Consider the following 72089-nt stretch of genomic DNA (forward strand, 5'->3'; position numbering starts at 1 on the left):
TTAACAATTAAAAAAAAGGTTTATTTTGAAGAGGAAGTGCTACCTTCTTACATCTGTCGTCTCCAGACTTCCTTTACTGCTGACTATCCCCCCAGCTTTATACTGGTGCTCATTAGATGGTGGCTGGTTCCCAATTATCAGCCTGAATGGAGTCCTGCTTTGAGAACTCAATGGGAAATAACCTGTCTCATGTTAGGCAGGCTTATAAAGTGAATAAATTGATAAGTTAGCTCCCTTTGCACTTTTACTGAGTCACACAAAATAAAACCATATGCTCCTTTGCACATAGGTTGAGCACCAATAACCATAAAAAAACAGTGACAGGGTTTATCCCCTTACACAAATGTAATTTTGCTGCTGTTGTTGTCACAGACACCTACCAAAGTAAAACTCTCAGTTCAACAATGGGAAATAAAAGGCAAAGTACTGCAGATGCTGGAAATCTGGTATAAACATTGAATTCGCAGAGAACACGCAGTAGGTCAGGCAGCATCCATGGAGAGAGGAAAATAAGTGAACGATTCAGGTCAATGACCTTTCATCAGAACTCAATGGGAAATAACCTGTCTCAGATCAGGGAGGCTTATAAAGTGAATAACTTCAGAGACTAACTCACTATTTACTGTAAGCAAACTTGAATAATCTGTGTTTGCCTTTTCAGCCATAACAATATAATAATCCCCAACCACCCCCACCCCATACACACAGATATTATTAGATTTCAGTGTAACAAACACAACATTGTTATAAAATCTTGCAATATGTAAAACATTTAACTCCAGTGAATAGATATATGAGCATCTATGCCCCCATTAACAACTCTGCCAAAAGCAAATTCAGTTTCAGGACATGGTTTCCCTGTGAAAAGTTTCTATTGTGTTCAATTCTTACCACTATTCTACTTGCAAACACCTTTATGTTCAGCTACAGAAGGATCCATTGATCCCAAGAAAATTTTACACACATTCATTCTTATCTGAAACAGAACGCTCCCAATGTTAATATTCATCACCGGTGAGAATATGCTTCAGAATCAGTTTACCTGAAAAGCCCATGTGGTTATTATTATTACTGTGGATGTTCTTTATACTGTAGAAGGGTAATTTCGCAGGTCAGACTTTTACTAACAAGAATTGTTTGTGCAAGTTGAGCAGTGTTTAAAGACTCTATGACTTTGGGACGTCCTCCTGACGTGAAAGGCGCTCTATAAATATAATTTTGTTGTTGTTGTTGTTGACTCATATTGTGTACATTGTTTAATTTAATTAAATGCCATTTGCCACATCTTAGAGCCATAATGATTATCTTCTTCGGGGGAAAAGGAGTGAAGAGGGAATTCTTTGGGTCTCATGGACTCCAAAGTGACATATCTGGCAAAGGAATAACAGAATCTTGTTGAACACAGAACACTCTCCCTTAATCCCCCGCTTTGGCCCCTCCTTCCCCATCTTCAGGTCAAACCTGAAGATCTTCATCTTCGACCCTGTTTATGATCACCTCCTCCCTCCCTCTGGCTCGGAGTCATGCTCCACCACTGTCAAGCGCTTTGGGACGCTACCCTGCGTGAGTGGCCCTATATAAATGTAAGAACAATAAGAACATAAGAATTAGGAGCAGGAGTAGGCCATTCGGCCCCTCAAGCCTGCCCCACCATTCGGTAAGATCATGGCTGATCTTCTGACCTAACTCTAATTACCTGCCCTATCCCCATATCTCCTAATCCCTCTATTTTTTAAAAATCTATCAGTCTCAGCCTTGAAGATGTTCAAGGACTGAGCATCTACAACCTTCTGGGGTAGTGAATCACTACCCTCTGAGCGAAGAAATGTTTCCTCAACTCTGTTCTAAAAGGCTGACCCTTAATTTTAAGACTGTGACCCCTGGTTATAGATTCTCCCACCGGAGAAACAGACCCTCAGTGTCTACTTTATCAGCCCTTTCAGAATCTTATATGTTTCAATAAGATCTCCCCTAATTCTTCTGTACTCTAGAGAATACGGCCCTAGTTTATTCAGCCTATCCTCATAGGTCAGTCCCCTCATCCCAGGAACTAACCGAGTGAATCTACGCTGCACCCCCTCGAGGGCAAGTATGTCCTTTTTTAAATAAGGAGACCAAAACTGCACACAATACTCTCGGTGCGGTCTCACCAAGGCCCTATACAGTTGCAGCAAGACTTCCCTACTCTTGTACTCTAAACCTTTTGCAATGAACGCTAACATGCCGTTCGCCTTCTTAGTTGCTGCTGCACCTGCAAACTAACTTTTTGAGACTGGTGTACAAGGACACCCAAATCCCTCTGAACACTATCACTATCTAATCTCTCCCCCTCTAGAAAATAATCTGTTTTTCTATTTTTTCTACCTAGGTGAATAACTTCACACTTCCCCACATTAAATTCCATCTGCCACCTACTCGCCCACTCCCCTCGCCTATCTATATCCCGTTGCAATCTTTTTGCATCATCCTCAGAGCTTACTCTCCCACCTAGTTTAGTGTCATCCGCGAATTTAGATACGTTACATTCAATGTCCTCGTCTAGATCATTGATGTAAATTGTAAATAGCTGAGGCCCAAGCACTGATCCTTGTGGCACTCCACTAGTCACATCCTGCCAATTCGAGAATGACCCGTTTATCCCTACTCTCTGTTTTCTACCCGTTAGCCACTCTTCAATCCATGCTAATATGTTCCCATTAATCCCGTGGGCCTTAACCTTGTGCAATAGCCTTTTGTGTGGCACTTTGTCAAATGCCTTTTTAAAATCTAAATATACTACATCTACTGGTTCCCCCCTATCTAACCTGCTAGATACATCTTCAAAAAACTCTAAAAGATTAGTTAAGCATGACTTCCCTTTTGTAAAGCCATGTTGACTCTGCCTAATCTTGTTATGGTCTTCCAGGAATCCCATAACAACATCTTTAATTAAGGACTCAAGAATTTTCCCTACCACTGATGTCAGACTAACTGGTCTATAGTTCCCCATCTTTTCTCTCCCACCCTTCTTAAATAGTGGTGTTACGTTTGCAATCTTCCAATCAATGGGAACCGTTCCAGAATCCAGAGAATTTTGGAAGATCAAAGACAAGCCATCCACTATCTCAGTAGCCACCTCTTTTAAAACCCTAGGATGTAGGCCATCAGGTCCAGGAGATTTATCAGTTTTAAGACCTGATAATTTACCTAAAACCATTTCTTTACTAATATTAATTCCTCCAAGTTGCTCGCCAACATTTTCTTCTTGGTTCCCCTCTATTCTTGGTAGGTTTTCAGTGTCTTCTAAGGTGAAAACAGTAGCAAAGTACTTGTTTAATGACTCTGCCATGTCTTTTCTTCCCTACTATAATTCCCCCCGTCTCTGCCTGTAGCGGACCCACATTTACCTTTGACAGCCTCTTCCTCTTTATATATTTATAAAAACTCTTAGTCTGTCTTTATGTTCTTCGCTAGTTCGCTAGTTTATTTCGCTAAGTTGTTGTTGTTGGTGACGGATCTGGCTCATCACCAAGAAATAGAGAATCAGACCAGACACTGGGCTCCTGTTAAGCCTGCAAACCAAAGCCCTAATGGGTTAAATAGTCCTTAGCTGGATAAGATAGTATTTACAATAACAAGCTGCATTATTTTATCATGCTAAGCTGCAGTAGTGACCCCCAACATATTCTGGAGTCGCCAAGCCCTGGATCTCGCCAACCTTCACCTAATACGTTCAGGGTTTAGATAAACAGGGTGCATCGCTCTGGGGAGAGAGCATGTATTCCATTTCAGACATTTCAGGGAAGTTCCCATATGTAGGCCTTTCATTTGTTTGGTTTGGATACTCTTAAACATGGTGATGGGTTTGCTATTCGCATCTGTAATGAATTTGCGCAAAGCAATATCTCACAAACCGCCACCAAAGTGAATGATGAATTTTATCTGGAGGATTCTTGGGAGGGTAACCAGGTCAAACTCCTTTCCCTTTTTGAGTAGCATCTTGGGATCTTTACCGTGTCAGACATCCAGCTGGCCTAACAAAAATTGAAATTTAATAAGCAGGAAATGAGTCCTTTGACCCCTGGTAGAAACAACCTGGTGGTAATCCAGATATGTTGATTAGAAACCTTGGTGCTATTGGTCTGAAATTATCCAGGAAAACATGTTGTACTGACACTGAACTGCAGATTAGATCCCTGAGGCTCAGAAAACATGACGTTCAAATTAATTGAGGCCTCCACAGCTTTAACCATGCCCGCCTTTGAGTGTCCAATTATGTAGCAATTGTGGTTTGTGAACAATGTGAAAAAGAAACTGAATGGGTTGCTCAATCTGAAACTTAAAAAATGTGTGTATAATGAAGGCAGCTATTCCACATTATTTGTATATTCATCCTCACCCATAAATCCCTTTATCCTTCTGCTCGCCCCCTCCGTTCAGTTAATTCAGGCCTACAGTGTGCTCTCTGCCCTATTCTGGTCACAATCCATGGACAAGCTGACAGCTTACTCAGCTTCTAACCTCTGAAACTCCCTCCCTCGACCCATCTTTATCTATCTTAAATTCCACCTAAGATCCTACCTCTTGAGCAGCGGCTATTTAACCCTACACTCTCCCATGCATATTGTCCAACCCAGTCATCGAGGAGCAGTCCGAGTCATCATCCTTTGTGAAGGGTGCTGTATAAGCGCAAGTTGTTTTTGAACTGCTGTCTGGTACCAGATGGAGAGACTGTGGTTATGCCCAACGTGATAATGAGAATAGAAGCAAACAATGCAATAGAGATGAATGCCTTACATATTATCACTCAAGATTCACTGTGAAGTAGATTGGCTGTTTATCTTGTGGGCAATTTGCGCACAGCATTGTCCCACAAACAGCCACGGAGTGTTGGTCAGGACACCAGGAACATGGACAATTTCTAGCTTGGGGGAGGGTGGGGGTGAGGTGGCTGGTGAAACCAGGAAGGAGCGAGTGGAGATGTTTATTCTCAAGATGATCTGATGCACTTGTTATGCTTTAGAAAAGGATTGCATTTGTTTTATTCAAGTCAGAGGCGTAATCTCCAAATGTAAGCCAAAAGCACTTTATTCTAAATGCCCAGCAATCTACTGTGATCCACGTTGGCATAGCATTCAATGGTAGATTGGATATTCTGCTGTCAGCTGTAGATATATATATGCACATATATAACATTCATCATTTACCATTCGCATCTCTATTTACAGGTTAGCACAAACCAAAAGAAAAACCTCACTCTGTCAATCGTAAGGTTTCCATTTGGTAGAGTACAAACACAATGTCAAGCATTTAAAACACAACATGTTTTATCTCAATAAATATAAGTAGGCATGAGTGATTTCACAATGCATTGTAAATGGAAATTGCCATGTTATCCGTACAATGGGTATTGGTCATTCAATAATAAATAATTTTAAAAAATTAAGACACAGAACTGCATTGTGACGAATGAATGTATTCCTCGAGAGAATTACAACGCAGTCCTTTTTGGGGGGGAAATTCTCCCGTTTTGATGTATGATTGTCGCTTGGCTGAACTGAGGTATCATCTTCTGATGGTTTCAGATGCATTTTCAGTCATTCTGCTCAGTTTTCGCTCTTCACTTCTGCACATCAATAATACCTAAAAACAACATTTAAAACAATTTAAGGCATTGAATAAAGACTAGCAAAAAGGAGGTAGAGGTTACTTGATCATAATGATACTGACGAATATTTGCTTCAACAATTTGCATTTATATAGCACCTTCACGTAGGCTGAGAGCGCTTAACAATGGAATAGTTTGGGGAAAGTCTTCAGATATGATCTGAAAATGGGCAGAGGGTGCAAGGCAGAGGGGATTGAGGTAGAGAATTCTAGAGGTTTGGGCAGAGTGGCTGTAAACTTAGCTTCCAAACATTATTTCTGTGTAATTATTTCCAAGTCTCGCGAAAGCACATGGAAGCTAGAGACAGTTGCCAAGCAAAGATTTTGCAGGGATTACACCAGATCTCTAATAATAATAATCCTTGCATTTGATGTAGCGCTATATCACCATCATTGAGACATCTCAGAATATACTGTAAAGCGAATTGACTGGATATTTTATGACAAAACACGACAGCCAATTGCGCACAGCAGCGTCCAACAAACGGTGATGGATTGAGTGATCAAATTATTAACATTTTTTGGAGGGAATATTACCCCTAGAAAACCGATCCACCAATCGACTTACAACCGGATTCCTACTAACTGCTAGATAAACAGAGGAGTGTGGCGTAAGGAAACTTGCCTAAGGTTTGGCCCCACCCGGGAATCGAACCCGGGTCTTCTTCGTAGCGAGACGAGTGCTCTAACCAATATGCTACAGTTTATGTTTCTTAAAGCAATTTCCCAATTTCATTATCACACAGTATTTCAGTTAAGAATAAGTTTGCTTCAATGATGCTCCTGGTTATTTTTTTTAAATACATGATATATAATAGATATCCTGAGCTCATAAAATCATAAGATTTGTTTGAATGAAGAAGGCTCTTTGACCCATTCAATCTCATCCTTCTAGAATGGCCTCCCTGCAACCTAGCAGCAAACTGTTGTTCTTAATGGATCAGACATAGTGGCCTCAACTATTCCTGGCAATCTGTTCCAGTTGTTAATTACCCTCTGGGTAAAGGCATATTTCCTTGTATCTGTATAGAAATTGCCCTTTGCACCTCTAAACTTACGTCCTCTTGTTCTGCTGTTTTGGTGCATCCAAAAGCACTATACTGAGTTTGCTTTCTCCATCCCATATCTTGTAGACCTCTGTAAGGTCCACTCTGAGATGTCTCCTTTCAAGAATGAAGAGCCCTAGCTTGTATAATCATTGTTCTGAGCTCAATCCTCTGACATGAATACCATCATTGTTCTCCTCTGCACTACCTCTAGGATCTAAACTCAAACTCCTTTGGGAATAGAACCTCACAGCCCATCTGTGTTATTTATTGCTGCCTCATACTGTGTTGACACTGTAAGCAATGAATCAACGAATACCCCTAGAACTCCATCGGCTTTCCCCTTGGCAAGTTCTATCGAAACTCTCCTGCAATGTCTATCTGGGTATCTATCACCCATAGAAAATATTGATGCATGTTGGGTGTGGGTGCAGTTTGGATTTTAGTGCCACACAATGTGGTTGTATTTCCCAACAGATGTCTGACTGCTACCACTATATTTTGTGTGGGGGAGTGAGAAAGATCAAAGAGAGCCTAGGCTGAGTTTGTTTACTGCACACAATCACTCCCACACTGCGGCAGGGAATAAAGATTGCTGCTTATGAAACTATACCAATGGTTGCAGCTGTCCTGTTACGTTTGCTTTGCTGGAAAACACCGAAGATTAATAACTTTCTCACTGAGTAGTGCCTGAGGGAAACTATTTCTGTCAAACGCAAGGATTATTAGGCTGGTTGATTTTCCTACCCAGCTTTGGTTTACAATCCCTCTGTGTTATTTCTGAGATTGTCATAATAATTATAATAATGATGAAAATTATAATAATCCTTACAACGCCTTTTACATCAGGAGAGCATCTCAAAGCACTTCACAGGAAATATTGCAAAGTATATAGCGAGTTTGTATTTTGTAGGAAAACGCAGCAGCTAGATCGCAGAAGTACTTTGAGACATTTTTTCCCTTTGAGAAAGACACTAAATCAAATACAAACAATATTAGTTATTAATACACTTTATTCTCAGTTCAGAAAATCAGATCACACTGGCATTTTTCTGTTTGAGATGCTTTCTCTCTCCTCAAAGATTGGAAGATTGCTGAATTGGTAAACAAAAAGTCTTTCTTTGTTGGCCTCTTAAAGCAGGATTGCTGAACTGTGCCATATTACAGCTCTCTAAAAGTTGACTGCGTTGTTGATTTGTGTATTGAGAATGACAGATACCAGAGTGATTTACAGATTGTTTCTATAAAATGCAAACCATGCTAATTTTAACTGAAAAACTGCATTAGTCTTTACCTTATGAATCTGGAATCTATTTTATATAATGCACAAGCTTTTTTTTCATAGATCCTTTCTAATCCAGTTGAGTTTCTGATCATTCCTGACAGCTTCATAATTATTGATAAGAACAATAATCCTTACATTTGACATAGCAGCTTATCAGGTTGGCAAAATGTCCCAAAGCGCTTCACAGGATTCATTCTCAAGTGTAGTAAGTGTATTTGTAGGCGACCAATTTGCACACAGCAATGACTCATTAAGCAAACAACTTTCTAATGAGATACGACTCCAATAAGTGTCGCATTTGATATATAGCGCCTTATCAGGCGTTAAAGGTGCAGTTGGTTTTGAGGTGCTAGCCATTGACATTTGCAATGATTTGTTGAGATCCTGACAAAAGTAATCAGTTTGAGAGGCTGCCACCTTATTGCAGTGCCTTATTATTTCCTCATTAATGAACTCAGACCATGAGAAAAATGATGCCGGTGTTTGAAAGTCAATCTACAGTTCTCACTTACATGCCATGAATGTTATTTTTTTCAATCCATTATTCATGCAGAACACTGCTAAACACAATTCGTTCATGTTGTGAAATAAAATCAATAGCTAGAGGCACAGGATCATTTCCATACTGAGCTACATTCAAATGGAAGCATTCTGACACAATGGGGCCTGTAAAGTACATAATGAAACATAGTGAGATTTTATTACTTTTTAATGGGAAATTCCATTAAGTAACGAATAATTGCCATTTTCCTTGATCAGCATGCATTAGACTGCATCCCTCCCCTGTGGCTAGATAGATTCTGTACTGGATAGATTCAGCCTTAACTTTAGATGTCAACCTGGCTCAGTTGGTAGCACTCTTGCCCCTGACTCAGATGAATGAGGTTCAAAGCTATATGTCAAGACTTGAGCTCACTGTTTAGGCTCACACTCAAGTGCAATACTGCGGGAGCACTGTATTGCGAGTAGTGGCATCCTTCAGATGAGATGTGACAAAAAACGAAGCTCCCGACTGCCTGTTCTGGTGGACGTCAAAGATATCCTGTTTCCTGGCGAGGACTCCGAGATAAAATTGGTCAGTCGTTTTCATGCTTGTTGTGAAACATTGCTGGGCGCAAATTGGCTGCCCTGCTTGCCTGCAAAATACACAGGCACTACACTATACGGTAAAATTCCGTGAAACGCTTTGAGTTGTTTTAATTACGTAATAATAATAATAATCCTTGCATTTGATATAGCGCCTCATCATACCTTCGAGGCATCTCAAAGCGCTTTCACAAGATATACTCTAAAATGGATTGACCGTATACATGTATGAGCAAAATGCAGCAGCCAAGAAGGCAAGGAATATTATAATTATAGTATTCATGACCATTGGGGTTCAATTAGCCTAAACATCGGATGAAAAAATATAAGCGTCAAAACCGACACTGAAAACATTCAGCGTATTAATTTCTATTAATATGAGAAGTGGCCAATGACTAACATGTATTATGATACAATACTGTCAACACCTTCTTATTACAGGGAGAGGCTTGAAATGATATTGGAGGATATTATATTTTAGCATGATGCCTCTGGGTGTACCTCCCACCCACAAACCCCATGAAAAAAAACAAGCACTTTGATCTGACCTCACATTGAGCTGTCTAACCTATTAACACGCGAAAGCAACAACTAGCCGCAGATCATTTACCTCGTCCCCAACTACTATTGGCTTCTACCTCTATCCCACTATTGACTTGGGCTTTCACCTTGTTACAGGATGATCGGTTAAAAGTCTCCAGAGTCAATATATTACCACGATGGCTGATACTTCATGGCTGTTTCTGAGACGTTGCTATGTGTCAAATTGGCAGCCATGTTCACCTACATACCACCCCTGTCACCACACTCTACAGCATTGGTGGCCAACCCATGGCCCATGGGCCAGAAGTGGCACTTGGGGTGGTCAAGGAGTTCCCTTCCCCCTCCTCCCCTGCCTGAAACATTCGCACTCATCTAGGTGGGTCTGGTTTGAAATCAAGGTTTAGTTTCTATTTTTCTCTTGATGGAATTTTTCTTGATTTGTGGCATGAATCACGACATTTTCAATCAAGAAAATTTATTCTGTTGGCCGACTAAAACTATTGGCCACCACTGCTCTACAGTATATATCCTACGATGCTGACTGAGTCATCTTCCCAATGTGAAAGGTGTTATATTATCACTATCAAATGTTAGGATTATATTATTACTTGATTACCTTCCTCCCAACTTGAGCTGCGACTCAAGACTTGGTAAAACTCGTTGGCATCTTTGTGAAAGGCGCGGTATAAGTGCAAACTGTTGTCGTCTGTTTTCAGATTCACAGATAATAATGATAACAATCCTTGCATTTGATATAGCACCTTATCAAGTCTTCAAGACGTCTCCAAGCACTTCGCAGAATATACTGTGAAGTCAATTGACTGTATATTTTAGTGTATATTTTGTGGGCCAAACGTGACACAGTAGCGTCCCACAAACAGTCGTGGAATGAGTGACCAAATTATTATTTCTTTATTTAGTTGAAGAGATTATTACCCCCTAATCAGGTAACATACACATATTATAGGCACGCACACAGAAGGGGGTGTTTGATTTTCCCAATACCATCTGCTGAGACCAGTGCTAATTCCTACACATCACCAGCAGCACTGCATTAAAGTTTTCCATAAATCACAAAAAACATTCCCCCACTGAAAAAGTATGAGCCATCGTAGTAATATATTGACTCTGGAGACTTTTAACCAATCATCCTGCAACAAGGTGAAAGCCCAAGTCATTTACACGCGAGGTAGAAGGAAATTGAAGGGTTAGGAAGGGTGGAGGACTGGTGTGGAAAATAAACACAAGCACGGACTAGTTGGTCCAAATTGGCCTTTTTCTGTGCTGTGTAATTTAATGAAGCTCCAAGTGTTTTCCGAAGCTAAATAGTCAATCTGGCATATCTATAATGAGCTCTTTTTGCCTCCGGCGCACTGTTACAATAATTCATGGCAGTAGAAGTTTAACTGAAGAAGTAATTGTCGAGTCCTCTTGTCTCCAGACACCCTAATTAACTGCACGAACCTTCCAGCACAAATACTATTACTGAACAGGACGATAAAAGCAATCAGGTGTAATGGTAACTCAACTGTCAGTTAAACCTCAGTGTAACATAATACCACATTGGGTTTGGATGACACTCTCACTGTTGAAGTAAAAGTTTTTGGAAAGTGTAAATAACTCTAATTTTGTGTCCTAACAGTTGTAGATGACTTTGTATTACTCCACATGCCTCTGTTTACCTAGCAGTAAGTAGGAACCAGTTGTTAGTCGATTGGCAGATTGCTTTTCCAGGGGTAATAATCCCTTTGAAAGAAAATGCTAAATAATAGGGATAATTTGGTCACTCAATCCACAACTGTTTGTGGGACACTGGATTATGCAATTGGCTGCCGTGTTTCGCCCACAAAATATACAGTTAATTCACTTTACAGTGTATTCTGTGAAGTGTTTTGAGACGTCTCAACAATGTGATAAGGTGCTATATCAAATGCAAGGTTTATTATTATTATTGTAACCCTTCTCTATAAGACTCTTCTCTTATGGGCCCATCGGCCTCTCCTTTGTTAAATGGGAATATAATCATTGCACCGAGAGTGGCTGATTCAGTCACTTCACTGAGGACCAGAGACGTCTGTGAGAAAAACAAACTCATTCCAAGTCAAATAAAAATAATAATAATAATAATCCTTGAATTTGTCATAGCAATTTTCACATCATCAAAACATTTCAAAGCACTTCTCAGATAAAATGTAGTAACTGTGTATTTGTAGATGAAGACTGCAGCTAATACTCGCACAGCAATATCCCACAGACAGCCACAAAGTTACTGACCAACTTCATTTGGGGGATTGTTGGCCAGGACACCGGGAGAAATTCCCTTCTCGTTTGGAACCGGGGCAGGGGATTTTTAACATCCACCTGAACAGTCAGCCAACACCTTGTCTTAACACTTCATCCAAATCATGGCACAAACCAGCAATACAGAGCTCGCCCCCCAACCCCCCCAGCACAGCACTGTATTGTCAGTATAGATTGTGTGTCAAAATCACCACAGGGGCTTGACCCTCTCAACTTTCTGTCTCAGAACTGGGGCAGGCTGACACCTTAATGTACTTTAATTGCCTTGAAAGGAAATGTTTGGACAACGTTAGCTCAGACCCTGAGTGCGGGTTGACTCGAATTGGTGAGGGAAATTAAACACGTCAGACCTGTGCACTAGGATGGGGTGTTCTTCTCAACTTGGGCTTCAAGCACATGGTTACTATCAATAATAATGGGACAAACTTTGATTTTTTTGATTTTAAAGAATAACGACGATCCTTCAGTTCGAGAGAAAGCCCCTTTCACTTCGGGAGGACGTCCCAAAGCACTTCACAGGATATCCTGTGAAGTGTAGTTTGTAGGCAAAGATGCCAGCCAATTTGTGCACATTAATGTCCTACAAACGGCCATCAAGTGAATTTGTCTGGGGTATCGTTGGCCAGGACATCAGGAGAAATGCCATGCTTTTTTGGGGGTGGCAGGGGTGATTGGGTGGGGGGGGAGGGGGTGGGAAGAGTGCGCAGATCACAGGAACGTTTACTCTATCCATCAAGAACACTTGATGCTTAAGATGGTACCCACGACACGGGACAAATAGCCATTTCCAGACACTAACACGTCCTCACTGTGAGGTGTATAAAATTCAGCCACCCACCCCTTCCGCCCCCACAGAATAGAAATAAAGAACATTTTTTTGTAAAAAAAAGAATTAACCCAGAAAAAGGTGATAATCTGGGGCTTCCCCCCCACAAAACACACAGTCACTACAGTAAATCCTGTGAAGAGCTTTGACACATTAAGAATCAGGACTGGCGGTGTGCACAGTGAAAACTTGGGTGGAAAGGCAGAGCAGTGAGATTGAACGAACAACAACAATAAATTTCCGGAGCATCTCTCAGAGCCCAGTGCAGACCAGATTGCACCGAATGGCCTCCCTCTGAGCCACGAGTGTCTTTCAGCCACTTAGACTAACTGCCTGAGTTTGCCCCAAAACACCCAGTCAGTCACCCCACTTCACAGTCAATCCTGCGAAACGCTTTGCGAACGTGAAAGGCGCTGTACCAAACCCATTATTATTATTCAAAACACAAAATAACGCAGATGCTGGAAATCTGAAACAAAAATAGAGAGAAAGAGAGAGAGAGAGAGCTGGGAACACTCAGCAGGTCAGGCAGCATCCATGGAGAAAGGAAAGCGAGTCAACTTTTCGGGTCCACGACCCTTCATCAGAAACGTTGACTCACTTTCCTTTCTCCATAGATGCTGCCTGACCTGCTGAGTGTTCCCAGCTCTCTCTCTCTCTCTGTTTTTGTTTTGCATGATTATTATTTTTATTACCCAGCATTAAGCAGGAACCCAGTTGTCAGTCGATCAGTGGATAGCTTTCCGGGGGTAATAATCTCTTCGAAAGTGAATAACTGATAATAATTTGGTCACTCAATCCACGAGTGTTTGTGTGGGTGGACGCTGCTGTGCGCAATTGGCTGCCACGTTTCGCCCACAAAACGTACAGTCAATTCTCTTTACAGTACATTCTGTGAAGCGCTTTGAGACGTCTCAACAAAGTGATAAGGCGCTGTACCAAATGCAAGCATTATTATTATTATTATTAATATTAATGTCTTTAATCCGCTTAAAACTGTCTGGCTGGTTCGCCCACAAATACTCAATCCCGCTTCACGGTAAATCCCGCCACGCGCTTTCACGTTGCACCGAACACGAGGATTAGGATTATTAATTATTATTGTCATCATTACTGTTAATCGCTCACCTCGCTTGTCCGCAGGGCTGGAAGGGATGGGATTGAGGATTCAGGACATGGCACTGATGGCTTTGGGCGTGCAGATGTGCGCCAGCTGCCTGGATTTCACCGACTGGATGGCCTGCCTGTTTTTGAAGTGAACCATGCCCAGGGTGATCTCCGCATTCCAGGTGGTGTCTCCCAGACACCTGAAGTCAATCTCCCTGTTGTCCATCATCACCACCGTGAAGTAGACATACCTGCCCTTCCTCTCCACACAGTCCACTGTCTTCATGCTCTGGAAGGGCAGCACTTTGCACTTGGATCCCCGACTGGTCTTGGGGTCAGAGACACACAGACCTTCCTCTGTCAACACGCAATTCTTCTTCTTCCAAAGCTGCAGCAAACCATCGCTTCTCTTCTCCAACAGCCCTTCCTTAAGGACGTTCTGCTCATTCATTGTTGCTCTCTCTCTCTCTCTCTCTATTTCTATCTCTCTCTCTCTCTATTTCTATCTCTCTCTCTCTCTATTTCTATCTCTCTCTCTCTCTCTCTGCTCCTCTCTTGAGTTGCACTGTGGTTGAGATGCAGTGGGTTGTGTGGGTGGGTGTTGAGGGAATTTATTCTATTAGGGGAAAATAAGAAGGCTTGGGAATCTGATGGCACTGCTGGTTTTATTTTAACTCATTTTCCTTTGCTCTTTCTTTCTTTTTCTCTCTCTCTCTCTCTCTTTCTTTCTTTCTTTCTTTCTAGCTTTCTCTCTCTCTTTCCCTTTCTTTTTGTCTTTCTTTTATCTCTTTCTCTCTCTCTCTCTCTCCCCCTCTCTCCTCCTCCTCCTCCTCTCTCCCACTGATCTGCCTCTGCTCTGCTGTTGGGATCCTGTTGTAACATGTCCAGATGGGGCTTTATTTCGATTGCAGCTTTTTCTTGCCCAACCCTCCTCTGACGTTGCTGAGATCAAAGATTGAGCTCTTTCTCAGCAGTCAGTCATTGTTAACAAAACCACACTGTGGACTTGTCTGATGGAAGTGGTGGGGGTGAGGGTAGGGGGTGATTGGGGAGGGGGGGGGCGGTGTATGTGTGTGTGTGCGTGTGTGGAATGTGTGAGGTCAACAACAACAACAACTTGGATTTATATAACGCCCTCCGCGCCCGATGACGTCTCAGAGCGCAGGTCATCTGCTCTTTCCAGTCATCATAAGTTTCTTAAAACGAATCTGTTTCTCATTAGCGCTGTTCTTTCGGGGAAAAAATAAAAGGGCTGCAGTCCGCCCACCCCCCTCTTACTTCAGACACTTCTAATGATCGAAATGGGATTTTTATAGCTATCGTAATCACGAACTGAGACATTCAAATTGCACCCCCCGCCCACCCCCCCTCCCCCAAACATAAAAAAACTTTGAAACAGAAGTCTCCTTTTAAACTTCCTAAGCACTGAATTTCCTTCACTGGAATTTTTTTTAATACTAATAATAATAATCCTTTTGTTTCATACATAATTAAATGTCTTGCCGACGTGAAAGGCCCCTTACAAATGTAATTTTGTTTTGTAGGCTTAATAACATTTAAGTCCTGGCTTTCAATCCAGCGCCTTTTGCGTCAGGAAGATGTCTCAAAGCGCTTCATAGTGAGTTAACGTTAGGGGAGAGAGAGAGAGAGAGAGAGAGAGAGGAGGGAAGGGGGAGAGAGAGGGGGGGAAAGCTCAGCAGGTCAAGTACCATCTATGGAGAGAGGAAAGTGAGTTAACGCAAGCGCTCACCTCACAAGCGAGAGGAGGTGGGTTTGATTCCTGGGCGGGGCAAAACCGTAGGCAAGTAATAATCCCCCCACCCTCCCCATCCCCCCAAAAATATGATCACTCAATCCACAACTGCTTGTGGGACACTGCTGTGTGCAATTGGCTACCGCGTCTTGCCCACAAAATATACAGTGATAGAATTATACAGCACAGAAGGAGGCCATTCAGCCCATCGTGTCCGTGCCGGCTCTTTGAAAAGAGCTATCCAAATCAATCCCACTCCCCCGCTCTCTCCCCATAGCCCTGCAAACTTGTCCTCCCCAAATAATTATCTGCTTCTCTCTTAAACGTTGTTATCGAATCAGCTTCCACCACAATTTCAAACAATAATTATAATAATCCATTTTACAGTATATCCTGTGAAGCCCTTTGAGACGTCTCAACGAGGTGATAAGGTGCTATATCAAATCAAGGTTTATTATAATTATGATAGGATTTTTTGTGGAATGCTGAATTTTGCAGGCGAACATGGCAGCCAATTTGCGCACAGCAGTGTCCTACATACAGCTGTGAAGTGAGTGACCAATTTTTCCTGGTTGGCCAGAAACTCCCTTTTCTTTTTGAACAGTGCCATGGGATCCTTAATGTCCACCTGAACAGGCAAACGGGTGCTGTCTCATCTCATCATCGTTAAAATCTCATCAGAAGGCCGTCACCTCCGACAATGCAGTATCTACTGTGATTTCAAATTCCAAAGTAATATGCAATGTGACCCAATCCAACTACAAGCAAACTTAGGTGTGTTGCTAGTGTTTGGGTATGATTTATTTGGAATATAAAAGCTTAAAGCATAAAATTAGAAGGGGCTCTGACTTTGTGTTTTCAGCACATCTGCTAAACAGAGAGTCTGTACAACAAGCTCATGACTGCAAATGTCATTTGCCAGCTGCGGAAATTTAAAATAGAACTGCAAAATTTTTGCCTGTAAGAACCAATTATAGGGGTTACGAGCAGTTTCCTTGGAAACCAAATGGCAGATTTCATTTCATGTGCATCTCGCAACCTTTCTCCCTCCCCCCCCCACCCTCTACCGCACCCCCCTCCACAACAAATCAGAAATAAAACAAGTAAATGGGAAAGAGGCTACAATAAGGTTTTATTGAAAATGTAAAAATGTGCTGAAATTGACCTCCCCTTTCACTGATGCATGTGTGTAAAACATCCTAAAGGCACCATTTGACAGCAAGATGCTTCTGATCCATACCCCGATCGCGCTACAAAGCAAACTTGGGTTATAAATGGGTTCCACTGTATCAACTGAGTTTTTCCCGGTGCCGTGGCCAACAACCCCCAAATAAAATAAGTGATGCACTTCTTGGTCCGATTCCCGGCAGGGCGAAATATTGGGCAAGTTTCCTTACTCCACACGCCTCTGTTCACCTCGCAGTAAGTAAGAGCTCGGTTGTTAGTCGATTGGCAGATCATTTTTCCATGAGTAATAATTCCTTCAAAAAAAATAATAAATTGGTCACTTCAATCCCCGACTGTTTGTGGGACGCTGCTGTGCGCAATTGGCTGCCGCGTTTCGCCCACAAAATGTACAGTCAATTCACTTTACAGTATATTCTGTGAAGCGCTTTGAGACATCTCAAAAAAGTGATGAGGTGCTATATTATTATTATTATTATTATTACGGAACGTGAATTGTGCAACATTGCTGCGCACAAATTAGCTGTTGGGTTCCCCCACGAATCGCACAGTCACTGCACTTTACAAAATATTCTGTGATACGCTTTGAGACATTAAAGGTGCTATACTAAATGTAAAGATTATTATAGTACTGCAGTATTTTACTAGACACAACTACATATTATGAACCATTCCTTGCATCCTTTAATAGACTGAATTCTTACAAACCAGCATGAAAGCCAATATCCAGAAAAACATTTCTGAAGAAAAAAGACAAGATTGGTTCAAGTAAAGAAGACCCTTTGGCCCATTTGATCTCATCCATCTGCCCTGCCATCCTCCTGTCACAACATCAAGCTGCTTTATGAATAAGTTCATGATTCTGGCCTCAGACATTTTTCCTGGCCACCTGTTCAATTCATTAACTACCCTCTGGGTAAATAAATATTTCCAGGCGTCTGTCATAAAATTGGACTTTGCAACTGTAAATCCATGTCTTATTGTTCGACTGTCTTGGTGCATCTGAAAATATTGTTCTGGGTTTACTGTTTCAATCCCATTTAAAATGTTGTGCACCTCCATGAGGTTCTCTCTGAGTCGTCTCCTAACAAGATTGAAGAGCCCATAGCTGGCCTAATTGCTGCTCGTAGCTCATTCTGCGGCGTACTGTAGCGTAGCGGTTAGCGAGCTCGCCTCGCAAGTGTGAGGATCCGCATTCGATTCCCGGGCGGGGTGAAACCTTAGGCAGTTTCTTTTCTCCACACGCCACCATGTACTGTTTACCCGGCAGTAAGTAGGAACCCGGTTGTTAGTTGAGTGGCGGTCATTCAATCCCGACTGTTTGTGGGACAACTGGCCGCCCACAAAATACAGAGTCACTATACTTTACAGTATATTCTGTGAAGCGCTTTGAGACGTCTCGAAGACGTGATAAGGAGCTATACCAAACACAAGGATTATTATTATTCCACTGACACTGGGGATCACCCTGGTTATTCTCCTCTGTGCTGTGCTTAGGACATGTGCAGCCCTGTTATGTCACAGTGACTGTTTGCGGTACTCTAGTTGTGGCCTGACCAGAGCACTATATAGCTCAAATCCAATAGTTTTGTATTGTTGCATGTTGCGTGTGAAGATCAACTGAGACCTGAGGCTGCCTCAACCATCTCCAGCTTGCTAACTGCACACGTGTTCAATCTGGGCTCTGCTTGGTTATTGGCAAGGGGTCTATCATGGGAAAATCTTACTACATCCTGTACCTGAGCCAAGAACTGATGGAAAGCAAGCCATAGCATCCTTACAAAGTATGATGAATGCCAATTTCAGACAGAGGGGAATATAGATCATTAACTGCTAGTATTAACAACAGATATCTCAATAACACTCTTGTGTTTGATTATATCACTTTATCACATTGTCAAAATGTCTTAAAACATTTCAAGGGATATTCTTTAGAGTACGGTGACTGTGTAATTGTAGTGACCAATTTTATTTGGATGATTGATGGGCAGGACACCGGGAAGAACTGCCTTTGCTTTTCGATCAGTCAGTCCCATGGGACAGAAAATGGTTTAGCATTTCATCCAAAGTACTCCCTCCACTCAGCGAGCTCTGGTCTGCTTCACGTCCCCCACCTTGCCCGTCCCACCAAAGGTAGGCGGGCCTTCAGCCTCTCTGCCCCCAACCTCCGAAACTCCATCCCACGGTCCCTCCGCCTCACTCCCTCCCCTGCCTCCTTGAAGACCCGTCTCAAGACCCTCCTCTTCGACCGTGCCATTGGTCACCCTCCTACCCCTACCCCCACCGCCCTCCACCCCTCTTGAACCCAACCACCAGCTCGAGTGCGGATCCCTGACTGTCCAGCACCTTGGGACATCCTCCTGACATGAAAGGCGCTAAACAAATGTAATTTGCTGTCGTCGTCGTTGTTAGACAATGAAGCATTCCCCCAGCACTGCACTGGAGTCTCAGTTTATACTGTGAGCTCAGAGTACCAACATCAGATTTGAACCAGCAACCTTCTGACCCAGAGGCGAGAGCGTGATCCACTGAGCCAGGAAGACACATGCTCATTAAGCATCTCAGGATTAAGTACAGGGGGAAAAAACACTGCTTGATTCACTGAAACAATCACAGGCGTGTCTGCACAACAAGAGTTACTAAAACAAGCCAAACAGTGTCTTGACACAACATTGGGGAGTGTGTTTGTTTAGGCTCAGTTCCCAGATTAGGCAGCAAGAATGTGTCTCATAAACTCCATTCAGTGTTTAGAGTATTGGATACTGTTTTTTGCCGTTAGTCTTAAACTGCACGTAAATGTATACAGATTAGAGGTTGATTCAGATTTTAATACATTGATGTCATCACTTCCCCAAATGGGCCATTGGGCATTGCTCTTGTTTAAAACTCCTTCAAAGTTGCTTGTAAGATTAAACCAATTACAAGTTTAATTTACTTTAAGTGGGGAGGACCCAGCCATTGAGACATCATGACTTTATCCGTCTACGACAATCTGGATCTAAATAAAATTGTCCTTCGGGGAAATGATCCATACCCTGCGGTGGCAAGAACGCAAGTGGACATTTTAACCCTAAAAGTGCTGCCCTTCTGAATATTTCTGATTCTTTCTGTCGGTCTTACAAATAGTACAATGACTTTACCGAAGTTGCCCCTGTTTTTATCAAGCAAGCGAGTATTCATCAACCTTTTGTGGACTTAGAAGTTTCTTTCAATTGTTTGGAACAGTTTGTTCAATTGATGTGCTGGAATGTTTGATTAAATTGTCAAATTTTAACAATTTAAGTGGCGTCCTGTACTTAGTGGCTAGAGTACTCGCCTTGCAAGCGATAGAACCTGGGTTAGATTCCCAGGCAGGGTGAAACGTTGGGGAAGTTTCCTTACTCCACACATCTCTGTTTACTTGGCAATAAGTAGGAACCTGGTTGTTAGCCGATTGGTAGATCTCCTTTCCACGGGTAATAATCCCTTCCAATATAATGACAATTTGGTCACTGAATCGACGACTGTTTGTGAGACGCTGCTGTGCGCAATTGGCTGCCGTGTTTCGCCCACAAATTACACAGTCAATTCACTTTACAGTATATTCTGTGAAGCGCTTTGAGACGTCTCGAAGAAGTGATAAGGCGCTATATCAATGCAAGGAATACTATTATTATTATAACACAAATAAATACCTCCGGCAATGTAGGTGTTTTCCCCCAGGACCGCAGTGGAGTGACAGCCTGGATTGTGAGCTCAAAGTCCTGATGTGGGGCTTGATCCCACAATGTTCTGACTCAGAGGTGAGAGTGATCTTGCAGTATTTTACTAGACACAACTGCATATTATGAACCATATTTACTGCACACACTGAACAGAAAAAGAGTCATACGAGTATGTAAACTCCTCCCCTGGTGTTCAGATATATGTGAAACACAGCCCCAGGGAGCAGTCATTAAGATATTTTTTGGTCAGCCTGGTGTCTGACACATGTGGAAACCCTTCACTACGCTTAAAGGTATCCAAACCAAACTGAGAATTCCATGCATCCCACCTACACATCCAGAGATGGATTGTTGGAATGGAATGTGCACTCTCTCCCTGGAGAGACCCATCCTGCTTACCTAATCCTGTATTAATAGTATTTTATAGTAATCTTGCGTTTCAAATAGCACCTGTAATATCAAGAACATCTCAAAACGCTGCACGAAGTTCCTGCAAAGTGTACTGGTGAGGAAACACAGCAGCCAATTTGCACGGAGCAAATGAATGTCCCATGAAGTGGGAATGACCGATTTTACTGGAGGATTGTCGGCTGGAACATCAGGAAAAACTCCCTTCCTTTTTCAAACAGTGTGCTGGGCCTTTTAACATCCACCTGACCGGGCAGACTAGACCTTGGGTTAACGTCCCATTCAAAATGCAGCACCTCTGACAATTTAGCACTCCCCCCAGCACTGCACTGGATTGACAGCCTGGACAATGAACTCAAAGACCCAACATGGGGCTCGCATGCACCCACCATGTTTTCACCTGGAGCTGTACGTTCGACCCACTGACACCTGAAAACATTGGAATGAATGCTTTTGATTGTAACTCCTTACCTAATAATAATAATCCTTGCATTTGGTATAGTGCCTTATCACGTCGTCGAGACGTCTCAAAGCCCTTCACAGCATATACTGTAAAGTAGATTGAGTATGTATTTTCTGGGCGAAAGTGAGTCATTTTCTTGTCTCAAAAATTGAAGGTGATGAAAAAAACATCATCAACTACGTTGCATTGTACTTAAATTAATGGTATCGGATAGAATCTGGGATTTCCTAAGCTTGAACACTCCGTGCAAATAAGAGGTCTTGAGGTATTATCAGCAGTAATTATCCTCTCTCTGTATTGTATCATGTCGCCGGTTTCCCCAATAAACTGCTTTTAACGAGACATTTACCATTGCTGTGGAGTAAACCTAGTAAATAATTCACTGGAGTTGATTTCCTGAGTGTTTAAAGGCTGATGTCGTGCTTAGTGTTGTTTATTTATCTTTTGACTGATGTCATTGAAGTGTATTTAATTTTAGATATGTGTCATTCACTTACTCACTAAACAGCTCACTTCAATTATTTCTCATTATTTCGCAAGAGTACAAAAAGTCAACTTTCCAACCACTTTGCCTCCTTCCGCCACCCACCACAAGACTGGTGTATTTCCTTGCCTAATTCGAACCCTCCCTCTGATACAGATCTCCCTGAGGAACTGACGAACTCTCTCACATACCACATCCTGAGACCTCTCAATACTTCCCACACGCAATAATTCTACCCTTTCTGAAGATTCATAGAATCATAGATTCCTACAGCACAAAAGGAGGCTATTTGGCCCATCGTGCCTGTGCCGGCTTTTTTTGAAAGAGCTACCCAACCTCGTTCCACTCCCCTGCTCTCAGCCCCACAACTTCTTCTGTCATTTTTTGGGGGTCAATCGGATGTCCAACACGCACAGAGAACCCATCGCCATGCTTAAGAATCTCTAAACTAATTTTGCTCGCTCCCTCCCCTCTTTCAAGGTACGTCTCGTAATGTACCTCTTTAACAGCGCTACCAGTTATGTTTCCTCTCCCCACCCACCTCAGCTCTGGTGCTCAGCCAGAATTGCCAAGCGCTTTGGGACGTCCTCCCGATGTGAAAGGCTCTAGATAAGTGTAAATTATATTGTAAACCAGACTGTGAGTTCCACATGTGCATTAAAGTTTCCCCTTTGTCCGGTATGAAGCATTCACTCTCTCCCTGGAGGGACACACCCTAATCGTATAATTCCATTGCATTCAGTCATTGATAGTCACACTACATACCCTGCAGCTATCTAGACCTTAGGGAGTAGTGTATAGATTTATGGTTTTCATATGTGACTGATTGTTACACTCGTGTACTGCTCTGTTTCTTTCAAACTATAATAATAATATTCCTTGCACTTGTTATAGCGTCTTATCTGGTGGAGTTCTGCAGCTCAGTGGTTAGAGCACTTGCCTCACAAGACAGTGACCTGGGTTTGATACGCGGGCAGCGCGAAATGTTGGGTAAGTTTCCTTACTCCACGCCCCTCTGTTTACCTAGCAGTAAGTAGGAACGCGGAAGTTAGTCGATTGGCGGATCCCTTTTCCGGGGTAATAAATCCTTCGAAAAAAAAAAAAAAATTGGTCACTCAATCCACGACTGTTTGTGGAACACTGCTGTGCACAATTGACTACCGCATTTCACCCACAAAATATACAGATAATTCACTTTACAGTAGATTCTGCAAAGCGCTTTGAGACGTCTCGAAGACGTGATAAGTCGCTTATGTCAAATGCAAGGATTATTATTATCACGTCATCGAGACGTCTCATAGCACTTCACAAGATATACTGTAAGTGGATTAACTGTGTATTTTGTGGGAGAAGCAAGTCAAAGCCAATAAAAAGACAAGTAAAGATTGAGGTCAATGAGTGGTCAAATTGCACAATAACAACAACAGCCCATTGAGTTTGGGCTCAACTCCATATCAGACTTATTGGATTGAAGTCTTCAGACTCAAAGCAGGAAACGAGTTTGGAGTTTTGACCCTAATAAGTGAATGCCCCAAACCAGCAGAGACAGTCGATGAGGATCAGCGAGGCTGCCGTGATGGCTGGTATTAGAAAGAGAAAAATATCACAAGATCATGAGAGGCTTGGGTGAAGAAGGTCCTTTGGTGCATTTCATCTCATGCCCATCACAGCATCAAACTCTTTTCTTAACTGAGTCCATTGTTTTGGCCTTCATGATAGTCCGTTCCAGTTATTGATTAACCCAGGGTGTAAAGGAACATTCCTTGGTGTCTGTCTGTTATAAACTTACCCTACACATTCCTGACCCCTCGACCTGTGATCCTGTTCACTATGTGTGTCTGATGTTATTGTTCTGGGATACTTCCTCTATTTTATTCAATTAAGCAAATGCAACTTGCATTTATATAAATGCCCTCCATTTAGGATAATATCTCAAAGTGCTGCACTGGCCCCCGTGTCGGAAGCCAAGCCAAGTAAGCGAGGGAGGGGGGGAAGTGATGGTAGGGGCGGTCATATGGGGAGGAAAGTCTGCTGAGTTTCAGGTCAAAGCAAATTCACCTGCAAAAGACACAGTCACTACACTTCACAGTAAATCCTGTGAAACAACAAAATTACATTTGTATAGCGCCTTTCATGTTGGGAGGATGTCCCAAGATTCTGGACAGACAGAGTTACGGACCCGAGCTGAGGGTCGGGTTGGGGGAGGGCAGGGGGGGGAAGCAGGGAGATCGAAAGCACAGTCGAAGAGGAAGAACTTGACGTGGGTTTTGAAGGTGGCAAGGGAGGGGGAGAGATGGAGGGACTGTGGGATGAAGTTCCAGAGGGTGGGTGCAGAGTGGTGGAAGGCCCACCCACCGATAGTGGGGCGAGCAAGGTGGAGGACGTGAAGCAAGCCGGAGCCCGCTGAGCGGAGGGAGCGAACAGAATGATAGGGGGTTAGGAGGTCGGAGAGGTAGGGGGGAGCAAGACCATGGAGGGCTTTGAAGGTGAGGACCAGGATCTTGAACTGTATCCTTTGTGTGATGGAAAGCCAGTGGAGTCGGGCGAGGATGGGGGAGATAGGGTCGCGGAGCCTGGTGCGGGAGAGGACATGGGCTGCAGAGTTCTGGATGATCTGCAGCCTGTGGAGGGAGGAGCTCGGGCGGCCGACAAGCAGTGAGTTTGCATAGTCGAGCCTCGATGTAATGAAGGCGTGTATGAAGGTATCGGCGGCCTGTGGTGTGAGACAGTGTCGGATAGTTGAGGGTCGAACAAGACCTCAAGGTTCTGGACTGGCTTAGCAAGGTGGAGTGTGCAACCATGGATGGTGATGCTGTCAGCGCCTGAGGTGAGGAGGCGCTAACAGGAGCCAATCAGGAGAGCTTCGGTCTTGTTGATGTTCAACTGAAGAAAGTTCGCTCTCATCCAGGACTTGATGTTTGACAAACATTCTGTCAGGACAGCAGTGATCCTGGAGTCAAGGGTGGAGGCAGAGAGGTACAGTTGTGTGTCATCCGCGTACATGTGGAAGTTGACCCCACGTCTGTGGATGATGTCACCGAGGGGAGCATATAGATGTTGAAGAGGAGGGGACCGAGGACAGAGCCCTGAGGGACACCACATGAGAATCACTTGCCTCGAGTCGTACAGAAATAACATTTAATACATAATTAAAAGCTAATTTAGTGAAACAGCAGGCAATTCGTTCCACAAAATAATATGATTTAAGAGTTCTCACGTTATCAATTTAAAACCTTTGAAAGGTTGCCTTTTCACAAACACCAACCTTTCCACCTTGCAAAGGATGAGAGTCTGTGGCGTCCTGTAGCTCAGTGGTTAGAGCGCTCGCCTCGCAAGCGAGTGACTTGGGTTCGATTCCTGGCAGGGTGAAACCTTGGGCAAGTTTCCTTACCCCACACGCCTGATAATGATCCATCAAGAAAAAAAACAATAATAAATTGGTTATTTTAATCCACGACTGTTTGTGGGACACTGCTGTGCGTAATTGACTGCCGCGTTTCACCCACAAATATACAGTCAATTCACTTTACAGTATATTCTGTGAAATGCTTTGGGACGTCTAGTAGACGTGAATAGTGCTACATCAAATGCAAGGATTATTTTTATTTATTATTATGAGGAGCTTTGAAAATTCAAAGCTGTAGTAGCATCAATTCTCATTTGATTTATTTGAAGGTGACTGGAATCTTATCAGGAATTTGGACCCAGTAAACCACAAGTTTATCCAATCTCACTTTTATTTGCTTTGTGTGTGACTGTTGTATGAAATAATAATAATAATAATAATCCTTGATTTCGATATAGCGCCTTATCATGTCTTCGAGACGTCTCAAAGTGCTTCACGGATTAGACTGTAAAGTGAATCGACTGTAAATTTTTTGTGTGCCAAACGCGGCAGCCAATTGTACACAGCAAGTGTCCCACAAATAGTCAGGGATTGAGTAACCAAATTATTTTTATTTTTATTTTGAACGAATTTCTCTTTTGTTTTGAAGAAACAAAGCAGTCTCTGAGTTAATAAAGTAGTTTTGCTGGGTATCCTTCAGGACACAACGCAGATTTCACACTCCTGACAGCTGCTGGACTGTGTTAGACGCACGCTGACCCTTTTTAGGGGGTTTATGGTTGCAGCAGAGAGGTTTGACCCATTTATAATAAGGCCAGTTCTGTGCCGCTCCCAGTTAAATTCGCATCTCGTGTTGTTCAGGAAGGCAAGTAGGTAGCCTGGTGGCAGACTTCTGTAACAACATAAGGATTGTCAGCAGCAAGAAATTTGACATGAAGTCATCAGGTTCCTTTCAGTTCCCAACCTAAGATGTCACGCTATCTCATATTCCTCAATCCCTCTTTATTCTAGGAACTCATCTCAAACACGTCACGATTCAGCCCTTTACAGGAAAGGTGGTCCAAGCTGGATAGGCCGAGGGGAAGCTTGCCAGGCAGTTCTCTCGATGGAAAGCTACGTGGTTTTAGTTGGTTGAACTCCAGCAGTTACCCCGACCGCACTCTGGGGTCCCCAAGCTTTTCCAGCATTAGATAAATCAGAGTGTGTCCCTCCAGGGAGAGAGTGCACCTTGTATGCCAGACACAGGGAAATTTCCATGTGTCAGGTGGCTAAGCATGTTGTCGAGACGTTCTCAAAGCAATTCACAGAATATACTGTAAAGTGTGTTGACTGTGTATTTTCTGGGCAAAACACAGTAGCCAGTTTGCACACAGCAGAATCCCACAAACAGCCATGGAGTGAGTGACCATTTTTTTTATTTGAGGCAATTGTCACCCAGAACTCCAGAAGAAACTCCCATTTCTTTTCGAATAGTGCCACGGGATCTTTAACATCCGTCTGAACAGGCAGATCGGACCTTGGCTTAATGTCTCAACCAACAGTCAGGTAACGTATTCCTTCTAGCTGTTGTTCATACCGGATACCTTAGATATTACATGCATATGCATACAGAGAGATATTCCAACATATTATACTGTTTAAACATAATATTAAATAAAGCGTTTGTTAAAAGCAACTGCCGAAACTTGTAAAGTATCATTAAGGATCAGCCTCAAACATAATGCACATGTCTGACTGCATATTAGAATCATTTTCTGAAGCTTTTGAGTTAGTAGAAATCAGAAATATTCCTTTATGATTACCCACACCTAAACTTCTGTGGTGCCTATATTACATTATATGATGCTCCATTACAGTGTTTTATTTCACTTCATAACCTCTAGAGGGCACGAGTGAAAACTTGGGAAACGTAAAGCAGTTAACAAGCACTAAGAATATTCCCTGCCTTCGCTATAACGTCTCAAAGTGCTTCACAGAGTTTTCTATAAAGTGCAGTGACTGTACTCTGTAGACAAACGAAGCAGGCAATTTGTGCATGGCAATGTCTCCATAAACAGCCATGAAATGAATGATCAATTTTATCTGGAGAACTAATACCAGGAGAGGCTCCTTTCTCTTTTCAAGCAGTGCCATGGGATCTTTTATGTTTACTTGATCAGGGAGACGAGACCTCAGTTTAACGTCTCATCCAAAGCGAGCCACCTCTGACAAACACCACGTTTGCTCAGGGATCAATTCACCTCCTCACACAGAAGAAAGGTTGCATCCATTAAAAAATCGTACAAATTTTCTAAATAAAAAAGCAGTAGTGGATCCATAAAAGATTTATTTTAATGATGAACTGTCAATTATTTTGTAGAACTAATAACCTGGTTAAATAAGCCCCAGGGCACAAACTTAATGCATATGCTTGCAAAACTGACTTTTTCAGTGAGGAGATGCAATGATATTTAATCACCAGCAGATGACACTAGTTTAATCGCAGTGTGGTCTAAATTTAAGACTTCTTTGTAGGTATAATAATAATTATATTACAATAATTATAATAATAATCGCACAGTAAAGGCTATGGTTTAAATGTCTGTTTAGTTTGGTGTGAACTCGTTTCAATAATCTATTCCAAGGACAACCCAAGAAGAACATCATTTGATGTGAAAAAGTTGACTTCATGGCTGTTTGTGGGACGTTGCTGTCAACTATACTCCCGAGATAAACAAATACAGTCACTACAATTTACACAAATGTATTTTGCAGTCAGATGATTTGGCGTTATATCAAATGCAAGGATTATTTATTTAAATATACAGCAGCGTCATGAACAACAGCTCTTGTTGATGTGATGCTACTTTCTTCAGCAGGTGTCAGTGTTGCACTATATAAATCACTGTGAACATTTCAGTGCGAATATTTTGTCAGTGAAACCAACAACTTGTATTTGTATAGCGCTCTTCATACGGGGTAGCATCTTGGAGCCACAATACCCAATGAAGGGTTAGTGGTACTTCTGTACGACTGTGTTCCTCTCCATTAAACACAGATCTTACCCTTTTAACCTACAGTCAACCGTACAGAAGTTAAAGCTGGGAATGAAAAAAATCTCAGCTGGCAATAACCAACAGTCTCCTGAACAAAAAGCTCTCTTGTGATGTTATGGATGGATACTAACAAGATCAACTGAGGAGCCTTCTTCATCCAAACTGATCTTGTGACCATGTACAAGCAAAAACATGGTATTTTCACAGTTCAATGATCTTCTGATGCAATTTTGTCCAAGCATTTGGCCAAACAGGGAATTAAAATGTTTGCAGAATGCTTTTGGGCTTTATATCAACACTCATTCAGATTAGGCCTTTCGCGTCGGGAAAGCATTTTACACACTAGATTATGGCAGGGTGGATATGGAGGAGGGAGGGGGGTGGATCTAAGTTGTTGCCTTAATGCGGATTTTCAAGGTAGGGAGGAAAGGTGGAGTTCCAGAGAGCAGGGGAGGTATGGCTGATGGGGCATATGATGTATTATCTATATGTATATATATATAGATATCACATATCACATACAGAGCCCTGTAGCGCAGTGGTTAGCGTGCTTGCATCGCAAGCGAGAGGTCACGGTTTTGATTCCCAGGCGGGGTAAAACCTTAGGCAGGCTTCCTTACCCCACACGCCTCTGTTTACCTAGCAGTAAGTAAGAGCCCAATTGTTAGTTGATTGGCGGATTCCTTTCCGGAGTTAATCATCCTTCCAAAAATGAATTTGGTCACTCAATCCATGACTGATTGGAGCACACTGCTGTGCACAACTGGCTGCCGCATTTCACCCACAAATACACAGTCAATCCGCTGTACAATATATTCTGTGAAGGACTTTGAGATGTCTCATAGGCACTACATCCAATACAGGGATTATATGTATTATTAGTAGTCTTATTTTATCACCATTTGTCCTTTGTGAGACAGAGAACACAAAACAATCTGCAATAGTGACAGACTGTGATGGATTGTCCTGCTGTGATTTTGTTAACAGGCTCAGGCTATATGTTGTGACTGCGGATCTGAACATTGTTTTGGGGGTCAAGATGAATGTTTGAATTAGCTGCAATATGATGTTCAGTCCAGCACGGCAATGCACACTGCCAGGAACTAGAGCGGAGGGGTGGTTTTGAAATAGCAACTGAGCAAATGTTTAATATCCTCTCAACCTCCTCTCTCTTGACCCCCTCCCTCCCCCACTCCCTTCTTCTCTCGACCTCTCCCCTCCCATCCCTTAAAACGAAGGAAATAACAGGCGTCCAGAGTACATCCACTCAGCTAACCCACAATCATTGTGATGCTTGCCAAATCCCAGCCCCTGAACTATAACCTTAAACTCTTGAGAGTAAAATCACCCAGATTGAATTGCATTCATAAACTGAACTTTTGACACAGTCTAATCATCCTGCCGCTTACGTGTGCTAATGTTGCCCCAGCCAGTCATCTCTACCATCCTCGTAGAAATACTTAAATACCAAGGAAACGACAAACAACTGCTGGAAACAGCTGGGGACCCACCAGACACCTGTGTGTAATTCAGACCTAGATACATGTCTCTGGCACATTGATGCTGACAGGAAGTTTGGCTCAAAACAGATTATGTTGAATATTCCATTGTTGGCTAACTATCAGGGTTAATCCAGTACAGATACAAGGTGGGACTGTTTAGATTCGCTGCTAGAGGGGGACTGGAGGCAGGCAGTTTTGAAAGGAGCGTATAGTTTGCTCACAGTGTGAGCCTCCCATGTCTGGTGCCAATTCTTGTAAACCACACAGGCAGCTTGGAAGATTAGACAATCTGCATTGCACGCTGGATAAGATTTCATTCCCCCCCACCCCCAGGAATGTTTAAACAACAGTTCTGGATGTTTGAGGGTCAGGCCAGTCACTGGGGGCAGGGATACTTCCCTCTTAGCTATTGTTCAATACAGTCCTGGTCACCACATAGAGACATAAAGAAACTGCTCAGGTCCTAGAGGCAGTGCAGTGAGAGCAATGAGAATGATCCCCAATGTTAGTGGAATGAGCTATGCTACAAGCAATGATTAGCCAAACAAGAGGCTCTTCAGTTCTGAGAAGAGACATCTGAAACGGGACCTTATTAGAGGCGTCCACCCCAGCCTACCATCCCACCAATGATTGCAACAAACTGCTTTTTAAATGAGCCCAGTGTCTTGGCCTCTACCACCTTTCCCGACAACCTGTCCCAGTTATTGATTCCTCTGCGCAAAGAAACACTTTCTGGTGTCTGTCCTGAAATTTCCCTTTACATCTCTAAACCTGCGCCCTCTTGTTCTACTGTGTTCTAAAGTATTGATCTGGGTTTACTCTTTCAATGTCATGTCAAATTTTGTACACTGATTTGGATGAAGAGGGCCCTTTGGCCCATCCGATCTCAGTTCTGTAGTCAGTAATTAGAGCACTCACCTCACAAGCGAGAGACCTGGGTTCGATACCCAGCAGGGTGAAATGTGAGCAAGTTTCCTGACTCCACATGCCTTTGTTTACCTAGCAGTAGGTAAGAACCCAGTTGTTAGACAATTGACGGATTGCTTTTCCGGGGGTAATAATTCCTTCAAAAAAAATAATGATAGTAAATTGGTCACTTCAATCCACGACTGTTTGTGGGACACTGCTGTGAGCAATTGGCTGCCTTTTGCCCACAAAATATACAGTCAATTCACTTTACAGTATATTACGTGAAGCACTTTGAGATGTATCAAAGATGTGATGTAGCTTATTGGATAGAGCGCTCGTCTCACGAGAGGATGTGGGTTTGATTCCCAGGAGGGGCGAAACCTATTATTTTTATGATCATTATTATTGTTATTATTATTAGGCCAGAAATGTCGTACAGCCCAAAGTAGTGTCTGAGGGAGAAAACACATTGGATTGGACCTTTCATCAGAACAATTGTGAAAAGGAGTTAACCAATTGTTATATTGAGGTATTCTCATTCACTAAGAATGCTTCCAATGTTCTTCTGTGACCAGCAGATTGCAAACGATGATTTGTCTATAGCTAATTTAAAGCCCTCTCCATGTAAGGAGACTCTTTTTGAAACACTGACCTGTAACTGCTTCCCATTGTCAGAAGAGCACAAATAATGTGGCTTTGATCTCACATAGAAACAATGCTATCAATCCGATCAACCAGCAAACTTCACGTTCCCAATTTAGGAGAAATATGTGAAACAGTTAAGACTCAGTTAAGATCTTGTTCAGCTGAGGCCAAGGCCCTTAAACAAAGTGTTTTCAGCAAATGTGTAATATACAATAGTTCTATTTATTTATTTTCTGTCATTCATTTACATTTACAAACTGCCATTTAAACAACAAGCAAAACTATAAGAATATTTTCGTTGCAGCATTTTAAAGTATTTATTTAACCACAGGTCAATTAATGAAGGGAACTGCTTGCCGAGAAGATGGGGTGAGGTTAGGATGCTGGACTCATTTAATAATAATAATAATAATCTTTGCATTTGATATAGCGCTTTTCACGTCAGGAGGACGTCCCAAAGCGCTTCACAGAACACACTGTAAAGTGAATTGACTATATTTGTCGGCGAACGCGGCAGCCAATTGCGCACAGCAATGTCCCACAAACAGTCGTAGATTGAAAATGACCAATTTATTATTGTTTTGTTTTGGAGGGATTATTATTAGGCTCTGTGTGGAGTAAGGAAACTTGCCCAAGGTTTCGCCCTCTGCCTGGAATTGAACTCCGGTCTCTCACTAGCAAAGCGAGTGCTCTAACCACTGAGCTACAGGACTCCACAGGGCTCCTCAGGGCTCTGTCCTCGTTCCCCTCCTCATCACCCTCTACATGCTCCCCCCCTTCCTGAGAGAAAAAAATATTTGGTCACTCAATCCACAACTATTTGTGGGACTCTGCTGTGCACAATTGGCTGCCGCATTTCATCAACAAAATACACAAGCAATCCATTTTACAATTTATTCTGTGACGCTCTGTGAGACACCTCAACGATGTGATGAGGCGCTATATCAAATGCAAAATGCCAGGGATTATTATTTAAAAAACAGACTGAATAGGAGGGCAGTCTGGTGGGTAAGATGAGATCGGATGGAACAAAGGGCTTTTTTCATCTGAACACCTTTGGTGATCTTATCCAAAGGAAGGTAGTTCCGACAACAAAGTGTCCTGGACAGTCAACCTGGACTATGTGCTCAAATCCCAATGCTGGGACTTGTTAGACTGCAATGTTAGAGTGCTGCTGTCTGAGCCCACACTGGTGACCACACATGAGCAGGGAAGGGGTTATTACTTCTCATTGATGCTGCTATGATTCCTGAACTGCCAAAGTCAAGTGAATGGAATTGTTTTCTTAATATATTTTGCAATATATGCAGACGGGTTCTTTCAGCTGCTTTAAATCACGTGCCACTCGTTGGTTCACAACCTGCTTTCTCCCCCAACCTCTGTTCCCCCGTCCCAGGCTTAAACAGAGCGGAGTTCATTTTTTTTTTAGTAGTAAGAAAAAGCAACAGACTTTATTAAAACAAATGCACGGTACATAAGTTCATATGCTCTGCCATAGCGTACAGCATGTCACTCTGCAAAGCTAATTCCCTGATTACATCAGTCTCTGTGGAATTTAAACATGTTGTGCAAACATTTTGTTAAATCCTTTTCAGAGCTCAGGTCCAACCACAGTCTTCACTCTGTCACATTCCAGAGAGACTAGTGGAACATTTAGTTTTCCTACACGGCTAAATCACTTGCTCCTCGCGGGGATGTGGAACACCTCGACCTGGCAGGCAAGACTAGTCCACAGCCTTAAGGCCCAGACTGCGTCGGTAACACACGGAGGGTGAAGAAAGAAATGGGGCGAAAGTCAAACTGCAGAAGCAAAAAGAGATGCGGAAAGAGATTGGCCAGTCAATACCGGTCAGTACAGAACCCGGTAAGAGTGTCAGAGGACAGGGAAAGATCCAGAGAAATACAGGATACAACAACAATAACAAACTACATAATTCGCCAATTACGTTGTATAGCGCCTTTCACGTCAGGAGGACATCGCAAGGCGCTGGACAGTCAGGGATCCATCTCTGACCTGGTAGTTGGGATCAGGAAGGCTGGAGGGTGGGGAGGGGTAGGAAGATGACCAAAGGCACGGTCGATTACAGGACGGCCATAAAGTGGCGCTAGCTGGATAGTGGCGAAACAGTGCAATTCTGGCTTCTAGAGCCAAGAGGCTGGTTTCCCATCCTATAAATAACTGTCTTCTAGGTCACCCCAAACTTCGCCTCCCACCCCTGTACTCTCGCCCATACTTTGCGCAGAAAGCGATGACGACTTCATGCTGCAAAAGAATTGACAGCAGCTACCCTTCCAAACAACAACTTGCCTTTACATAGCGCCCCTCACTCGGGTAGCCTCCCAGAGCTCTTGACAGTGATAGAGCACGATGCTTAGCCGGGGGTGGGGGGGGTGGGGGGGGATTAGGCGACTGTAGGTACTTTCGAAGAGGTGCAACCTGAAGATGGGGAAGGAGGGGGCAAGGCGAAGGGATAGAGGAAGACTGTCCCAGAGTTACGGACCGTAGAAGCTGACAGCAACGTTAGCAGCTGCATTTCCTATTGATGTCACTTTCTGCAGGTCGCATGCAATCCGTCTTGCGGAAGTGACATCAGCCTGAGCGAATAGACCCCGACCACCAAGTAGTAACGGGGTTTTCCCCCATTCACATACAGGAGTAACTGTAAAATGTGAACAGCATTGGTAAGGCTGTAATGACTTTCACTCTTGTATCGGTTTCAAGCCCCGCGCAAACCCACTTGGAAGCTTAACCGAAACATCCTGTGTAAACATCTTACAGAAACGAAAGGGTCAAGGCTCAGGAAATATCAAAGCAAAAAAGAAAATAACCCTGCGCCCAACTTAGATGGAAATAACAGGCAGCATTCTCTAAAAGAGAAATCAAATCCCGGCAGTAAAGTTGACTCAAAAGTTCACAAGCCTCGTAACTTTAGAAACGCTTTACTTTCTGCTAAAGTGTTACTACAAGCAAATCCCATCTAAAACATTGTAATATAATAATGATAATTATCATTTATTATTGCGTTTGATATAGTGCTTTATCAAGTCATTGAGACGTCTCAAAGTGCTTTACAGAATATACTGTAAAATGAATTGCATGCCCCATTTTATCTTGGTAATGGGGTGGGAGGGTAGTGGTTTATTATTGATAGATGATAAAAATCAGAACATACAGGTGGCTTATTAACATTGGCGCTGTGTTTGTAAGGCATATTTGGTGACCAATAATTTTCATTTCAATTTGTTGGTTCGTTCGCTAAAGAAAGTGCATAGCTTTCTTCTGACCAGTGCAACAGGACTCTCCTGGACGTAATGTTACTCAATGGCCCGAGTGGCCCAAATCCCAGAGGGTTGGAAACATACAAGTTGGTCACATATTTGGCAATGTTTATTTTAGCTGCAGCGAGGAAAAATATGTGGTCACAGAACAGAAATGTTAGGGTGACAGATACGAACTGCAGTCACTGAGATAGTCATCCCTGAAGCATGCGGTAATTACAATGTTGGAAATCCAACTGCTTGTAGCCCGCATTAAACGATGTCATTAGCCACACACTCCAAAAGGAGATGATCTAAAACCAACTTTGCTTTGCCAACAAAGCAGTCTTCTCATTTAGGGAAATGAGTTGTTTGAGCTTTGTGAAAACACAACAGGATGTGATAGGTTTGGTAATTCCGGTTGTGTTGGCTCAAAGATCAGCTGGTAGCACTCTTGCCTCTGTTTCAAAAGCTTTTGGGTTCAAATCCTGGAACAGATCCTAGTATAAGCTAATGCTGTTGGATCACTATATTGTCAGAGATGCTGCCCTTTGAATGATACGTTAAACTGAGATATCTCTCTATTCAATGGAACTCTAAATATCCATAGCTCAATTTGAAAAGGGAAGGGAGTTTATCCTGGTTTTCTAGCCTAAAGTCCTCCAGATAAAAGTAATCAGTCCCCGGCGATCAAGCTTTCAGCCCATCTGCCCCCTGCTCTCAAAAACTCGGGCCAGAGTTCCTCCGACTCGACCCCTCACTCACCTCTTTCAAAGCTGTGGTTAACAGTCATAGACTGCACCTTCGGTCATTCTTCCCCTCCCCTCCGACCCCTCCCCCGGCTCCCACCCTCAACTTGGGCTCCACGTTGAGACTGTCAAGTGCCATGGGACATCCTGTTGATGTGAAAAGCATTGTACAAATATGTATTTGTATTGTATTCAATCACTTTGTGGCTGTTTGGGACATTGCTGCGGGCAAATTGGTTGCGTTTTTCAGCTACAAAAACAAAGTTATTAAACTTACAGTAAAATCTAGTGAAGTACTTAGAGACATTCCTAAGATGTGATAAGACGCTATGTCAAATGCACAGATGATTGTAATTAATAAAGGCTTGGTCCAACCTCTTTGTTTGCCAAATGGAGAAGTGAATGTGATCAGTCATTATTCATCTGATTATATTACTCAGACTTCTTCAATCCTTTGCTTTGAAAAGTCCTCTATGGTTTTGTGTTCCTCTGGGCACAACCCAGCACATGTTTTCACTTATTTAGGCTATCGCAGCTGCCCTGATGCGTTTCATCCAGTGGTGAATCGTGAGCAGCTGATATTAATACTGGCTCCATTTCTGTTCTAAAACCCATTCCTAATAGCACAATTTTCAACCTTGTTACACTGGAATGTTTTTTTTTGGTTAGCAGGGTGTCTGACCCACACAGAAACCCAGCACCATGCTTAAGAGTATTCAAACCAGACAGAGTGTACGCACATATGTTTGTAATGCCATTTTCCCCCCCAAGTCTGGATGTGCACTCTATCCCCAGAGGGACGCACCCTGCTCACCTAATTCCAGAGAGCGTTAGATGCAGGTTGGCAAGAGCTAAGGCTTTGATGTGTGTGTGGGGGGGAACACCAGAGCATGAATTGGGGGTAACTGCTGGAGTTTAACCAACTAAAACTGAGCAGCTTGCCATTGAGAGCACTGTCTAGAAAGCTTCCTGCTGCTTTTCCAGCTAGGACCACCCTGCCATGAAGACATTGGCTTGCAGGGTTAACAGGAGCTGAGTGGGAAGGTGTCCCTGCCTCAAGTTAACACTGGAATCTTAGATATATCACTTCCTAACATGAGCCAACTTTTCATTCCAGCCTTTCATTCCCAACTAAGGCAGCATAGCAACATTGGTAAGGCGCATTAATCAATGCTCCTCGAACGGGCTCGAGCCAGTGAGTTACATTGACTGAACTCAATAATACAAACCAGAGCAGAATCTAATGTGAGTGTGACATCCCCACAACAGCAGGACTCTCTGGAAGATAAAACTATCTGAAACATATAGTGGATTATACTGTGGGTAAAAGCCAGGAATAAACTTGTGTAAAAATGTAATGAGATTCAAAGAACCACAAATGTTATTAACTGTATCAAGCTTTTTAGGCATGGTTTGTGAAGAGCTATACATTTTGATTGAAAGGTGCTTGGAGAAATATACAGTGGAGGAAACATTAGGCTTTAGGTAAACCTCAACACAGCTTTGAACATTATAATAAAATCTAGCGACTAAACTTTTCAATGGGATCTTGTAGGGAATTCCACTGGAATTACTGACAAGCATTGTTGATTAGTTGGAATAGGTTAATGGGAGTGCTGTTGTCCAAGGTTCTGTGTGACACAGGTCTGATTCCTGGCAGCTGTTCTCATCTGCAGGACTCCAGTTCCTTATTAGGTAATCCCGTTAAGAATTTCCACAATTTAGAAAGTAACTCTTGCAATGGGCGCAACCAACTAATTCCAGGAACGCTTGAGCAATGGCATGCATTAAAATGCATAGATTCCCAATGACAGCGAACTTTTAACAGAATGAACCCTGTGCTAGGTTACTGGCTTCCTGTAAGAAAACAAAGAACAGTGAGCACAGGAAGTCAGCCTGGGTAACCACACCATATGGTGTGGCTGATTAGCAATTCAAAGTTGTTAATGAAAATTGTTTGTGGGTTCAAGCTGTATATCGGGACGTTGAGCTCACAGTCCAAACTAACTCTTCAACAACTGTCAGATGTGCCTTCCTTCCGAAAAGATGTTAAACAGAATTGTCGCCTGTCTGTTAAGGTGAATGATAAAGAAACCATTATTTTTCCCCCCCACAAATAGGAGTTTTTGGGGTTCTGGAATGTCCTGCCAAGTAAGATGGTAGAGGCTAAATCTACTGTGGGTTCCAAGAGAGAAGAATACAGTTATACGAAGGATAGAGGCTTGAAGGGCACTGCGATTGAACGGGCACTTAGCTCTTGAGAGTCTGTGTAGACTCAACGGATTGAACAGTCTCTTTCTACGCTGTCAATTTCTGGTGCTTCTCTGTGGAGGAGGAATAAATGCAGAGAGAGGAATTGTGCCGCAATTTAATCTTTATTGTAAACGTTCAAGTGATGTGACATACAGTTCTCTTAAGTGCCGAGCTGTGTGAAGTGTTAGCACAAGTTTATTTAATACACTGAAAAATACAATAAAAAGCCCCATTCACTTTGTGTTTAATATCACCATAATCCACCAAATGGTAACTATATTAAATCTATCAGTTCACCAAAGCAAGAGAATAATAATCATAATCCTTGCATTTGATATAGCGCCTTATCATGTCTTCAAAATGTCTCAAAGCGCTTCACAGAATATACTGTGAATGGATTGACTGTATATTTTGTGGGCTCAGAAGGAAAATTATGCCTTAAAAAGCAGTAAAAGGTGCCTCAGTTATCAGTGAAACATAGTGTTGTATCTGAACGCATATATAATGAACTAACATTAAAAGAGGAAAGTGTACAGTTCAGCAGAGAGTGAGGCAACTGTGACCTAGAATGACATCGACTTTCTTCTGAGTCAAAATGTCCCCGGTCTTCATTAAGTGTTAGTAAGTGCCCCAGCGCCTCCGCCATACCCAAAGCCTTTCGGTCCGAAATTCTTAGAGTAGCAACCTGTGGAGAGATGATGATGTTTGAGTGAGGGATGTTGTGAGTAGTCACAAATCTCACACACATGAAACGGTGACAGTTTCTCTGGCAGTGAGATTTCTATAAAAATAGAAAGTCCCCACGAGATTAAAAATGACAGCATTGCAAAATAAATTTTAAAAAATCTGTATAAAAACGAGTTTAGATTTACCAAGGCAAGTCTCACTTAATCAAAACAGACGCTTTCCAGCCTTAAGGACTATGAACGGGTAAACTGTTCAGTGCTCCAACCCCACACTCATCACTCATATAATGTCTTTAACCATACACTGAAGCAACATGCCCTGCAAGACTGAACTGTAGTCTAATACTGAACTGTTGACGAACCTTTGCAATAGATCTCTCCATCCTTGTCAGCCAGCGTTGTGGACTCCAGACCTTTCGCGCACTTGGCACAGCGGAAGCACAACTTGTGCCAGGACTAAATAGAAAAGGAAAAGAATACAAAAAAAATGACCTTAATAGAGCAAGCTCTTCACACTCAAAACTTCAGCGTTGTCCAAAATCAGCCAAGGAACATCCTCTGCCTCATAAATTGCTCAATAGTATAAGCCTACTGTCAACAGCTTAGACGCAATGCCAAACCTGCTAAAATCTTTCAACTGGATTCTCGATGAGCAGACTGCAATTGCGTTAGGACCATAACTGAGCAACCACAGTGTTTACAAACGGGACACCAGGTTTTGCTCTCCTCTCCCATTAGCAAGTGTAAACATGTGGAACGTAGTAATCTCTTTAAGCAACAACAGCAGCAACTTGCATTAATATAGCACCTTTCACGAGGGGTAGCGTCCGGAGCGCTTCACGGTCGCGGAGTCCACCAACGAGCCAGGGGGAGAGGAAGGGGGCAGGTGACCGTAAGCACGGTCAAAAAGCAGCATGTGTTTATTTTCCACCCTCCCCTCAACAACACTGCAATAGTAATGCTAAGGGGCCAAAGTTATCCTATATTCTAGCTCGACTTCCAGTGTCCGTTAAGGTTATTTTGGTACGTTGACCAGGATGACAATGGCCACGTTTCCGTGCACGAGTTAGGACATTGGCATGTTAGGATATGCAAATGGGTAAGTTTCCCACCCCCCCAAGTGAGTCGAACCAGAAAATAAGCTTGTCTCATGCTGCAGATCCACTAGTGATGACACCAGGGTCATCAAAAGCAAGAGTCACCCCACAGGGAAGAGATGTCCCAGTGATCGGACTTTCACCTTCACCAACACTCCTGGAGGCTGAAGGTTTTACATTTACCAAAATAAAACGGTTACACAGCCAGGTTAAAGACGGGAGTCGCCCAATATTCAGGCTCGGCTGCCAGCAACTGTTATACAAGCTAAGAAGACAGGTTAAAATAAAAGTCCCAGAGCCACAAGGGGACATCATCCATGTCTGTCCCAGATAACTGCTTTACCTTGCCAGCTCCAATCACTTTCTCAGCAGCATAAACCGCCTTGTCACATCTAGGGCAACGCTCAGAGCCACCAAATTTCTGAGCAAACCGGGATGAATTGGGGTTGTTGGTTGGATAATGAGTCACAGGCCTGAGGGTTCAAGAGAATAAAATTAGCAAATGGTGCATAGAGAGTGAAAACAGTTGATAACATTGCCTGATGTAGAGCACCGCAGCTTTCTCAACTCCTTTCTAGCTTCACCCACAAAATATACAGTCAATTCACTTTACAGTATATTCTGCGAAGCACTTTGAGGCGTCTTGAAAACGTGATAAGGCGCTATATCAAATGCAAAGATTATTATTCTTACTGCATGACGTCCACAACAGAGAAGCATATATTCCAGAACACAACAAACCAGCTTGTCATGGACCCAATTTAACTTAACTTGGGCATCTTTACTAGACATGCAACAGTTGCAATAAATTGCTGCAGCGCAGATTAGGGATTGAATGTTTCAATTCAGTGAAATTGTGAAAGTACACCCAGAACAAGAAAATCAGGTGAACCAAGACATCAGAAGAGGAGACCACAGGTTTTGAGTTACAAAACAGCAATTTCAGGACAGACATCAGGATGGATTTCTTTACCCGGGGGTAATTTAACTCGTGGAGCAGGTTGCCAGGAAGGGCAGTTGAGGTCAGGACATTGGATCCATCTAGGAAATGATCAGCTTGAATCTGGGATGGGAAGATGGTAGGAAGGGTATTCTGGAAGGAAGAGATCAAATGGTTTGAAGGGACTTCTTTGTCTGAAGGAACCCTGTGATAAACTGGTTGCCAATAATTTGACTTACATTTAAGCAAAATAGTTTCTAAAAAGGAATTATGGGTTTTACAAGTTTCCTAATTGAGTCCTAAGCCTTGTTTTTTAAAAAATAATAAAAACACTAGTTTTTCCCAAATGCAGTTATTTTCCAGTCATTCACTTTACGAACAGTTTTAAACAGATTTTGTTAAACTGGTCTCCTCCTAGCTAAGTGATCTCGATTTCAGAGTTTAAAATGAAAGCCACATACAGCATTTCATTCTGAAAATAGTCATACAGTAAAACACCCAAATATCCCACTTCAAAAGGTAAATAATGATAATACTTTTGGTCACTTAATCCACATCTATTTGTGGGAGACTGCTGTGCGCAACTGGCTGCCGTATTTTGGCCACAAAGTATACAGTCAATTCACTTTACAGTATATTCTGTGAAGTGTTTTACGACATCTCGAAGACGTGATAAGGCGTTATGTCAAATGCAAGGATTTGTGTCCCACTACATTGCACAAATTGACTGCCACGCTCACCTATAAATACAGGAGCCAGAGCAATTCCTCGTGAAAGTCTTCGAGACATGTCAACATTATAGGCGATAAATTAACCACAATCGTGATGCTTAGGGTATTTGTGTTTGATAGGGTATTCCTAAAGATTGAAAGCAACCCACATACTGTACTACAAGTGGTTAAAGATTCCCTAATGCGGAACCCAGCTAAGGCTTTGCTCTGCCTCAGCTGATGTAATGGATTTAGCTTGCTCTGAAAGTGGAACTAAAGCAACAGTAATGAAGCCATTCCTCTCATGCCATTCATGGTTCACACCGCCCAATTACTGGGAAGGAAATTCAGACATTTTATTCCTTTCGCTCTCCACAGTATCTTTTACAACCAAGATTTAGGGCAAGAAGCGTCAACTGCGTTTGAATTTAATTTTCTTGTGACTGCACTAATCTAATATTAACACTAGTGGGAGTCACATATACTAGAGTCTGTATAATCCCAACTCGCACGATAACAGGACCGTGATAGTCTGTTGCAACGCGATTGCATGAATGAACGCAGTCTTCCACGGTCAGGGTTCAGGTCATGAGGTTGCCACCTCTCGTGCGCGAATGGGAAGTGACGTCAGCTGTGACCACTGACTCGGAAGTTGACTATTTTTTAAAAAAATAATAAAGCAAGGATCTGCCAGCCTGCAATGCGTGCAGCGAATGGAGTCCAGACCCCAGCAAACTGGTATTATAATGCGTCTCTAACTGTTTGCAGCAATTTCAAACAGTTTCCTTAATAAGGAAACTCAAGTACATCAGATCAACCAACAGTGACACAATCTACTTTTGAAGTGGAAGTTCCCACAAATTGGCACAATGTAGTTCTCGTCACTGGGAGAAGTCCCCACTTAGATTCCTTATGAAGGAAACCAGTTAGAAATCACTACATAATTTAGACCCTTTATATGGAATTTTGCTACCAAGCAAACATCATGTGGACCAGCAGAGCCCACAACCACAACTTGCATTTATATAGTACCCACCCCACCGTGCAGGATAGGGTCTCGGAGCGCTCGACAGTGGCAGAGCACATCACCGAGCTGGGGGCAGGTGACCTATAGATTTACTGCTCAGTCTGTCCTTACAAGGAATCCTATTAGACTCACCCTTCAGATTTGATTCCCAGTTTTTCTCCGCTGTCCGTACTCAGAGTACCCGCACCTTGGCCATAACCGTAGCCTTTGGTTGCATATTTCTTACCATAGCAACTTTTGCAGTAAATCTCATCTTGGTGAACGGCAATTGTGGTGCTGTCAAGGTTTTTCTTACAGACCACTGGGAACAAAGCACAGGGTAATTGATAAGACAAGATCTTTCAATAGCTAGTGGTCACCGTTTACTTTATGATTGACAAGTACTTTGACATTTCATCAATAATTATGGGAATCCTTGCAGTTGAAATACTGCTTTATTGCATCGAGACATCTCAAAGCACTTCACAGGATTTACTGGAACGTGTAGGTAGGGACTGTGCATTTTAGTACGTATACCCAGCAGCCAATTTGTTCGCGGCAATGTCCCACAACCAACCATCAAGTGAACGACCAATTTTATTTAGGGGATTGTTGGCTCGAACACTGGGGGAATCTCCTGAGTCAGAAGGTTGCCCCTGTTGGGACTTTCAATTCAGAGTCTGTTGTCAGAGGCGCTGTGCTGTCTGCCTGTCCAGAAAAACATAAAAGAACCTTGTGATATTATTTATAAAGTAAAGGGAGATTCTCCTGGTGTAACAGCCCTCAATCCTCCAGATTAAAAACAATTATCATTCACTTTATGGCTGTGCACAAATTGGCTGCTGTGTTTGCGTATAAATACAGGGTCACTACACTTTACACAAAAAGTTAGAACGCTTCAAGATGCTCAGACCTTATAAGACGCAATGTCAATTGCAAAAGTGCTCAGGTTAGGACAGGCAGACAACCTCGCCTCAATCAGCAGAAAAGTATGCAGAAGAGAATGCCAAACTCCACTGGGTTTCTGTGCTAAGCAAACAATGCATTGGGAGGTGAGCAAATCAAACACTGCAGGCAACAGTTGAAAGACTTAACAAAAAACAGCTCCAAGTCCTCATGCGAAAATTGACGTGACTAAACTTTTAAAATGCTACTCTGGTGCGCACGTAATGGGTAAAATCTTGCCTGAAACACTGCCAAATGTTTTAAATGAATTCACACAGACATCATTTTGCTGGTAAACACCAATTTACACAACAGCTGCAATAATTTAAGACCAGAGTCTGTTTGCTGAAAAGTGCCAAGGGAGCATCTTAAAGGCTTCAGAAAATGTAGACAATTACAGAAATGCCTCTCATCACATATTATGGTTTCAAAGGCTTCAAGCAATAAAGCAATAATTCCTACAATCGATGTAGCACCTTTCACGTCAGGAGGACATCTCAAAGTCTTTAAGCTCTTCACAGGATAGACTGTGTATTTTGTAGGCAAACACAGCATCCAATTTACATATAATAACGTCCCACAAATAGGCATGAAGTGAATGATCTTTCCTTAGGGGATTGTTGACCTTAGGCCTGTTTTTCAAGTAATGGATATTTAACGTCCATTTAAAGAGGAAGACATGACATTGGTTAACGTCTCATCCAAAGGACAGCACCTCCAACAGTGCAGCGCTCCCCCAGCACAACATTAGAATATCAGCCTGAACTATATGAGCTCAAAGTCCCGATGTGGGGGTTTGAACCCACAACCTTCTGACTCAGAGGTGAGTGCAACCAACTGAGCCGGGCTGATGCACAATACATTTCAGACACAGCCATAGCAGCTTCACTGACTGATTTCACTAAAATTATTAAATTAAATTCAGGGCGAAACAGTTGAATTAATGCAATGGAAAATAAATATTAATCTCGTATCCCCTAAAAATAAATATATTAATAAAAAGGTAAAATGATACATATAAAGATGTTCGTTTAATAATTTGAAATCTAAGACAAGCACTCACAGGGTGAAATCAGAAGCTACACAGTCTTACATCTGTAAAAACTCTTAAGCGTTGATAATGGAATAGTTTCAACAGTGATACAGAAAAATCCAGGTTCACCACAAAGAAATTGGGGAGGCAGAAAAATTGGGATTTTTTGTATACTGCACACCATCAGAACTCAACCATATAGGAAGAAATTGTAGCTAAAAAGATAAAAAGGAGCCTATACTTTAATAGCGGCAGGATAAAGTGGGATTTTGGAAGAGGGGATAGTCGATGACTCTCACCAGTGGGCTAACCATGCTTCGCTGACCCCTCCGCCGCTTGCTTTTCGCCTCGGCGTGCATGTTATGGCTACCGCCACTGACCCGAGCTGCTTCCCCGCAATGCCCCCACCCCTGTCCTCTACCCTCACTTACTCCCGCTCGATCCACCTCTCCCACCGCTCTCCCCGACTCCTAACCCTGCTCGACCGTCCCACTGCCTCCCCCTGCGAATCCTCCGTCGGGCCCACCGTGGGAGTTGCCGTTGGCTGCCCCATCCCCTACTCTCACCGCAGGGCTCACAGGTCTCCGACAGGTCCAACCTCTCCTCCTGATCCACATCCCTACCCTCCCTATCAGTCCCCCCCACCCCAGCGACACCTTCCCCCTGACTGAGGCCACACCACCCGGCTACACCTTCCATCACATCCCTCGACCTAACTGCCATGGTGGCTAGGTTGCTCTCATCTCCCGGCCCCCCGCTCCGCCTATCCCCTTACTCCTCTGGAACTTTCCCTTCCTTCGAGCACCTTATCCTTTCTCACCTCCAACCTTTCCTCAAAATTCTCCTCATCTACCACACCCCCCCCAAGCCCTTCCCACCTTCATCCCTGACATCTCCACCCTCCTATCTTCCCTCTCCCTTTGCTCTGAACACCTCCTCATCCTTGGCGATTTCAACCTTCACCCTCTCCTGCTCTACCTCTCCTGACTTCTGCTTCCTTATCTCCTCCCTCAATCTCTCCCGCCACATTCACTCCTCCATCCACGCTCGTGTTCATCCCCTCAACCTGGTGATCACTCGGGGCCTTACCATCTCGGACCTCACCATCATCGACAAAGCGATCTCGGACCATCACGTCAACTCTTTTAACTCCTCAATCCCTCTCCCCATTGCCACCCAACCCAACTCAATGTCATACTGCCCCTGGAAAAAAATTCCCCCCCACCGGCTGCCTTGGAGTCATCTGAACTCCTTCCCCTCTGGGCATTCTCCCGCAATGACCTATCCTCCTCGGTCACCCTTCTCCACAGCTCCCTCTTCTCCACTCTCGATTCCCTCGCTCCCCTCTCTTCCCGAGCCGTCGGCCACTCACGCAAATTACCTTGGTACACCAGCCACCTCCGCTCCTTAAAGCCCATGTGCGTTCCGCTGAGCGCAACTGGCTTAAATCAAACCTAACTGTCCACTGGCAGATTTGGCTGGACCATGTCAAATCCTATCACTCCGCCCTCACCTCCGCTAAATCGCTGTTCTACTCCAAGATTGTCTTGGAGGCTAAGGACAACCCCAAGCTCCTCTTCTCCATCACGAACTGACTCCTCCACCCACCCACTCATGCCTCACCCATCTTCAACTCAAATGCCAACTGCGAGGCGACGCTGAACTTCCATGAATCCAAAGTCGAGGGAATCTGCTCAGCTGCCTTTGCCACTGCAACTGCTACCCCCTTCCCATCTCCTCCTCCCACCCCAGCCGCTACCCACCCCTCTCTCCACACTTTTGAACCCGTCTCCCCCTCCTCTCTCATCACCATAACCTATATGAAACCCACCACCTGCTCCCTCAACCCCATCCTTACCCCCTTCCTTACCTCCCAGCTCAACCTCCTTGCCCCTCTACTCATTGACATCGTTAACCTCTCCCTATCCTCTGGTACTGTTCCCATCCCTTTAAAAAACACCATCATCACTCCTATCCTCAAAAAACCCTCCTGGACCCTTCTCTACTCCCTAACTCCCACCCCATCTCCAACCTCCTCTTCCTCTCCAAGATCCTGGAACAAGTTGTTGCTTCTCAGCTTCACTCCTTCCTCTCCCACCACTCCCTTCTCGAATCCCTCCAATCGGCTTCCATGACACCCACAGCACAGAAACCACCCTAGTCAAAGTGACAAATGACATTCTGTCCATCTGCAACCAAGGCTCCCTCTGCCTCCTCGTGCTCCCTGCTGCTTTCAACACCATCGACCACTCTATTTGTGGAGTCGACCACTCTATTTGTGGAGTCCTGTAGCTCAGTGGTTAGAGCACTCGCTTTGCAAGCGAGAGACCTGAGTTCAATTCCAGGCAGAGGGCGAAACCTTGGGCAAGTTTCCTTACTCCACACGCCTAATAATAATCCCTCCAAAACCAAAAACAATAATAAAATTGGTCATTTTCAATCCATGACTGTTTGTGGGACATTGCTGTGCGCAATTGGCTGCCGCGTTCGCCCACAAATATACAGTCAATTCACTTTACAGTGTGTTCTGTGAAGCGCTTTGGGACGTCCTCCCGACGTGAAAAGCGCTATATCAAATGCAAGGATTATTATTATTATTATTATTATTATTATCCTCATCCACCACCTCTCCTCTCACCTCAACCTCCACGGCACTGTCCTTGATTGATTCAGATCATACCTCTCACACCGCCTGCACTTCATCTCCTCAAATGACTTCTCCTCTAGTCCCTAGACCTTCTCATGCAGCATTCTCAGGGCTCTGTCCTCGATCCCCTCCTCTTCAACATCTATATGCTCCCTCTTGGTGACATCATCCGCAGACATGGGGTCAACTTCCACATCTAGGCAGATGACACCCAACTCTACCTCTCTGACTCCACCCTGGACTCCAGGACCACTGCTGTCTTGACAGAATGTCTGTCAGACATCAAGTCCTGGATGAGAGTGAACTTTCTTCAGTTGAACGTCAACAAGACCGAGGCTCTCCTGATTGGCTCCCGTCAGCGCCATGGTTGCACACTCCACCTTGTTAAGCCAGTCCAGAATCTTGGGGTCTTGTTTGACCCTGAACTATCCTTTCTACCCCACATCTACACCATGACCCGCTCTGCCTTCCCCCACCTCCGCAACGTCGCCCGGCTCTGACACTGTCTCACACTGCAGACCACTGAAAACAACACACCTTCATTACATGAAGCTCGACTATGCAAACTCACTGCTTGTCGGCCTCCCCAACTCCTCCCTCCACAGGCTGCAGATCATCCAGAACTCTGCACCCTATGTCCTCTCCCACACCAGGCTCTGTGACCCTATCACCCCCATCCTCGTCCGACTCCACTGGCTTCCCATCAAACAGAGGATACAGTTCAAGATCCTGGTCCTCACCTTCAAAGCCCTCCATGGTCTTGCTACCCCCTACCTCTACAACCTCCTAAACCCCTACCATTCTGTTCGCTCCCTCCGCTCAGCGGGTTCCGGCCTGCTTCACGTTCCCCCATCTTGCTCGCCCCACTATCGGTGGGTGGGCCTTCCACCACTCGGCACCCACCCTCTGGAACTCCATCCCGCAGTCCCTCCATCTCGCCCTCACCATCTTCAAGACCCTCCTCTTCGAATGTGCTTTCAATCTCCCTGCTTCCCCATCCTGCCCTCCCCACTCAACTCAGATCCGTAACTCTGTTTGTCCAGCGCCTTGGGATGTTCTCCCGACGTGAAAGGCGCTCTACAAATGTAATTTTGCTGTTGTTCTTGTGGACAGATTTAAACGCATTGCACGTCTACATCTGCAGCTGGGATGACCCATAATCGCTGATACAAGCATGGCCAAGTTGCCATAACATCAAAAAGCAAAATGCATTGGAGCGCAAAAGGTCCTTCACGCATGAACGATGCATTCTGAAGCATGACGGTTTAGGCCTGTTTGCTAAAGCAGGGGTAGAGAAAGTGCAGATTTTGCAATATGTAACCAAGAGGCTCAAGTTTACCTTGAATCAGTTACCAACATCATCAGAATAGCAGAATAGTCATTGCACTTACACTTACCCCATAGTTAACATGTGTTAATATGGGCCACAATTTGGGGGATTTTCTGAATGCTCTTCAGGAATCTAATTTGATAGAAGTTGGAGATCACCTACAAAGTACACAGGCACTACATCCAACAGTAAATCCTGTGAAGCACTTTGAGACGTGCTCCCAACATGAAAGGCGCAATGTCAAATGCAAGGATTCTGTCCTCTGGATGCGTCATTAAACTGAGGACCATCTGGTCAAGCAGACAGTAAGGATCGTAGAGCACTGTTTCGAAACAGTGGCTAGCGTCCTGGCCAACAAATCCCCAAATAAAATTGGTCATTCATTCTATGGCTGTTCGTGGGACATTGCTGTGCGCAAATTGGTGACTGCAAAACATTTGTCACTCCACTTTATCATACACCCTGTGAAACTCTTGATATGTCCTCCAGACGTGAATGGCACTATAAAAACTATACCTGGAATAATTATTAACTAATTTTAGTGTTATTTATATTATTACGATGATGACAATAATTAAGGATACTCACTGCAGAGGAAACATGACTTGTGATAGCTCTTCCCATCACACTGCATCTCCTCAGCAAAGTAAACATTTTTCTGGCAGACGCCACATTTGTTTCCTCCTCCCAGGTTTGGCATTCTGCAACAAACACAGACACATATTTGTGAAAAATAACAGAGATCATTCAGCGACGCTGAATTCCCATCCGAGTCGCTTGGACTCCAATTCTGGTAAATAGTCAATTAATCGGACTTCAGATTTACCGCTGACATCCTGGCACTTCATCAGCTCGTTCCTACTTTTAAACCGAATAAGGATGCGGAAATGTTTAGACATGGACGGTCTTAAAACCTGTTCAGACGGGGAGCGGAGAGACAATAGACAACCGGGTTCCTACTTCCTGCTCGGTAAACAGAGGCGTGTGGAGTAAAGAAACTTGCCCAATGTTTCGCCCTGCCCGGGAATCAAATCCAGGTCTCTCACTTGCGAGGCAAGTGTTCTAACCACTGAACTGCAGGACTCCACATACAATGAGCCCCAATGAATCCCCTGCAGCTTTTACAAAAAAGGCATGCAAATGAGGAAGTACATGACAGATCAGATTCTCTGCTGCCAAACAAAGGTACGTGGCACACGGAACAGGGTGTGACAAAGTGAAGAGCAAAAATATATTTGTTGAGAAACCATATTGTACAAAGTAGTTTTATTTTACACTGACAGAAATCACAACAGCAACCACAAGTTGCATTTTTATAGCGCCCTTCACACAGGATAGTTGCTCAGAACGCTGCACAATGGTGGGGTTGGACATTGAGAAGGGGAGGTGACCATAGCCTAAAGAGGTGAGCCTCAAGGTGGGATTTAAAAATAGACAGATGGAGAGGTGAGATGGACGAATTGAGGCAGGGAGTTCTAGAAGTTAGGGACATAGTGACTTAGGCTCTATAATGTCAGGTTTTTTTTTAAGGCCACGTCAGTATTAGTAACATTAGAAATAGACATAACAAAAAAAAAGGATTGAAATGATATGGTCAGAATCAGCAACAGAAATAACAAGTCTAATGCTTCAAGTCTCCTTCAGGCGATTTCAACAAAGAGAGAGAAATTCCGCAGAGTTGAAAAGTGATCCCTCGAATCTTGCCTCGCCTCCCTGCCTCGCTGCTGTGAAAGCTCTTCATTCTGTGGCCTTAGCTCACTCGTCTCACACTGTTCCACCACCCCCAGCTTGGAAAGCTATCATCACCATAAAGATTCCATACCTGCGTGAAACTAATGCGTTGGGATACGGCTCGAATCCTCCAGCAAACAACTACCCAAACATTCCTCAACTTCGCTTTCGCTCACCTTGCTCCCTTTTCTCCTCCCATGCACACCTCTCCCCTCCCTCCCTCACCTTGGGAGCCCAGGGAGCAGTGTGAAATGCTTTGTGATGTCTTCTGGATATAAAAGGCACCAAATGAAATGGAAACAGTCTGACCAGCAAGTTATTTGCTGCCTATCATTATTATTGAAATATTCAAAACCCTCAGGATGAAGTCGTTACAAAGACCCACCAAATACCTGGTAATTTCATGCCAGAACCTGCCTTGATGCCCTTATTAGCTGTGCATTTATTGATTGGAATTCTTTACGATTGATGCTCATGAAGGAGATTTGCCTTGAGGGCAACACGAGTGTGGTCAATGTCCCCTCATTCTCTGAGAAAGCCCATCACTGCACTTTACAGTCATTCCTGTGGAATGCTTTGAGGCATCATCCAGACATGAACAGACATTACAGCAACAACAACTTGCATTTATTTAGCGCCCTCCACGCAGGGTAGCATCTCAGATCGCTTAAACAACTAATTGCAACAAATGCAAGGGTGTTTTTTAAATTAATAATTAGCTATTATTACTTATAAGTTATGATAAATATACTGTGAAGCACTTTGAGACGTCTCAATTCCATGATAAGGCACTGTATCAAATCTAAGGATTATTATTATCAAATTTTAATTTGATTTCCAATTGGGAAACTGGGGGCAATAAAAATCAAATCTGATACGGCCTCCAAACATAAAAGGAGTTATACCAAATGGAAGAATTGTATTCATTATTTTATTGTGATTATTATAACTTCCCACAACCCATATGGACAATTGACTGAATGCTGAAGGATTTTGCACACTGGCTCGGTTTTGCAATCGTGTCTGGAATCAGCCAGTTATATAACAGCTTCGCAGTACTTTCCTGGAAGCTCTACAAGTATTAATATTTTGCAACTTGCTTTTAAATCCAAAAGACATTGATCGCCCAGAGAGAGTGGGGCAGGAGGAATCTGAACAGCAAACCATTCGCTGCCTCTCGTTGTTATTTGAATATTCAGAATAAAGGTTATTTACTAAGAAAAACACATGGAGAAGAAACTCAAGCCATAGAATTTTTTTTTTTAAAAAATACTACAAATGCTGGTCAAACGAACATATGAAAAGGGAGACNAAAAAAAAAGGTTGACATTCCAGTCATATCACAAACAGAACCCAAGGGGATGAGGTCATCTTGTAAAGAAAAAAGAGCTAAAACTACACAACCACAAAGATACTAATCGAAGAGAGGGGCGGAGGGCGGGGGGGCAGGGGAAAACCTTTTCCATTCCAACCACACTGTGCAATTTCCTGTTACCAGTTTATCAAGAAGTTGGCTTGTCCTCCAGACAAGACGTTTGCAACCGTCAAGTCGCTCTCTGTAAACTCTATCTCGTTTTTGCCTAATATGGAAACTGGATTGAAACCCTTATTCACTTTGTGCAGTGAACAAAGCAGCTCTCCAAACCCACAACAAGGCACATAGTCAGTAAACAGTTTCTGCATTGCACTGCACTGCACTGCCCCCTCCTCCTCCTCCTCTTCTTCTTCTTCGTCTTCTTCTTCTTCCAACTTGGCTCATCTCAAATAAAGCTGCACTTCAAGTGTGAGGGCAAAGCACAGGGTCTTTGGTTAACTTTTTTTTTAATCCCAACTTTGTGAATGAGCAGATTAGCAGCTTTGCTCATTACACCTGGGACCCACTGTGTGTGTGTGTCAGTGCTTGTGTGTGTGTGTCAGTGCTTGTGTGTGTGTGTCAGTGCTTGTGTGTGTGTGTGTTAGTGCTTGTATGTGTGTGTCAGTGCTTATGTGTGTTAGTGCTTGTATGTGTGTGTGTGAGTGTGAGTGCTTGTTTGTGTGTGTTAGTGCCTGTGTGTGTGTGTCAGTGCTTGTGTGTGTGTGTGTCAGTGCTTGTGTGTGTGTGTCAGTGCTTGTGTGTTAGTGCTTGTATGTGTGTGTGTGTGTGTGTGAGTGCTTGTGTGTGTGAGTGTGTATGTGTGTGAGTGCTTGTGTGTGTGTGAGTGTGTGTTAGTGCTTGTGTGTGTGTGAGTGTGTGTGTGTCAGTGTGTGTGTGTCAGTGTGTGTGTTAGTGCTTGTATGTGTGTGTCAGTGCTTATGTGTGTTAGTGCTTGTATGTGTGTGTGAGAGTGCATGTGTGAGAGTGCTTGTGTGTGAGTGCTTGTGTGTGTGTGTCAGTGTGTGTGTGTGTGAGAGTGCTTGTGTGTGTGAGTGTGTGTGAGAGTGCTTGTGAGTGTGAGTGTGTGAGAGTGCTTGTGTGTGTGTGAGTGCGTGTGAGTGCTTGTGTGTGTGAGTGTGTGTGTGAGTGTGTGTGTTAGTGCTTGTGTGTGTGTGAGTGTGTGTGTGTCAGTGTGTGTGTGTGTGTGTTAGTGCTTGTATGTGTGTGTCAGTGCTTATGTGTGTTAGTGCTTGTATGTGTGTGTGAGAGTGCATGTGTGAGAGTGCTTGTGTGTGAGTGCTTGTGTGTGTGTGTGTCAGTGTGTGTGTCAGTGTGTGTGTGTGTGTGTGAGAGTGCTTGTGAGTGTGAGTGTGTGAGAGTGCTTGTGTGTGTGTGTGTGTGAGTGCTTGTGTGAGTGTGTGAGAGTGCTTGTGTGTGTGTGAGTGCTTGTGTGTGTGAGTGCTTGTGTGAGTGTGTGAGAGTGCTTGTGTGTGTGTGTGTGTCAGTGTGAGTGCTTGTGTGAGTGTGAGTGCTTGTGTGTGAGTGTGTGTGTGTGAGAGTGCTTGTGAGTGTAAGTGTGTGTCAGTGTGTGTGAGTGCTTGTGTGTGTGTGTGTGAGTGCTTGTGTGAGTGTGTGAGAGTGCTTGTGTGTGAGTGTGTGTGAGTGTGTGTGTGGGTGGTGTGTGTAGTGGTGGGTGGTGTGTGTGGTGGTGGGTGGTGTGGGTGGTGGTGGTGTGTGAGTGTGAGAGTGCTTGTGTGTGAGTGTGTGTGTGTGGAGTGCTTGTGTGTGAGTGTGAGTGAGTGTGTGAGAATGCTTGTGTGTGAGTGTGTGAGAATGCTTGTGTGTGAGTGTGAGTGAGTGTGTGAGAATGCTTGTGTGTGAGTGAGTGTGAGTGCTTGTGTGAGTGTGTGAGTGTGAGTGGTGTACAAGAGGTGATTGCTGCCCAGCCTTACCTGGTGGCTCCTGTTTGCTGAGGGTTTGTAGAGCTGATTTTCTCTGTCTCCACCAGAGAGTTGTGCAGTCAGCAGTGGATTTAAATGCCAGACACCGCCTCGTTTCTCTGCACTCAGCACCAAAAAAAAATGACGTTATAATTGTTCACAACCCTCACTCCTTTCATCTCCATTTCCAAAGGTTATAAAGATTCCTTCAGGGAGAGAGAGAGAGAGAGAGAAACGTTTGCAGAATTACGTTTGGATCACAAACAGTGACCTGTTTTGACCGCAAATGGTGTTTGTCTCAAATTAAACCTCTTATACAGTATTCCTGGCATTTATTATTGTGCCTTAGCACATGGTGGAAATATCTCAGAGTGCTTAGTAGGATTTATTGCAATGGCTAGTGACTGTGTATTTTGTGCAGGAGCCAATTTGTGCACAGCAATGTCCCACAAACACCCATGAAGTGCGTGATGACAATGATATGGAATAATAATCCTTGCATTTCATATGGCGCCTTATCGCGTCTTTGAGACATCTCGAAGAGTTTGCGATCACCTGGGGTTTACCTGGAAATGGAACAACAAACTTCCTAACTCAAGGTCAGTCACTGGGTTGAAGCTGGAGCTAACTTAGTTAGCTGATATATAGATAGCAATGCTTCATAAAATCCCTTCAATGAGACTTTCCTATTAAATCAGCACAACATAATAATAATAATAATAATAATAATAATAATCCTTGCATTTGATATAGTGCTTTTCACATCTTCTGGACATCTCAAAGCACTTCACAGAATATACTGTAAAGTGAATTGACCGAATATTTGTGGATGAAACACGTCAGCCGAGTATTGTTTGCTTAAAAAAAATTTGAATGATTGAGTTGGTGGGAGGCAGTCCTGAATCTCTTTTAGTTTGGGTCAGCAGTGACATAATTCTGGTCTCTGTTTGACCAGATATTTGCACTCTTGCCTCTGATTCAGAAGGTTTGGCTCCAGTCAACGTCTTTTCTCCTGTTGGTCTGAACTCCTCAACTTCCCCCGACTTGTGCTCACAGTCTAGACTGAAACTCCTGTGAAGCGCCAAGGGAGCTTGTTGGAGCTTCTGTCATTTGAAAGAGACATTAAGCCAAAGTCCTGCCTTGTCTGTTCTTTACCAGCCAGTGGACTTGTGAGCGGCCTAAGAATTAAAGGTTGGCAGAAATTTCTGCTCTTTGATAAAAAAAGATTAACTGGCATTGGTGTTGTTAGCTGTTGGCCTGAGTCCGGAGTGAGATTCACCCAGATTGACCCCGAGCTGGCAAGTAACATTTTATTTGTTCTACCAATGCAGTGTCGGCCAAACCTCTTCTTACTCGTGGAGCTGTCAAGAAGTGCCCCTTCCCCCGAACATTTACACGAGCCTACAGAAGTCCGTGTTCGATCGGTAGTGTTTTTCCAGGGTTTCCTTTATTGTGTATCATTTGCTTTATGGCATAAATTAACAAATATTCAATCAAGAAAATAGATTTTGATGGCAGATCAAAAGGATTGGCCACCAGGGTACTAATGCATCCAATCAGCGCTAGTGATATAACTGGGAATTGACACATTACCTCATGTTTTCTTTTAGGAAATAATCTTATACATTAGAATACATTAGAATATACAGCACAGAAACAGGCCATTCGGCCCAACTGGTCTATGCCGGTGTTCATGCTCCACATGAGCCTCCTTCTGCCTCAACTAAGCCTCCAAGCATAATCTTCTATTCCTTTCTCCCTCATGTACCTCTCGAGCTTTCCCTTAAATACATCTATGCTATTTGCCTCAACAACTCCTTGTGGGAGCATGTTCCACATTCCCACTACTCTCCGTGTGAAGAAATTTCTTCTAACTTCCCTATTTGATCTATTTGTGACTATTTTATATTAATGTCCCCTGGTTTTGGTCTCCCCCACAAGTGGAAACATCTTCCCTATGTCGACCCTATCAAAACCTTCCATCATTATAAAGACCTCTATCAGGTCACCCCTTACCCTCCTCTTTTCAAGAGAAAATAGTCCAAGTGTGTTCAGCCTTTCCTGATAAGTATAACCTCTCAGTTCTGGGATCATCTTTGTGAATCTCCTTTGCACCCTCTCCAGTGCCTCTACATCCCTTCTATAATATGGGGACCAGAATAGCACACAGTATTCTAAGTATGGGCTAACCAAGGTTCTGTAGAAATTTACCATAACTTCCCTGCTTTTCATTTATATCCCTCTAGAAATGAACCCCAATGCCTGGTTTGCCTTTTTTATGGCCTTATTAACTTGTGTTGCTACTTTTAGTGAATTGTGTATGTGTACCCCTAGGTCCCTTTGCTCCTCTACCAAATCTAGGTTTTTAATTTCCAGGATGTATGTGACTTCCTTATTCCGTCTACCAAAATGAACCACCTCACACTTTTCTACGTTGAAATGCATTTGCTATTTAAATGCCCATTTAGCAAGTTTATTAATGTCTTGCTATTTTTCCCCCTGACTCCAAATGCTCTGACCTTAATCATTAGTCTACTATGTGGTACTTTATCGTACCTTATGGGATATAGTACATAGATAGTTCGGGACATATGTGCATGCGATCGTCAGGAAGGTGGAAGGCAAACTAGATGGATTTTTTTTCATCTAGCATTTCTAGTTTATACTTTTAGAGAATACAAATACAAGGGCGGAACCATATACTATCTGGGTACACACCAAATCCTGCATCATATTTAGAAGCCCAGCAGCAACATAGGTTGACATATACTCTTTGAATACACTGCCTGGAAATGTTGACACTACACAACACTAACATTGTTGGAGGTTCCACCCTTCAATGAGATGTTAAACTAAGGCCCCATCTAACCTGTTCAGTTTGCTATTAAAGATCCCATGACACTACATACATAAAAAAGAGAAGGAAGTTTCTCCCGGTGTCCTGGTCAACGATCCTTCAAATAACTTGGTCATTCAAATGCGTCCTGTAGCTCTGTGGTTAGAGCACTCGCCTCGCAAGCGAGAGACCTGGGTTTGATTCTCGATAGGGCGAAATGTTGGGCAAGTTTCCTTCCTCCATACGCCTCTGTTTACCTAGCAGTAAGTAGGAACCCGATTGTTAGTCAATTGGCAGATCGTTTTCTGAGATAATAATCCTTAAAAAAAAACAATAAATTTGGTCACTCAATCCACGACTGTTTATGCGACACTTCTGTGCGCAATTGGCTGCTGCGTTTCGCCCATAATTATACAGTCAATTCACTTTACAGTATATTCTGTGAAGCACTTTGAGACGTCTAGAAGACGTGAAAAGCGCTATATCAAATGCAAGGATTATTATTATTATTATTCACTTCATGGCTGTTTGTGGGATATTACTGTATGCAAATTGGCTGCCATATTCACCCACAAAATACTGTCACACCACTTTACAATGTATCCTGTGAAGCACTTTGGGATATTCGCCTAAGACTATAGGAAATGTAAGTATTATTATTATTTTAACCCTGAGTCTCACCTCAGCCCACCTTGGAGCAATGTATGCCTATCATTTCATTGCATTTTTCCCCCTGTTAAACAGCTCCTCTAAAGAAAGATGGCCATCAGTGACTTAAACTGTGTGGTGACTCTGGTGTCTGGTGGACAGAATCACTTGGGAAAACCAAACTGTGGGTAGAGTGGAATCGATTGGGTAGTTTAAAGGGGAGGTAGATAGATACTTGGAGGTAGAGGTGTTAAGAATGGAGAAACAACAACAAGATTACATTTATTTAGCACCTTTCACATCAGGAGGACATCCACAGCAAGGAAATGGGCTAAAAAATCTACCACAATCTAATAAAATGGTACAAGAGGCTCAGTGGGTGAACTCAATGGCCTCCACCTGTTTCTAAGTATCTAAATAGGCAATTTGGCTGCTGCATTCTCCTACAAATATGCAATCACAACACTTTACAGAAAAATCCTGTGGCACACTTTGAAATGTTTCGACGATGTGATAAGGTGCTGCATCAAATGCAAGGATTATTATTATTATTATGATGATATGCCTTTGGCGTACTCGTTACTTCAGAACCCTGAAAGAGATGCATTGTATTGAATGTGCACAATGGGCAACCTGGTTTAATTCCAAAATTCAGGATCACCAGACATCTATGTACATGTGGAGTCCTGTAGCTCAGTGGTTAGAGCACTCGCCTCGCAAGCGAGAGACCTGGGTTCGATCCCCGGCAGAACGAAATGTTGGGCAAGTTTCTTTATTCACACGCCACTGTTTACTAAGCATTACATAGGAATCCGGTTGTTGGTCGATTGGCGGATCGCTTTTCCAGGGGTAATAACTCCTTCAAAAAAATAATAAAACGGTCACTTCAATCCATGACTGTTTGTGGGACACTACTGTGCGCAATTGGCTGCTGCATTTTGCCCACAAAATATACAGTCAGTTCTCTTTGCAGCATATTCTGTGAAGCGCTTTGAGACGTCTCAAAGACGTGATAGGGCGCTATATCAAATGTAAGGATGAGTATTATTATTATATGTATATACACATATGATGCATTTATATATCATGAGCATTCCCAGCAGATGTGAGTATATGTTCAAAAGATTGGAAAAAGCAAGAGCCCCCAGTATACCCTAGTCCTGGTGTATTTACTCATGTATTGGCACATGATTTGTCTACACAAGGATTCAGACTTTGATCGGTGGGTAATAAGAGGGAAAACAGTGAAACCGTGAAACACAGCAGCATAGAAGTCGGCAGTCTGGCTTAAATCACCATGGAAACGTAGTCACGAGTGTGAAATCAATAATGTGTGCTTTTTTCTGAAACATACAGCCTTTTCGTTGTCAAAGTAATGTGAATGCAACACGAAAAAACACATGGAGACATTAGACACCTGAAGAGAGGCTGCACCTGGATCATTGATTGAGAAAAACGTCAGCACTCTCACCTTTGAGAAGACTTTGTGGGTTTAAGCCCCATGTTGGATCTTTGACCTCATGGTCTAGTTTGACACTCCAATTCAGTGCTGGGGGTGCGGGGGGAGTGCTGCAATATTGGAAGTGCTGTCCTCTACAACAAGATGTAAAAACCGAGGTCCCATTTATATGTTCAGGTGGATGTTGAAGATCCCATGGCACTACTCGAAAAGATAAGGAAGTTTCTTCCTTGTGGCCTGACCAATAATCTTCCAGTTAAAATTAGCCACTCATTTTATGGCTGTTTGTAGGAAAATATAGCATTGAAGTGCTTTGAGATGTCTCGAAGACGTGATAAGGCGCTTTATCAAATGCAAGTATTATTATTATAAATTAACTACAAAATACACCGTAACTTCACTGTACAGTAAAATCCTTTGAAATACTTTGAGATATTAACGACTTGATGGGGCACTAATAGTAGTAGTAGTATCACAGACTTGTGACCCACTTAATGAAATGTAGCATTTGGCAGGGATGGCAACGGTTCACAGAGTATTACCAGTTTGGTTATCAGGCAATTACAATGTTCTCTCCTCAATCTAAATGGATATATTACATCTTGAATATCATATGGTGTAGTTATTTTTCATCTTCACATAACTTAGACTTTATATCCTGTTAATTTATTATTGTGCTGCGCGTGAAAAGGTCAAGAGAATTTATATATGCCTCCTGATTCATTCCACAAAGCGCCAACTAACAAACCGGTATGAAGTCTTGATATTTATTGCATTGTAGTCTGCCAATTGCTTTTTAATAATATCAAGATGCAGTGTTAAAGTAACTGTAACCTGGTAACAAACCTCATGTGACCCTATTACGTTTTACAGCTCTAAAACGTGAGATGAGATAGGGTCATCAAGTGACAGCTAATTACATTTTTATTAATGTGCACAAAAATCTCTTCAATCGTGGTCTGATTTGTGGCATTTCTCAACCAAAAAGAAGTCCACTAATGAGTTCCTTAATAAGCCACGTAAAAGGGCGGACAGGTTAGTAATATTCTCTCTGGAGATGAGACGATTGAGAGGGCCCTGATAGAGATGTTTAAAATTATTAAATCATCGATTCGATAAGGCGGACATTAATAGGTTGTCTCCACATGTTGGTGAGTACAACACTAGAGGGTATAAATATAAGATAGCCAGGTAGCAGATCTAAAAGAGAACTTCAGAGCAACTTTTCTACACAAAAGGCAGTAAGAATGTGGAATTATCTGACAGAAGCTGTGGTTGAAATAGAAAGCATCAACATAATTAAGAAGAAACGATCCACACACGAGCAGGAAGGGAATAATGGGTTGTGAGAGAGGGGAATAAGAGTGATGAAAGCTCATGTGGAGTATAAACACTGGCACAGACGAGTTGGAACATGTAGTCTGTTTCCGTGCTGTAACGTTCTACGTATTTCTATGCCAAGATATTGTGTGTTGGGCAATGCAGACGTTTCAGGATTTTGGTGTGGAAGTGAGTTAAGGAAAATGCTAATTTCTGTAATTATGTTAGTTGGATTGATCTGTACTGAGGTTCAAGATACTGAGCCAGTTTTTCCACATTAAAACCGTACATTAAAGCTCTGAATCAGAGTGCATTGATTTAGAATTATATTCTCAATCTCTTGTATTGGCTCTTGTTTCTTCTCAGCTGTGCTGCAGGCTACAACACTCTCTACTACCTCAGCCTTGTGCAGGGTGCCGACCTCTTCAAACCTTTGGTGGAAGCCAAATTATAAAAGTTGAATGAAGACGAGAGCAGCGAAACAGGCGATTCGGCCCAAATAGTCTAGGCCGGTGTTTATAATAATAATAATCCTTGCATTTGATATAGCGCCTTATCACGTCTTCGAGACGTCTCAAAGGGTTTCACAGAATAGACTGTAAAGTGAATTGACCGTATATTTGTGGGCGAAACGCGGCAGCCAATTGCGCACAGCAGCATCTCACAAACAGTTGTGGATTGAGTGACCAATTTATTATTATTATTATCATTATTATTATTATTATTATTATAAGTACCACATGAGCCTCCATGCCTCCTAATTCTCTCTCCCCAGCCTCCCTGTCCCATACCCCTCTAATCCCTTCTCTCTCATTATGCCATTTTTAGCCCTCAATTGTGACCTTTCTTCAATTATTAGGTATTCGGCCAGCGTTGCTTTGGAAGCTCAGTGCAAGTTCATCTGGATGACTCCAGTGTTTTCTCACTTACTGTGAGGAAGTTTACGGTCTTCACTCAAAACTTCTTCCGATGCAGAGTTACAGGTGTCGTTTGCTTAGTGCTTTGCGTTACTGCGGAGAGCTTGTTCATCATTAACATTCAAAGACACAATGTGGGATGCAACATTGATCTCAATACAATCAACAAAGGCCAAAGGGAATTCAAGTCCCTTTGAAGTCCAGAATAAACACCAAAAAGCTTCACCAGATGTAGGATTTTTATTATTATAAAAAGGGTTAAATAAGTTCATCTCGTACACATTAATAATAATAAACATGTATTTGATATAACCTTATCATGTCATTGAATTGTCTCAAAGAGCTTCATAGGATATATAATAATAATCCTTGCTTTTGATATAGCCTTATCATGTCATTGAGATGTCTCAAAGCACTTCACAGGATATATTGTAAAATGGATTGACTGTGTATTTTGTGGTTGAAACGCAGCAGGCAGGTTGCCCAGAGCAACGTCCCACAAACAGCCACGTAGCAAGTGACCAATCTTATAGTCTGTCTGGCTCAGTTGATAGCGCTCAGTTTTAATGGTCTGACTGAAGGAATCCATTTTGGTAAATACAGGAAGAGAGAGTGGGGGGGAGAACTGAATTGCTTTACATGAAGGAGGGCCAAACATTTTGAATGTTATGGAATAAATCACAAATAGTACAGAGAATCTATTCAAATATGAAATTTGTGGAGGAAATATGTCTCATTGATGAAACAAATGTTCTTGTTGTGACTTGCTTGGCCCAATATAAAGGTCAAACCTATTACCTCATGACATTGAATGAAAAACTCAAAGACCAAATTGTGTCTTGTTGACCTTTCAAGATACGTTTGATAAGTTCCACGTTTGACATGTTACATACAGATAGTCAGCAGATTAACAATGTTTTTGATCTTAATCTGCTGTGTGTGTTAAAATGCAAGTAGGATTACTGTAAACTGTGTAAATGCTTAGTTAATAAAAACATCAATCAATCTACTTCTTCCCAATCCGATATAATCTCCCTGCATTGAGCAATTCTCTTTTTCCCAACAGAATCGGCTTTAGATGCCGAACGATTGCTCTTTTTATCCTGAATAGGATTACAGTAAGCAGAAAAGCTCAAACCCCAGTAAAATGAACATCTGATGAGAATTATTTTAAAAATGAATAACGCTAGTAGTCCTTGCATTCGATAGAGCGGCTTTCACGCTGGGAAGATGCCTCAAAGTGTAACACTGGATATACCGTAAAGTGGTGTGATTCCGTGTATTTTGTAGGTGAACACGGCTGCAATTCTAAGAAATAAACTATGACCTCCATCCCTAAATCTCCCCCCGTCTCTATTTGTCTTTAAAAGCCTCCTGAAACCCTACCTTTCGCTTCACGCCTACAATCATCTCCTTCCTTCTCCTCCCTCCATTACAAACACCCCCCCAACAATTGGTGTCTGGCACCATCTTGGGCACTTTGAGACATTACCCTGCATGAAACGCGCCAGATAATAAATGTAAGTTGCTGTGCGTTGGCGGACAGCCTTTTTTTTAATATACAGCAAGGTCCCACAAACAGCCATGAGGTGAAGGAGCAAAAGTGTTCTTTGTTTGAGTACATTTAATATATCCTAGTCTTGGAAATATCTTTCAGTAATCAAGGGGTTAAACATCCAGGAACACTGAGACTTGGAAATGATTATTCGAACCCTCACAGCTCCTATTTCGACTGGATTATTTCTCTTTGCTGCATGCTTGACTATATTTGGTAAGAAACTGAATCAATCGTGTCTGATCATCTTCAGACTTCTCGCTGTAGGCCAGCATTACCGATCGGTAATTTCAAACCATTGGCAAATACCCAAATCGAAGTATACATTGACTTGAACAGGCACATCCCAGTCTATTCTTTTCCAGGCTCCACTCAAAGGGATAATGATAAGTCATCGCTGGGGCAAAATGAGAATTTGTGGCCAAACAATGCAGCCCCCAACAGGAATGAGCTGAGAGAACCTTTTGAAATTGACATGACCACAGCTACACACAGACTTCTCATATAAAGCAAGAGTTCAGACTGGGATTAATGAAATCAAAGGACAGTTAGCGCTGCAATAAAGTAAGTAGCACATTAACTTATCAATCGAACTTAACCCCTAGAGTGCCAGCAGTTTCTGGGTGCAGTTCGGTTTCTTAGGATTGCAATGTACCATTGAAATAAATGCCAATATTACAATAAAATCAGGGGTAGCCTTGTTACTGTAATATATAGTATTACAGCTTGTGGAGTCCTGTAGCAAATTGTTTAGAGCCCTCGCCTCGCAAGTGAGAGGACGCAGGTTCGATTCCCGGGCAAGGCAAAACCTTAGGCAGTTTTCTTACTCCACGTGTCTCTGTTTACCTATTAGTAAGTAGGACCGTGGTTGTTGGTCAATTGGTGGTTCGCTTTCTGGGGGTAATAATCCCTTCCTCCCCAAAAAGTAATAATAATTTGGTCACTCAATCTACGATTGTTTGTAGGACACTGCTGTGCGCATTTGGCTGCTGCGTTTTCGTCCACAAAATATAAAGTCAATTCACTTTACAGTATATTCTGTGAAGAGCTTTGTAACGTCTCAATTAGTCCCAAGTATAAGTGTCCCACAAACAGTCGTAGGTTGAGTGACCAAGTTATTATTATTTTTATTTATTATTTTTTTCTGAATGGATTATTACTCCTGGAAAAGCGATCCACCAATCGAATAACAACTGGGTTCCTAATTACTGCTAGGTAACAAAACTTGCCCAATGTTTCGCCCTGTCCGGGAATCGAACCCAGGTCCTCTCACTTGTGAGGTAAGTGCTCTAACCACTGAGCTACAGGACTCAAAATTGCAAATCCTTGAGCCAAATAAAAGCTGGTTTCACTTCAACTAAAAGCCAAGAGCCCGAATCTTCATACAATGGCATTGTAGACATAACCAGGTCTGATTTCCTAACTCGGGGTCAAAATAGAGGTGTCTGTGAATCAATGGCCTTCTATGTACACTCATTCTCAGGTGGGCAAACCTGTCTGTGACTCACTGATATATAATTGTTCAAGGCCCAACAATTTGTGTCAGAAAAACAAAAAAGATCACTGAGTAAGTGGTGCATTGGGTGAGAAAGTTGTGGTGAAGCTAAGGGGAATTTCATCTCAAGGTTAACGGGAAGTGAGGATGGATCAAAGGTTTAATAGGAAGTGGTGAAGCCAGATAACGCATCAGAGTTCTGGACGAAGATCAAACAAGTGCAAGCTGAGCAGAGGACAAATATATTGGATTGAATATATTAGAATTAGTTTGTGTGTGAGTTGGGAATTGTATATAATGAATACGTTTGAATGACTTCATCCTGGAATCAAAATGCGAGAGATCTGTTTTTTCAATTCAGGCCTCCAAGATGTGAAGGGCGCTATATAAATGCAAGTTGTTGTGGTTGTTTGTGAGCACTGTGCCCCAATCCATGCTGATTTCCCCACTCACTCTCACCCAGGTTAGGTACAGAAGAGGTAACATACAGAAGCGATCCAGGCTCCCACCGTCAGCAATAACCAGAGCATGGTTTAAATTAGAAGAAGAGTAAAAGTCTTTCTTTTATCCAATCAGTTAACCAATAATTAGTCCCAAACAACAGTGGAGTATTTCTTACTGCACAAATGTGTAAAGACCCAATGCCAAATCCTTGCAGTTTGGTTAAAAGCTATTGAAACTTCCAATAGGTGTCCCCTAACAATTTTGTCATAACTTCCCAAAGCCTTTTTGGTTTCTTACAACTGGTAGACAAAGGACTCATTTCAGTCTGGGCTGGATTCCAATCCAGGATTCAAAGTCGAAGGAACAGTGTTGTCATCTAACCCATTGTCCTGTACTCAAGTTTCAAAAGCATATTGGTTTATTGCTTTAACCTACCATGGTGGAATGCAATGATATTAATATTTACGCAATAATCCCTGCGTTTGATGTGGTGCCTTATCTTATCGTCGGGATATTTGAAAGTGTTTCACAGGATTTTACTGAAAAGTGTAGTAAATGTGTGTTTTGTGGGCGAACACAGCAGCCATATTGCGTACAGCAAATGTCTCATACACAGCGATGAAGCAAATGACCAATATACCTGGAGGATACCAGAAGAAACTCCCTTCTCTTTTCAATTAGTGCCATGGGACCTTCAGCATCTCCATGAACAAGGAGACAGGACCTCGGTTTAACGTCTCGACCGAAAGACGGTACCTCCGACAATGCAGCGTACTCTTTCACTCTTTCACTGTTGCATTGCTGAAGGTGTCGTCCTTTCGATGTGACATTAAAGCAAGGGCCTGTTTGCCCGTTCAGGTAGATGTTAAAGATCCCATAGCACTACTTGAAAAGAGAGAGGAATTTCTCCCGGCCAAATTCCCCCAAATAAAATTGGTCATTCACTTCATGGCTGTTTGGGGGACATTGGCATGTGATGACTTGGGTGCCACATTCACCTACAATATACAGGCTTTACAGCAAAATCCTCTAAGGCACTTTGAGGCGTCCTCGTGACTTCAAAGGCACTGTATCAAATGAAAGAATTATTTTATTATTTATGTAGGATAAAGGCTTTATGGTATAAAACAATTTAGATTTGTTTTTATTTCATCACGTTGCCAGTACTTGTGTGACTCAGTGGTCACAGCACACAAAATTAAACAAGATTAGGTTGGCACCGACTGCATTTTCCATTAATACTGTTGCTCTTTGCCCTCGTACAGCACACTACAACAAGAAACATGGCACAGAAAGCGGGGAGGAAAAAATACGCCCATTTATACAATTGGGAGCATGTGTGTCACGCAAGGTGAATAACTTAAACTGTCTCAGATTCTTCAGGACACAAAAAAATTCCACTCACATTGGAAAATGTTTGAAAAAGGATTTCTCACGTCCATTGATTTGCAATCTTTTGGGATGCTCCCGATTGGTGTGCAACTGCACGACTCGATTTCTTCGCTGTGTACTGATTGGGAGCCCTGCTGGTGCAGCGGCAGTGCCGTCAATCCAAACTGCATCCTGGATCCTCTAAAAGTTCCATGCCCTTTACCTAAAAGAATGCTCGACGTTAAGTATCAAGTTGACCTTATGGTACATATGTTGTGTTGTGTCAGCCTGGCTCAGTCGCCAGCACTCTTGGCTCTGAGTAAAAAAAGGCTGTGGAATCAACAACAACAACAAGATTACATTTGTATAGCGCCTTTCACGTCGGGAGGACGTCCCAAGGCGCTGGACAGTGTACAGCATTTCAGACCCGAGCTGGGATCAGGGGGAGAAGGGAGGGGAGGGGAAAGGGGTGATCGATGGCATGGTTGAAGAGGAGGGTTTTGAGGCAGGACTTGAAGGAGGCTAAGGAGGGGGCGAGGTGGAGTGGCGAGGTGGAGTGATTGGGGGATGGAATTCCAGAGGTTGGGGGCAGAGTGGCTGAAGGCTCTCCCGCCATACAATCTACACTGACTCTCCAGTGCAGGGCTGGGGGGGAGGGTTGCCTCTTTGTTGGAGATGCCGTCCTTCAGATGAGGCTTTAAATCTTTTGTGAAGCGCTTCGAGACATCTCATAAATGTGATAAGGCTTACAGCACGCAAGGATCAAATGCAAGGATTATTACATTATTTATATATTATATATTTTATGAACCGGGGACCCACCTGCCTATGTTAAGGATGCTATTTGGAAAGAGAGGAGAGATTCTCCTGGTGTACTGGCCAACAGTTCTCCAGATAAAATTGGTTATTCACTTCATGACTGTTGGTGGAAGATTACTGTGCATTAATTAGCTGCCATGTTTGCCTACCAAAAGGTTTACACTGTATCCTGTGAAGTACTTTGTGACATTCCTCCTGAAGTGAAAGTTGTTATACCAAATGCAAGTATTATTATTCCAAATCTCTGCAATAGTTGCTTATGCATAATTAGAGTACATAATCGGCTTCCTATTACATCAGTAATTGTCTTCAATAAACTGCCTTTTTTATGGTCCAACATGAATCTTGATTTCACAGAATGTACCTGGGGAACGCTTGTATCAAGGCTGACAGAACTTGGGAGGAAATTCGAGGAATACTTCCTACTCAGTTCCTGTTAACGCTGTAAGCCAAAGCCCTAATGGGTAGGTTGGCCTTAGCTGGACAAGCAGCGGGAAGCTTGCCAGGCCGTGCTCTCAGTGGCAAGCTCAGCAGTTTTCCAGACACAGGGTGATTTCTCAAATGGCCAGGACACCAAACAAAACTCTCTTCTCTTTTCAAACATATCGTGAACATAAGCAGGTGGGATCTGAGTTTTAAGACTGAGAGTTTGGTTTGGATGCACTTAAGCATGGAAATAGGTTTCTGCATGCATCAGGCACCAAGCTGATCAAAAAAAAACACATGCAGTGAACAATAGGCCATCTGGAAGAGTTTTACTGGAAAGAATAATGTGGAATACAGAATGAAGAAAACTGCTGACTGGTGCTATGGTTATGGAAAATATGTGACTTACCATGTCAAGCATGAGTGGTTTGCATTTGTTAACATTTTAACACATCTTGTGCGGTAGCCAATTTGTTCACAGCAATTTCTCACAAACACCCATGAAATAAATGATCAATTTTATCTGGTGCATTGTTGGCCAGGATACTGGGAGAAACTCCCTTCACCTTTCCGAAAACACTGCCGTGGAATCTTTACGATTCACGTGAACAGGCAGACAGGATCTCAGTTGAACATCTCATCCAAAGGATGGCACCTCTTTTGTTGCGAATGGTAATTAATGCTGAATGAACCAGTACAACACAGAAACACCGGGAAAGGTAGGGAGAGAATATAAATCAAACACATCGCCATGTTCAGTGAAATCTTGTTGCAACACTGACACCTGGAGGATGTCTACAGTTATTGCTGATTCCTTATTTATGCCAAATGACCTTGATATTTAATAATAATCCTTGCATTTGAAACAACGCCTTTCACGTCAGGAGGCCTCCTGCAAGTGCTGCACAAGATATACTGTAAAATGTAGTGACTCTGTGTATTTTTAGGCGATTTGTTACAGTATATAATGCATTACAATCCTTAACATGCAGCTCAAAACCCTGACATTGGCATTATTGGTTGTAATAATACAACCATAATACAATACAATAAATGCAAATAATCCTTGCATTTAATATAGCACCTTATCATATCTTTGAGACGTCTCAAAGCGCTTCATAGAACATACTGTAAAGTGAATTGACTGTATATTTTGTGGACAAAACGATCGTGGTTGTAGACTGAATCAATCTCAGTACAAGTGACAAAAAAAATCCAATGTACCAGTCTTGTAACCTTGAACAGAGAGACGACTGACGCTACAAGTATGTGCCCCCACCCCACATCAGCCCTGAACCTCTTGAATTCCCTATCTCCATGCCTCTGTCTCGCCTCCTCTTTATTTGCCTTGAAGTCGCACCTTGAAATCTATGTCTTCAACTGTACCTATGGCCATTTCCCACTTCCCTTCACTTGGTGTGTGGCCCCATCTTTGCACAGCGCTCTGAGACATTACTCCACGTGAAGTGCGTTATGTTAAATAGAAGTTGCTGTTATTTCTTAACACAGAATACTAAGGCAGAAACCGAGAGTGTAAGTTTAGATGTGCTGACGAAGACACTTCGAGGATGTTTCAACATTAAAGGTGTTATGTGAAATGCAAGGATTGTTGTTACTATTACCGAAGAGTTCAGGAAGATGAAAGGGTTCCCAAATTGTTTCTAAAAAAGTCTTTATCAGAAAACTTGTATTTAATAAAGAAATAAATAGAAGCTCACAGCTCCTTTAATTTAAAACAATATCTCTGGTTACTGCAGGATATTTGTCTTGTTTTGGTCCACTGGGTGTCTGACTCATCACAGTGCTTAAAAGTACCCAAACCAGAATGAGAGTTCCACATATGCGTGGAAATCTCCCTGTAGACTAGCGAGGTTAAGAGGCCGGCAGATTGAACACACAATTTTAGTTGTAAAACTTTCTAAACTTAGATCACCCGATTACATTTGTTTTCTAAAGAGAGCAATGCTCTGTTGAGACGAGAACACAGCACTTAAGGGAAATTGGGGAAAATTCCACCCGGGCCTAGATTTATTCCAATTATTAAGCATTTTAGAGTGTTCGCAAAATTGGCAAATTGTTGAATTCATTCATAACATTGAAATTGTTTTCTGGCGGCCCTGAAAAGAACTTGCAGAAAATTGGTTTCAAGTTGAAGGTTGCATTTTAAGAATTTGCCAAATTCTGGGCAATCTAAAATGCTATATAACGAGAGTAAATCTAGACCCGAATTTCTCCCTGAAGATTTCCAAAAAGCCTGGAGTCATGTTTTCAGTGTAAATCAGGGCATAAAAACAATTGGATTCAAAGGCCTGTTACTGCCAGCAAATCTGGGAACTGATTTCACAATGGAAATGGATGTCATCGACTGCAGTATGAATCCGGTTACGCCGCAGTTGAATCCAATGAACGTTTTAAAGTGCAATTACAATTATAATTTCTTGGCTGGCACAAATGGTAAAAGGCACAGTGCTGGTCAGCAGACCTCTCTGTGTGTACTTAGTGGTGCAATGATTACAAGCATAGTGACTGTATTTTTGTAGGGGAATACTTGCAGATGGCTGGGAGTCTGTCTCCTGCACACGTCATTTCCTCAGATCATAAATGGCCAGTCTCAAGGTATACAAACTGGAGTCACCAAACTTTCAAATCTAACGGTGGGCTGTTCACCGCACAATGAACAGATTTGAAAAGGATATAATAATAATAATACTTGCATTTGATAAAGCGCCTTATCACGTCTTCGAGACGTCTCAAAGTGCAGTAGTACAAGAGGACACGGGTTTAGAGTTGCAAAGGGCCAATTTCAGGACAGACACCAGGAATTGCTTCTTTACGCAGTGGGTAATTAACGACTGGAACCGGTTGCTGGGAAGGGTGGGTGAGGCCAGACGACGGATTCATTTTTTTAAAAAAAACTGTTTGATATTGTGCTGTGAAGATAGTGGGGTGGGTGGTCTGGAAGGATGAGATCAGAGAGGGACTGATCTTGTGTAAATAAAGCTGTGTATGCAGAGAGCCTATGATTAGTGAGTAGCCCAGTGACTGGATCACTGATTGCGCAGAGACTGGGAATTTTCATTAGTATGAGTCGAAAATAAACTTTTTAACTTCTCAGAATCACAGAAGCGTACTTCCATATGTCATATTGGCCCAGGATGTTTTGTACTCTTTTTCTCCAATTGCGCAAATTTAATCTCAGTGTTATGGGATCTCTTGTCAAAACAATACTGAAAGTACATTAGAACCAGTACGTTACTCACTAAATTCCCACCAGGGGGGAATTTGTCAGATCTCTGAGCATCTTGGCAACTTGAAAACGAAAGGACAGAATGCCCTGTTTTATATCCGAACCTCTGGAACTCCCAGCCACAATCCCTCCGACTTGTGCTCTCTTTGCCTGCCTTCAGATCGCACTGAAGACTTTCCTCTTCGACCATAGCTATGAGAAAGCTCACCTTTCTCCCAGCCTCGGTGTCAAACGACGTCATCGGTAACCACTCAGAAAATGTCACCCCCGTAAAGGGCACAACAACCACAACTTGCATTTACACAGCGCCCTTCGCGTGGGGTAGCGTCCTGGAGCACTTGACAGTGGCGGAGTCTGACCCCAAGCCAGGGAGAGAGGGTGGGGGCAGGTGACAGTACCCACGATCAAAAAGAAAGGTCTTAAGGTGGGATTCGAAAGTGGGGAGAGAATTCCTGTCCTCCTTTCCACACTAAACCTCACCCTCCACATAAACTCCCTGACCCACAACTATAGCCATCCCCTCAATCTCATTATCACTCATGACCTGGACATCTCCGATCTGTCCATCACAGACAAGGTACTTTCAGACTATTTCCTCATTTCTCTCTCCTCTCGTATCCCCCTCCCCTCTTCCAAGCTCTCCACATCTTTTTCTGCCGTTGGAGAAAGCTTCCACCCTTGAGTCCCTCACAAACGGCCTCTCTTCTTCGGATCCTTTCTCCCTCTGGCCTTCCACCCGCAGCGATCCTGACGCAGCCATCAAGCTGCTAAACAATGTCCTCTCTGTATCCTTCAACTCCCTTTCCTCCCTGAAATCCAGGGCTGTCTCCAAATCTACCTGCTCCCCCTGGTATAACAGTCACTTCCGCTCCCTCAAAGTGCAAACCTGGTCACTCGATGGCACAAATCCAGCCTCACAATCCACCGCCAGCTGTGGCTCGAGCATCTCTGCACCTAACAATCTCTCCCTCTCTCAGGCTAAAACTGCCTTTTACTACCAAACCATTTTGGGAGCCAAAAACAACCCAAAGGCACTGTTCTCACCATCCATCACATCCTCCAAGCACCTTTCACCCCACCAAGCTGCCTCACTCCTCAGATCTAACGACAAGTGCAAAGAGGTCCTAGCCGTCTTCTTGTCAGAGATCGAAAATATCCGCTTGGCTGCATCCTCCCTATGTCCCCTTCCTCAACCCCAGATCATCTACATCATCCCCTCCTTCCGCCACGGCTCCTGCCACTCCCTATATTCCTTTGCCCCGATTACTCCCCCTCCCTCTCAAGCACCATCTCCCAGATGAAGCCCACCACCTGCTGCCTCGATCCCCTTCCCCACCTCCCCCTCTTCTCCTCGCTGCTGGCTGACACAGTCAACCAGTCGCTATCTTCAGGTTCCATTCCTCTCCCTTTTAAAAACACTGTCATCACTCCCCTCCTCAAAAAATCCATCCTTGACCCCTCCAACCTCAAAAAATTACTGCTCCATTTCTAACCTGCCCTTCCTTGCCAAAGCTCTGGAACGCCTTGTCGCTAACCAGCTTTGCTCTCACCTCTCCCTCCACTCCACTCCCTCCTTGAGCCCCTCCAGTCCGGTTTTCGCCCAACCCACAGGAGAGAGATGGCGATTGTCAAGATCACAAATGACGCCTTCTCTCTCTGTTTACCAGGACTCGCTCGGCCTCCTCATCGAGTCCTACCGAACAAACCACCTTCACTCTACCGCGTCAAACGGTTTCTTCTCCCGCCCCTGCCCGGTCACCTGTGGTGTAACCCAGGGCTCCATTCTTAGCCCCTCCTCACATTAAAAAACATCCACCAAAAAGATTTACAGTGCACTGTTTCCCCCTCTCCCACCACCCCTCCAAAAAAAACCTCTCTAAAAATAGGGTCGAGGGAGTCGAGGAAGGCAGGAAGAATGATTCCCTGACTGCAGTTACTACATTAAAATGCATTCGCACACACACACACGTTTACCAAATAAAAGCTGTTATTAATAATCCTTGCATTTGATATAGCGCCTTATCACGTCGCTGAGACGTCTCAAAGTGCTTCACAAGACATACTGTAAGGCGGTTTGACTGTGTGTTTAAACTCCCTTCTCGTTTCAAATATTGCACCGATATTTCACGTGCAACTGAATAGGCAGAGACTTCAGTTTAACATCTTATCTCAAGGACAGCACGTCCGACAATCCAACTCCCCCACACAACCCCCCCACACCCCCCCCAGTGCTGCATTGGAGTGATTCCAGGTCCCGATGTGGGGCTTTAATCCACATCCTTCTGACTCAGAGGAAAGAGTGCTACCACACCACTGCCCTAGACTGACACATAGTACAGTCATTCTTCCTGCCTCCCTCCCTCCCTCCCTCCCTCCCTCGACCCTGTCTTTGTGAGGCACTCTGAGAAGCAATCCCTCGGCACTATGTAAGATGAGGTGCAATGGGTTCACTCGCAAAGACTGGCTTGCAAGCAAGGGAAAAGGATGCCAAGTGATGTTTATTCCTCACCACATCACCCAGCTCCCCCTCCACCACACTCCCATACCCCGCGCACACCCTATCCCCACCCATACACCTCTCACCCTCTCCAGTCCCCTC

At 43.1% G+C, this 72089-nt stretch overlaps 2 protein-coding genes across 2 annotated transcripts; both read right to left on the reverse strand.

Annotated features, from left to right (window-relative positions):
- Positions 1–5049: 5049 nt before the first annotated feature.
- On the reverse strand, positions 5050–14797 carry LOC103179105 (pleckstrin homology-like domain family A member 2). The gene is made up of 2 exons (XM_007894201.2): positions 13862–14797; positions 5050–5622 (listed from the first exon to the last, which is right to left on the reverse strand). The coding sequence occupies exon 1, from the start codon at positions 14289–14291 to the stop codon at positions 13902–13904; it is 390 nt and encodes a 129-aa protein (XP_007892392.1). The 5' UTR covers positions 14292–14797; the 3' UTR covers positions 5050–5622; positions 13862–13901.
- Positions 14798–37641: 22844 nt separating this feature from the next.
- On the reverse strand, positions 37642–53051 carry csrp1a (cysteine and glycine rich protein 1). Its single transcript, NM_001292451.1, is given in 6 exon segments — positions 37642–38219; positions 38583–38676; positions 39661–39790; positions 42127–42295; positions 48517–48629; positions 52966–53051. Coding segments are annotated over 5 exon segments (579 nt in total). The 5' UTR covers position 48629; positions 52966–53051; the 3' UTR covers positions 37642–38145.
- Between the last annotated feature and the right edge of the window lie 19038 nt (positions 53052–72089).

The sequence above is a fragment of the Callorhinchus milii genome, unplaced genomic scaffold (genome assembly GCF_018977255.1).
Source record: "Callorhinchus milii isolate IMCB2004 unplaced genomic scaffold, IMCB_Cmil_1.0 Scaffold19, whole genome shotgun sequence".
Classification (NCBI taxonomy): domain Eukaryota; kingdom Metazoa; phylum Chordata; class Chondrichthyes; order Chimaeriformes; family Callorhinchidae; genus Callorhinchus; species Callorhinchus milii.

What these genes read in the sequence shown, in the direction of transcription:
- LOC103179105 (XM_007894201.2), bottom strand. Translation starts at nt 14,291, where the DNA reads ATGAATGAGCAGAACGTCCTTAAGGAAGGGCTGTTGGAGAAGAGAAGC.